The sequence below is a fragment of the Pituophis catenifer genome, unplaced genomic scaffold, assembly GCF_029215685.1.
Source record: "Pituophis catenifer annectens isolate HBS135680 unplaced genomic scaffold, rPitCat1.0.hap2 SCAF_3, whole genome shotgun sequence".
NCBI lineage: Eukaryota > Metazoa > Chordata > Lepidosauria > Squamata > Colubridae > Pituophis > Pituophis catenifer.
The window spans coordinates 134,943,633-135,004,719 of NW_027256883.1; the positions used below are offsets into that span (position 1 = coordinate 134,943,633).

The 61,087-nt window shown below is 38.1% G+C and overlaps 1 protein-coding gene across 10 annotated transcripts; it reads right to left on the reverse strand.

Moving 5' to 3' along the window:
• Positions 1–24,412: 24,412 nt before the first annotated feature.
• Positions 24,413–55,978, reverse strand: ZNF326 (zinc finger protein 326). 10 transcript variants are annotated; one of them, XM_070941206.1, is made up of 13 exons: positions 55,872–55,978; positions 50,476–50,599; positions 48,155–48,296; positions 44,863–45,058; positions 42,381–42,415; positions 40,016–40,100; positions 38,495–38,635; positions 31,870–31,984; positions 30,924–31,071; positions 30,117–30,216; positions 28,722–28,852; positions 26,682–26,777; positions 24,413–25,104 (listed from the first exon to the last, which is right to left on the reverse strand). In XM_070941206.1, exons 1-13 carry the CDS (start codon positions 55,885–55,887, stop codon positions 24,916–24,918), a joined length of 1,518 nt encoding a protein of 505 aa, XP_070797307.1. In that variant the 5' UTR covers positions 55,888–55,978; the 3' UTR covers positions 24,413–24,915. The 10 variants fall into 10 exon arrangements, with proteins under 10 accessions (XP_070797307.1, XP_070797301.1, XP_070797300.1 ...); XM_070941200.1 differs by having other exon boundaries at positions 38,495–38,596; positions 48,155–48,560; XM_070941199.1 differs by having other exon boundaries at positions 48,155–48,560.
• Between the last annotated feature and the right edge of the window lie 5,109 nt (positions 55,979–61,087).

Sequence of the window (61,087 nt, forward strand, 5' to 3'; positions counted from 1 at the left end):
CCAGCCTCCTCGCTGTCCGAATCAGCCACCAACTGCACAGGCCGTGTATAGGCCACAACACTCAGCCTATTAGCATGACAGAATCCTTTGTCCCTGTTGTCTTTGTTTTCCACAGGTTGGAAAATGGATATCTCCATGTATGTTTTCACTCAATGTTGACACTTTTTTTAAAAAGGAAGGGAAATGCATTTGAGTAAAACTGGTTCTCCACTTCAGACTGGAGGACTCCAATTTATGAAGGGTGAGGAAGAGGGCAATAGGAAGACAGAGTAGCATTTGCTTACTTGTTTGTTTTATTTAGCAAATGTATATAGCTGCCTATCTCACTAACATGGCTATGTACGGTACAACCAACAAACAATAAAAATATTGTTTATAACCACCATAAAAACAATTAAACATAACTAAAAAAATAACAACATTGCAAGAGAATAAGGACATCCTCGGTACAATGCAGCCATCTTGCATGCTCCCCATGGGATCCTAAAGATTGTTGAAAAACCCCATGGTTTAAGGGCTTTCTGGAAAGCTAAGGGGGATGGGACTAATGACACCTTGGATGGAATAATTTATTTATTTAGAAAATTTATATGACCGCCCACTCACTTTTCAGCGATGCTGAGCCGCTTCCAGTGGTGAAATCAATTTTTTTTTACTATCGGTTCTGTGGGCGTGGCTTGGTGGGCATGGTGTGGCTTGGTTGGCATGGTTTGGTGGGCGTGGCAGAGGAAGGATACTGCAAAATCCCCATTCCCACTCCACTCGGGCCAGCCAGAGGTGGTATTTGCCGGTTCTCCAAACTACTCAAAATTTCTGCTACCGGTTCTCCAGAACCTGTCAGAACCTGCTGAATAGCACCACTTCAAAGAATAAAAACCCAATGTAAAAGAATAAAAAGCAATCTCCCCCACCCACCTAATAATACTCCAGAAGGTGGGAGCTACGGCAAAGAAGGTATGTCTCCTGGGTCTCATCAGCTGGAACTCTTTAGCAGATGAGACCAGAGGTGGGTTTCAACAGGTTCTGATCAGTTCTGGGAAACCAGTAGCAGAAATTTTGAGTAGTTCGGAGAACCGGTAGTAAAAATTCTGACTGGCCCTGCCCCCATCTATTCTCTGCCTCCCAAATCCCAGGTGATTGGGAGGAAATGGAGATTTTGTAGTAACCTTCCCCTGGATTGGGAAGGGAATGGAGGTTTTACAATATCCTTCCCCTGCCACGCCCACCAAGCCACACCCACAGAACTGGTAGTAAAAAATTTTGAAACCCACCACTGGATGAGACCTATAACATATCCCTCCAGCTGGACCTGATTGACAGATGGAATTGGGAAGAGGTAGCCCCTCAGATGAAATTCAGGTTAACCCTGTTGTGAAGAAGATTAAAAACAGCTTTCCCAATGTTTTTATTATGTTTACATGAGATGCATTGGCGAAAGCACTGTGAATTTTCAAATATTGGAGACCTTAGTGTATAGCTATGGGAGAAATGTTGCAATACCTGCCCTAAGGAACAGCCTCCCACCTGAGATCCAGAGGGCCCTGACTCTCTTGGCCTTCCAAAAGTCTGAGAAGACCCGACTTTCCCCAAGTGCTGGGCAAGAATGTTAGTTGAGTCCAATATAGGTGCAAATGAGTTTTCTATGCTTCCTCCGTTAATGCATTATGATTATTTTAATTTTGTTTTCTACTTGTAATTTGAATTTTTCTTATGTATTTTGTTAGATCACGTTAGCTGCCCTGGGTTATATATTTAAGGTAAGCAGCCACATAAATTTTCTAAACAAAGATAGTTAATATACTGGACTAGGAGCAGGGAAGCCTAGGTTCCAGTCCTTCCTTAGGCATGGAAGCCAGGTGTGAAGGATTGCAGTGATTCCCAGGAAGGAGAGCAGATATCCCGGAAACAGAAGGAGATGAGATGCAGCATAGCCCGGAACTGGATAGGAGACAGAGAATTAGAATAGCCGCTCCCTAGAATTCCTCCCTAGAATACCTCAGATAGGGTGAGAGTAGCAAAGGTTTAGCCTGGCAAGATTCTGTCTACTGTGTGTAAGCAAATAAAGAACAGAAATCTGGCTGCATTGTTCTAAGTCATTCTTGGGCTTGGCTTGACACTACCAAGCCTTTGCTCTAATCACTCTCTCTCAGACCAAGCCTGGGAAATTGAAAAAAAAAAATCTACGAAACTGTGCTGGATCAATGCAGCAGATTATAATTCATAACTGTCGGTGGACAGACAGTGGGTCTGTCTGGGTCTTCCCCTAAAATGGTTTGATGGTGGTGGTACTGAGAGGGATGATGATAAAGACAAAGATAATAATATCATATTTTACACAGGGTTCGTATTTCTTCTCCAGGTTCTCCATGCGATTCAGGAACGGTAACTTTGGAAGAACCATTTTGCTGAGTTACAGTGCTTATCAAGGGGAGGTTGACATTTTTCATGTGATCCATGGAAATTGTGAGGACCAGGAAAGGGGGAGAAATTGCATAGCATTTCTTCTGTCATGTCATATCAGAGTGTTTTTTTTCCTAAGCAAATTGCAGGCCATCCTATGAAAATAGATGCCACCTAGTTAGAGAACGTACAGTTGGAGGGCATCATTGAAAACCTAGTGGGACCCAGTGTTAATCATCAAGTAAGCCCTCAGATCAAAACCGTATTCTCCACATAATTCTGTATTTAACTTTTTAAATAAAGGCATATTAATACCTTTAGTGTTCTATTTAGCTAACATAGGCCCAGCCCATCCTCTGAACATTTATGCCAAAGTCCCATTAGAATCAAGAAAAAGAAGACTTTCATGGATCAAGCACTCTATTAGATGAATACATGTTTATAAAATGTTTCAGTTGAATAATTTTGGATGCTATTTATATTTTTTACATTCGTCATCCTGAAACCAGGGCATCTGAAAATCAAACACATACCAATAGTCTATGTAACTAACTACGTCCCATAGGGATCACCATTGGGCATCCCTAGATAAAAGGAAGGGAGATCAGCATGTAAGCTGCCTTGAGCTCCTGGAGAAAAGGCAGGATATAAATCTAAGTAATAAATGTTTGTTTATTGCCAGAGTGCTGTGCATGCTGAAGTTTGGCTGCCTAAATATTTTGGAGAGGAAATCCCTATAGAGGGCCAATGAAATCTAATTGATGCATTGCATCTTCGTCTTCTGATCCACCTCAGAAAAACGGGTGAAACTGAAGGGAAGGCTGCTCTTAGCCTTCTACAAATACTTTAAATAATAACAACGGGATCAGAGAAAAACTCCAAACCAAATAAACAGCTTTTTGTATAAGAATCATTCTTTTACAAGTCAGCCCTGAGGGCAAAAGTTACTCCTTACATAGTATAAGATGAAAAGGACAAATTTACAATTACAATGAACTGTCTGTTACTAAGCCCAGAGGAAGCACTGAAGTCAGGTTTTAAGCAGTTCTTCATGCCCCAGGAGCAATATTATGGTTATTAATTTATTTTGCATAAATTTCAAATTTATTTCATTTGTGGCTTACTCCAATTTAAGGGCTTAAGGCAGATAACAGTGTGCAAAAAAAAATTTCTTAAATCCTGAAAAATATAAAAACTAGTACCCTTCCATTTTAATCACCAAATGCCGACTCTGTCTTTCCATCTCAAATTATGTTAAATTTGCCCCCTTCCCAAGAAATGAGAACTCAAAACACACATCACTCACAAGACAGAGCTGCCTTAAAAAAAAACGGGTTTTTGTTCAGAATTGGATTAAAACAAAGTCCAGATAACTACAGAAGGAAGATCTGTAATTGGGGAAGATCTGTTGGGAAAACTAGCTTTAAATAATATATTACACCAGCTATTGAAACAGTGTTTTTCTTGTGGACTTGGGGCTTATGAAAACTTCCAGAACACTTTTGCAGAATAACTGCTAGTGATTTATGGTCTTGGAATAAAGATCCTGAATCTGAAATTCAGCCTAGACAAGGGTATGAGTTTTCAATTCATGCATGAAGAACTTTGCATTTCAACATTTATCCCATAAAGAAAGATGTAAACTGGAATCCCTTGTTTCTTTTTCTTTTTTCTTTTTTTTATTTTTTAAAAGATGCTAGTATATGCTATTAATCTAAAAGCCAAGAAAAGTTTTATTATTTTAACTGAGATTTCTAGCTCGGCCTTCATCTTTTCAGCAAGACACAGAATGGACTAGAATAAGTATGTGAAGATCTTTTTTTAAAAAAATAATCTTGTGGAAGCTAAGTTGTTACGAGGATGGCTAATGCTGGGCAGAAAACTATCTCAGAGCCGCCTGTATATCACTCTGGATCTGGGTTGGAAGAAGAGTAAAATTTAATATAAGTATTTTTTTTTTAAAAAAAAAGGATTTGTAACAGATACTTTGGGAGAAATCCATGATTATGCTAAACCTCCTTGCATTGTTTCAGTGCCTGAAAGGAATTACATTAATATGAAAAATACTTATTCTGATAATCCTTTTCTTGTGATGTTTGATGGCATATCTTTGGGGAGTGTCTTAAGGATGAGCAAGGCTGTTCTAAAGCAAAGAACAAAGAGATGTTCCTTATTCCATTCCATTCCATGGTAACTGTAATGACAACTGAATATTTCTTCAGAACAATCAATGAGATGGTCCCCTCCAAAACATCAGAAAGCAACAGACATGGGAGAAACCCCATGACAAGCAACCTTCCTCCTTCCACAGTAGCCTCTTAAAACCCGTGGTCGGGTTTTAAGAGGCCACCCTATTATTATTATTATTATTATTAATCAAATTTCTATACCGCCCTACTCCCGAAGGACTCAGGGCGGTGAACAGCCAAGATAAAATACAGATAATACAAATATTAAAAAATCCCTTAAAATTATTAAATATTTCGGCCGAAACACAGATTAAAACACCCAATTTGTAAAATCACGAATTAAAAAATTTAAAAATTTAAAAGATGGGAGTTAGGCCAGGCCAGCTTGCTGAAATAGAAAAGTTTTGAGAGCACGGCGAAACGTGCGCAGGTCCGGGATCTTCCGTATCTCTGGGGGGAGCTCGTTCCAGATGGTAGGTGCCCCCACAGAGAAGGCTCTCCCCCTGGGGGCCGCCAGTCGACACTGTTTGGCCGACGGCACCCTGAGGAGCCCCTCTCTATGGGAGCGTACTGGTCGGTGAGAGGCTATTGGTAGCAGAAGGCGGTCTCGTAGATACCCCGGTCCGATGCCATGGAGCGCTCTAAAGGTGGTAACCAAAACCTTGAAGCGCACCCGGAAGACCACCGGGAGCCAGTGCAGCTCGCGCAGGAGGGGGGTCACATGGGAGCGCCACGTCGCTCCCATAACCACCCAGCGGCCGCATTCTGGACCAGCTGGAGCCTCCGGGTGCTCCTCAAGGGGAGCCCCATGTAGAGAGCATTGCAGTAGTCCAAGCGGGAAGTAACGAGAGCATGAGTGACCGTATTTAACGAGTCCCGATCCAGAAAGGGACGCAACTGGCGAATCAGGCGGACCTGATAAAAAGTCCCCCTGGCCACGGCCGTCATGTGCTCTTCTAAAGACAGCCGTGAGTCCAGGAGGACACCCAAGTTGCGAACCCTCTCCGTGGGGGCCAGTGACTCGCCCCAATAGTCAGTGATGGCACCAACTGACTATATCGGGATGTCGGAAACCACAGCCACTCGGTCTTGGATGGGTTGAGCCTGAGTCTGTTTCTCCCCATCCAGATCCGCACGGCCTCCAGGCACCGGGACATCACTTCAAGGGCATCATTGGGGTGGTCCGGGGTGGAGATGTACAGCTGAGTATCATCAGCGTACTGGTGGTACTTCACCCCGAAACCACGGATGATCTCACCCAGCGGCTTCACATAAATGTTGAACAGAAGGGGCGAGAGGACCGACCCTTGTGGCACCCCACATACAAGGGGCCTCGGGGTTGACCTCTGCCCCCCTGTCAACACAGACTGCGACCGGTCAGAGAGAAAGGAGGAGAACCACCGTAGGACAGTGCCCCCCACCCCTAACTCCTCTAGCCGGTGCAGCATGATACCATGGTCGATGGTATCAAAAGCCGCTGAGAGGTCTAATAGGACCAGGACAGAGGAACAACCCCTGTCCCGAGCCCTCCAGAGATCATCAACCAACGCGACCAATGCCGTTTCCGTGCTGTACCCAGGCCTGAAGCCCGACTGGAACGGATCCAGATACAACGATTCATCCAGGTACTGGGGGAGCTGTCGCGCTACCACACTCTCAACAACCTTCGCAACGAAGCGAAGGTTGGAGACTGGACGATAATTTGCCAACACTGCCGGGTCCAGGGAAGGTTTCTTGAGGAGAGGCCTCACCACCGCCTCTTTCAAGGCGGCAGGGAAGACACCCTCACTCAAGGAAGCATTTATAATCCCCTGGAGCCAGCCTCGTGTAACCTCCCGAGAGGCCAGCACCAACCAGGAGGGACACGGGTCCAGTAAACATGTGGCTGCGCTCAGTCTGCCCAGTATCCTGTCCACGTCTTCGGGCGTCACAGAATCAAACTCTTCCCAGATAATACTCACAAGACCTGCCTCTGTCCTCCCCACTGAATCTACCCAGTCAGAGTCCAGATGTTCCCGAATCTGAGCGATTTTGTCATACAGATACTGTACAAAATCCTCGGCTCTACCCTCCAAGGGGTCCTCCCACGCTTCCTGGTGGAGCAGGGAGCGGGTCACCCTAAACAGGGTGGCCGGGCGATTATCTGATGACGCAATAAGAGTGGCAAAATAGTTATACTTCGCCACTTTTATCGCCACCAGGTAGGTCTTAATATGAGACCTTACCAGTGTTCGGTCAGATTCAGAATGGCTGGCCCTCCAACCACTCTCCAGGCGTCTTTTCCAGCGCTTCATCTCCCTCAGCTCCTCGGTGAACCAAGGAGCCAGACGAGATCGACGCCGGGTCAGAGGCCGCAAAGGCACGACCCGATCCAAAGCTCCAGCAGCCGCCCTATCCCAGGCGGCCACCAGCTCCTCAGTCGAGCCGTGTGCCAGAGCCTCAGGAAATGGCCCAAGCTCCGTCTGAAACCTATCAGGATCCATCAGGCGCCTGGGGCGGTACCACCTCAATGGTTCCGCCTCCCTGCGGCGGGGTGCGGCAGTTCGAAGGTCAAAGCGAAGGAGGGAGTGATCTGACCATGACAAGGGCTTGATCACTATATCCCCTATCTCAAGATCACTCAACCACTGACCAGAGACAAAAACCAGGTCTAGCGTGTTTCCCCCCGTGTGAGTAGGGCCATGAACTAACTGGGTCAGGTCCATAGCCGTCATGGAAGCCATGAACTCCCGAGGCCACTACCCCGTGAGCCCCCGGAGTCTGGACCCCGTGATCATAGCGGGGCAGACCCATTATGAGCTGCAGCAAATCCTCAATTTGAGATGGCACAGGAGACAACTCCAAGATGCTATAGCCAATCTGGATGATGAATCACAATCCACGGAATAATATTGCATGTAAGTTTTTTTTTGTTTTTTTTTTAATTTGATTTATATGCCGCCCTTCTCCGAAGACTCAGGGCGGCTTACAATGTGCTCAGCAATAGCCTTCATCCTTTTGTATATTTATACAAAGTCAGCTTATTGCCCCCACAACTGGGTCCTCATTTCACCTACCTTAGAAAGGATGGAAGGCTGAGTCAACCTTGAGCCTTGGCGAGATTCGAACCCTGCAGTAATTGCAGGCAGCTGGTCTTAATAAGCTTAATAACAGGGTGCTTTAAACCCCTGTACCACCAAGGCTCTTGGTGTAAGTCATGTACCAGTTTAATTGGCAGCCTTATGACAAACATCATGTTATCCATTCTGTGACCTGGGGAAAATATATGAATTTTTCTCTTCTTGGAACTGAGCAAAACGCCCAGTAGAAAAGAACAGGGCAATGCAGCACATGCTAACTGTGTTTAGAAGTCACTTGTTTGAAGGCAAAGTCGAAAGACATACATCCAAAGGAGTTCCACAGAAGATGGAGGTAACACTGAATTGCAAATATTTTTGCCCCCATTCATTATTTTGTTGTCAGTTCCATTGAACTCTGCTCCAAATAACAGAAGCCAACAGCCACCCAAAAGACTGCAAGAGACAGTGAGTAGTTCCAAGGAGATATTATTTTAGTAAAATATGAGCCAAATTCTGCTTTAAAGGAATACCTACTGAGAGCAAGAAGATGATTAAAGAACCATACTGTTGGTGTGTCAGGAACTTACTACAGGGGAAGGATTTGACTGATAGCACCACTGGTGCAGAGAGGCTTCAGCTGCGACAAATACAGAAACAGTCATTTCAACTCAGAATACATTATACAATTATTTCCCTTTCTCTTTCTCTTTTTATAAATTACTGTCGGTTATTAAAATGCAAGGGTGACTCCAATCGTCTGTTTTCTAAACATCCTTTCCAATGCTTTTTCTTGAGCTCTGTAAATCTCCAGCAGAAAGTATAAATAGATAAAAATTGACATGATCTTCTTTACATAAAGAAGAAAAAGCCTATATAACATCGATAAACGGGGTGTGTTCATTAGGTTTTTATGCAGCAACAGTTTCTGTCTTAGCTTCGTGCACACATTCCTGCATTTTTCCTGCTTCGTTTCTTGATTTGATTTTTCTGTTCAGCTTAATAACCTTCATAAGCAATGTCTCAATAGGGTGTGTGTTTTTTTGACTCAAGCTAACCAGAGAGATGGAAGTACTGATTTACCATTTTTTCATTCTTCCAACTTCATGATTCCATGTTTTACATCTTCCACTGCCATTCTGTGCATTCCTAGATGCTGCACAAATCTCTGAAGATTACTTTGGTTTATTTATGGGTAGCTGCCAACAAAATACATAACAATGCTGGAAGAGTCTGTGTCACATTCATCATGAGCCAACTCTGGTTTGAGGGGTGGCAGCGCTCAAGATATCTTAACCTACCATCAAGGCCTCCTGTGACTTTGACATTCATTATCTCATCGCATTTATGATATGACACATTTCTTTCTGTAACCTTCATTCATCAAACTCCGTAAACCTTGGAGTTTCAAAAGTTTTCTTTTCCTCAAACAACCCAGCCTGTTCTGACTGAGCCATAGGTTTCCCAGAATGCTGTGATATAATGATGACATGAACAATTCAGAAGTTCAGAGCATAACACTGAGAAGAATGTTCATTGCAACGATGCAATGGGTGCTTGCTTTACAAGAAAGAGGGACCTGAACAAATGGAAAAACAAAGATTCCATTACCAAAGGCAAATTCCTTGTGTGTCCAATCACACTTGGCCAATAAAGAATTCTATTCTATTCTATTCTATTCTATTCTATTCTATTCTATTCTATTCTATTCTATTCTATCCTATCCTATTCTATTCTATTCTATTCTATTCTATTTTTATAGAATTGAAGGCTATGAGGAAGGAAATCCTAGGGTTCTGATTAGGTGGCCAGTTTGGGGATGTTAGGCAGGTCTTTGTTGCTGTATTTGGAGTTATTTCTATTGTTTCTATAACCCATTGTTAAGGAGGTGGGATGTTGTGATCCTCAGCTGATTGAAGATGGAACAGTTGGGATGTCAGATTTGACAAGGGGCTAGGTTGGAAGACAGGAAGGAAAAGAGGTGTAATCTTCATTTTGTTTATTTTCTCCACTAAAATTTTATTTTATCTCCCCCTTCAGAACTATTTTTTTCCAATTTTTTTAATTTTTTTCTCAGAATCCCTAATATTTATTGCAATTAATATATATGTAATTAAATAACCACACACTCCTTCCTGATCTCTACATTTTTCATTTTTCCCCCCTCCCCTCCCTTTTACTGTGTCCATTTTTATTGCAATCCCCTTGGGGTAGAAACTAACCATGTCTCTTCTCTATAAAATTCCACCTAGATAATTTCATTAGCTCCATTAAGAGCACTTCCACTAAAGGTTGTTTGCTATTCTTTTTAGGAATTTGGGTGGTCTAGAGTAAAAATGAAATTAGGATTGGGTTAGGATTGATAAAGTGGAGTTTTAACTAGTTCACCAAATGTCACAAAGGCAGAAAGAAAATAAAAGCGGATAGAAATAGTGCAGAAGTCTTCAAACTCGGCAGCTTTAAGACTTGTGGACTTCAACTCCCAATAATTCTCCAGCCAGCATAGCTATAGCTATAGCTATACATGCTATAGCTATGCTGGCTGGAGAATTACTGGAAGTTGAAGTCCACAAGTCTTAAAGCTGCTGAGTTTGAAGACCTCTGTTCTAGTGTATATATGGCAGGGTCCAGATTCAAGTCTCCTTGTGCATTATGATTTTGCTTTTCTGTTATTTGTGGTTTACAAAAGTGGAACGTTCAGTCTACACAATTTGCTCTTGCTCTATATTTGATTTTTTTAAAAAATCCCATAGAATTCAATCATCCACTGGGCAGATCATAATACAGGTAGTCCTCAACTTACAACAATTCATTTAGTGACCGTTTGAAGTTACAACAGCACTGAAAAAAATGACTCATGACCATTTTTCACACTTATGATCACTGCAGCATCCCCATGATCATGTGATCAAAATTCGGATGTTTAGTTACTGGTATTTATGACAGTTGCAGTCATGTGATCACTTTTTGTGACCTAATCAATGGGGAAGCCAGATTCACTTAACAACTGTGTTACTAACAACTGCTGTGATTCACTTAACAACAGTGGCAAGAAAGGTTGTAAAATGGGGTAAAATTCAATACCTGCCTTGTTTAGCAACCGAAATTTTGGGCTCAATTGTGGCCATAAATCAAGGACTTCCTGTAGCATGTTTTTTGATTTCAGCATGTCGCAGCCTGTTGGTTCACTTTGCCCAATATTGTAGTAGTTATGATCATACACACAACTTTAAATATATTTTTTGTTTTATTTGTACACTTTACAGCGTAAAGATTTTTGCACATTGTTCATTTATATACAGCAAGCAGCCATCACGTTAACTGTGATGACACTCAAATGACACCCAGGCATCGATGTCATCATACAGTCCTTACATACTTGCTTCCCAATGACAAAAGTTGGCACTTGTATGATGACTTTGTCGCACATTATTTGTCATTTGTCCCCAAGAGGTCCATAACCAAACGTCTTTCCCATCGCATATTATACTATTGTGTATTATTCTATATGAATCAATCAAGAGAGAAAATGTTGTCATGAGAAAGCCATGATAGATAATCACTACTAGTGTGGATGTGTATGGGTTTTGTTCTTTGTTGTTCTTTTCTTTTTTTCTTATTTAAAGGAAACTGTAAAGGGTAAAAAAAAAAAAAAATCCCCAAAGCCTCACAGGGCTAAATTTTCTCCCTCTACTTTGAACAGATTACACAGATTTTTGATGTCTAATTGAGATCAATCCCAGTTGTTAATTGCCTAGATATCCTGCCGCATTAATTAAGCTACCAGAGGGAGCTGTTTATCAATTAACACTTGTTACAAATTATTAGTAATTATATGGACTTTGTGTACATGCATCAGTCCACAAGGCCAAATGGTGCCTTTCTGGGATACCAGTGAAATGAAGTATTTATGATGCCATTTGCCTTATAAATCTGTAATCCACCTCACCCTCCCACCTACACGCTAACACATTGTCATGAGGCTAAAAGGCCTTCGTTATGAAAATGTTTAACGCTACCTGTTCCAGCGTGTGTTTCATTCCGTGATAATTTTAATTGTTTTAATTGAAATGCAAAAGTCTGATTTTACATATGTCTGTGTGTGTGGAGAGAAAGAATGAGAGAGAGAGAGAGAGAGAGAGAGAGACGGAGAGAGAGAGTGTCAAGCAATTCGACATGTCTTCAATTATGTTAGATCTTTGTAGGCTTCAAAGGAATGTTATATTAGACAGCTAGCTACCGGATAAACTGATTAAAGAATCAAGACTCCTCATTAAAATCTAAAAGTACAAAATTGGTTTGTGTAGCCTTTGGAAGTTGAAATTAAAAGCTGTTGAGCTAAATTTTAAGCTACAGTAATTAATCCAATTTATAGTCGGTCTTGCTTACCTAGTTGAGCTTAGTATTTAAAATGATTCACTGAGTTCATCTAGAAAGTCTGTAACCCATTCAGTCCAGTGTGTTTTTAAAGAAGAACCTTACATATAGCAATAATTGCAGTTTTGGTCGTATACAAGTATATGTATGAGGGATGGGTTTCAGCAGGTTCTGACCAGTTCTGGAGAACCGGTAGCAGAAATTTTGAGTGGTTCGGAGAACTGGTATTAAGAATTCTGACTGGCCCCACCCCCATCTATTCTCTGCCTCCCAAGTTCCAGCTGATCAGGAGGAAATAGGGATTTTGCAGTAACCTTTCCCTAGATTGGGGACAGAATGGAGATTTTACAGTATCCTTCCCCTACCACGCCCACCAAGCCATGCCACGCCCACCAAGCCACACCCAGAGAATCGGTAGTAAAAAAATTTTATACCCAGTGCTTTCGGGATGGAGCTCCTTAGGCAAACTCCATGCTTCAGTTCTCAACATTCAGTAGAAAATATACTACAGCACTGTATTATCTATCAACAACTTTGTGCTTGCATTACAAGTTTTGTCTTGTCATTCCAATTCCAAAACAAAGTCTATTAAGAACTATGTCCTTTATAGGCATACTATGAAGTCAGACTTTATAGTAGAATTGTAGCTGCCTCAGTGCATCAAGAAATACAATACAAGTGGGGAAAGTCAATAAAAAGCCAGCCATATCTCTGCTAATCATTCAAGTTTAGAGTTAGGGTTCTGGTTGAATCTTTTTAAAAAGCAACTAAGCCCAGTTCATGGAGGAGAGGGCTATCATCAACTGTAAGACTTTAAAACCACAGTTGGAGGAAAGGAACCATGGAAATAGGCTAACAGTTCCAGGTCCTGTTTCTGAATTTCTCAAATGCATCTGGTCCTCCACTGTAGGCTGGAGCTAAATTAACGTAGACAGATCAACCCTCTTACTAGTACATCTGGATGGTTTAATGCCCTCACACACAGAGAGAGAAGTATATACTGTAGGTATTTAGCACAGTACATCATAACTATACTGCAACCTGATTTATAATATTTGAGGCTCTGACTTTATTCATATTTAGTATATACATTCTTATCCATATTGCTTTTTTTGTTTTCATGTATTACAATATATCTACATAAAACATTGATCTTTTTAAAGTGTGTGAGAGAACCACAAGCTAATCAGCAATGGAAACATCATTGTGGTGTTATTATGGTGTTATTACCTAATCTAATTTCTGAATGGAAAACTCCTGTAGAATAGCAAGGAATTCTTTATTTCATCACATCTATACCTTTTCAGCAGTAAAGGCCATTAACAACTATATACGGTATGTTATATCAAGGGGGAAAGGTTGTACCAGGGGTGGGTTCTAAATTTTTTTACTACTGGTTCTGTGGGCGTGGCTTATTTTGTGGGTGTGGCTTGGAGGTCATGTGACTAGGTGGGCGTGGCTAGCTGGTCAGAGTCATTTCTGGAAGGTCCTCGCACTTACGACCAGTCCTCGCACTTACGACCCGACTCATTTGTTTGCTTTTAACACTGACCAGCTGTAGGACGGCCCTTTGAAGCCCCGCGGCAAGAGTTTAAACAGTTTTTTCCCCTCTAGTCATCAGCTGGGACTCAGGAGGCAGCAATAGATTGGGGGTGGGACCAAATAAAAGGTAAGAATAATGTTGGGAGGGCGGGGGGGGAGAACCGGTTTGGTGACGTCATATCGTCACCGCTACCGGCTCGGCCGAACCGGACCGAACCGGGAGGAACCCACCACTGGGTTGTACATGTATATAAAGAGGTGTGAAATCAGAGAAACATTAAAAAATATATCCAAATAAAACTTACTAACAAGATAAGTCCATACAAGTAGTTTTTGGTAGTCTGGATTATTCCATCTAGTTCAACATCATCCATATTAACATGCAGCAGTTTCCCAAGGTTTGAATTCTTTGTTAGCTTTGCACCTATCCAGGTACATAAAGAAATTTATTAATGCAAAGCTCTCGATGCTTTGGCCACTTCCTGTGCTCCTAAACAGTGACCTTCCTATTTCTGAAGGCAATTCATAAGCCAAAGTCAACAGAAGAGTGTTAGATGAAGGGCTGAACATAGCTTCCTATCAAGGAGATTCTGAGCTTCTCTCAAATCTCATACCAAACCCAGCTTGAGGTATCTACAGAAGTCCTCCAGAAATTCTAATTCTGCCAAGTATTCTCCTATAGGCTTTGAAGCTTGGGCAAATCATGAATAGCACTTGACATGCTCATTCCTACCCAACATAGGTAAAATGACAACATGGCAAAGACTGTGTTCCTTTGCTTGTAAAACATACATCAGTGTTAATAGAATAGAATAGAATAGAATAGAATAGAATAGAATAGAATAGAATAGAATAGAATAGAATAGAATAGAATAGAATAGAATAGAATAGACTTCTTTATTGGCCAAGTGTGATTGGACACACAAGGAATTTGTTTTGGTGCATATGCTCTCAGTGTACATAAAAGAAAAGATACATTTGACAAGAATCATAAGGTAAAACACTTAACAATAGTCATAGGCAGTGATGGGTTTCAAAATTTTTTACTACAGGTTCTGTGGGTGTGGCTTGGTGGGCATGGCTTGTTGGGTATGGCAGGGGAAGGATACTGTAAAATCTCCATTCCCTCCCCAATCCAGGGGAAGGTTCCTGCAAAATCCCAATTTCCTCCCGATCAGCTGGGACTTGGGAGTCAGAGAATAGATGGGGCTGGGCCAGTCAAAATTTTTACTACCAGTTCTCCGAACTACTCAAAATGTCCACTACCGGTTCTCCAGAACTGGTCAGAACCTGCTGAAACCCACCTCTGGTCATAGGGAACAAATAAGCAATCAAATCATATTAGGAAACAGTCAACAGCAATAGAACTTTGACTTATATACGGCTTTACAGTATATTACAGCTCTCTCTAAGTGGTTTACAGAGTCAGCATATTGCCCCCTAACAATCTGGGTCCTCATTTTACCCACCTCGGAAGGATGGAAGGCTGAGTCAACCTTGAGCCTGGTGAGATTTGAACTGCCAAATTGCAGGCAGCCAGCAGGCAGCAGAAGTAGCCTGAAGTACTGCATTCTAACCACTGCGCCATTGCAGCTCCTAATTCATTGCTTTGCTAGTCTACAGTAGCCAACCTGATGGGGCCTGCCCAATGCTTGTACCTGCTCTGCAGAAGAGGTTTCTTTCTATACTCTTCAAGTAACAAGAAGGAGATCGCTTTCCACTCCAGTGTGAGGTTTTACCACCTCTTATCTCAATGCTGTGCGCCTGAACTCCATTACCTTCTTAGACCAAAACTGACAAAAAAAGAAAAAATGAGTACCACATCTCTCTCTCTCTTGGTCATCTTGTTAGTGCAGATTTGGAGTAGTTAAAGATTAATTTTTAAAACATACCTCTGCTTTCTTTTTCAACAAAGGAAACATCAATTATAGGCTTCCACGTAAACTCTGCCCCTTCTTGAATATTTGCTGCCCTTTATAAATCTTAGATTTCTTCCCCTAGAGTGTGTTCAAAGGAGAGATTTCATTGCCTCCAGGGGTTGTTAAACTGATTGCAATACCACGTATTTAGAGCAGTTCAGTGGGAATTAAGCTGGTTCACTGCTGTCAGAGCTAGAATATAGCTGTCAAATAGCATTACAAGTAAAACACCCTTGATAAGAAATAATGACCAAATGTCAATCTTTTATTCACTGATAGCACTACAGGCTAGCTGGTGAAAAATGTAATATTTTAAGTATTATTGCTGCCACTCTTTTAACATTCTACTACTACAATTGTATCATTGTTTCCCTGCCGCTTATATTTAGGCATTATCTAACATGATCCAAAAAAAACTACTTAGGTCAGTTGCTGCAGTAAAATATATTGGACCTTTTGGAATTCATATAGCTTTCAAAATATAACATTACTTTAAAAAACATGGGATGTTTGAATTCAGAAATGGAAAACACCCTTGATCTGGTTATTAAATATTGATAGCCACAAAGATTGCAACTAAATCCAGTGCCAATGTTACTGTTGTCCTTTTCTTTCTGCTCTTCTTCTAGCACTCGTGGCATTAAAGTTGAAAATAGAAAATTAAGAATACAATCCTGTGCACCTACATACAGCAATTCATTGAATTTGTTTCTGGTAGGGCTAAGCTCCACATCACCAAAAAACAACAACTGTGCATATAAAATGTGCATGTCTTGGATGAAATCAATATACATATGTTTAAATATTTATTTACAAAGATTAGTGAACCTGCTATGTCCTTCTTTTTTTAATTTATTATTAAATTTTTATGCTGTCCATCTCACTGTTCCTGGTTTTTAAACATATATGAAATGAGATAAACCAAAAATCTGTAATATTTCTTTGCATGAATATTAAAATATACCAGTAATATTTACACTTATTTAACCAACAACAATCCTGACCTTTTACAGTAATCTATAGAATACGGGCATTCGCTGATAGGAAAGGTCTTTGGGAAAAGTTCAGTGTATTCCTTAGACATTATGTATTGCCTGTTGAGACATACAAAAGACTCCTAAAAAGCTAGAAACAAAAGTGAGACAGGCAGCTCTTATTCCATCAAATAAAAAACATTTTATATATTTCAATACTAGATATATTCATCCAAGATCTACTGTCTATGTCTTGGGCATAAAAGAATCATGTACAAAAATTCAGAAATATCAGAAAGATATATGGGATTTGGACTGCTATTGTACTCATGAGGAATTATCACCTTTTATTAAAACCACTGGGTCCATAGCAGAGGTCAAATGAGACTCAGAGCAATAAAAAGCACATTACCTGGATTGTGTGGCCCAGGGGGCCGGATGCGTCATGCGCTGGCCATGCCCATGCCCAGTTTAGCAAAAGGGGGGGGAAGCCCCAATGCGTCATGTGATGCTGCCATGACAATGGAATATGTAGCAAGTTGGTGTGTTTTTAGGAAGCAAATAACTAGCATTTCCTTGGTATCTGATGGATTGCTTACTTTTTATACTGTCAGATAAAAGCTGAGGAGGCGTCAATATTGGGGGTGAGTCTTTACCCCCCACAGAGAGGGCCCGCAATCTGGGTGTCCTCCTGGACGCACGGCTGTCTTTAGAAGAACATATGAGGGCCGTGGCCAGGGGGGCTTTTTATCAGGTTCGCCTGATCCGCCAGTTGCAGCCCTTTCTGGATCGTGACGCCTTGCGCACAGTCAGTTACGCCCTTGTCACCTCCCAACTGGACTACTGCAATGCTTTCTACATGGGGTTCCCCTTGAAAAGCACCCGGAGGCTCCAGCTGGTCCAGAATGCGGCCACGCGGGTGGTTATGGGCGCAACTCGTTGTGCCCACGTGACACCCCTCCTGCACGAGCTGCACTGGCTCCCAGTGGTCTTCTGGATGCGATTCAAGGTGTTGGTTACCACCTTTAAAGCGCTCCATGGCATTGGACCTGGGTACCTTCGAGACCGTCTTCTGCCACCAGTAGCCTCCCACCGGCCAGTCCGCTCCCACAGAGAGGGTCTCCTCAGGGTGCCATCAGCCAAATTATGTCGGCTGGCGACACCCAGGGGGAGGGCCTTCTCTGTGGGAGCCCCTGCCCTTTGGAATGAACTCCCCTCAGAAATTCGCAAAATCTCTGATCTCCGTGTATTTCGCTGTGCCCTCAAAACCATGTTGTTCCGCCAGGCTGGGCTATCAATATAAAGATTTTAATTGGTTTTAAATTGGGTTTTTAAATTCGGGGTTTTATAAATTGGGCCTACTATTTAATAATTTTAATTATTTTTAAATATTGTCTGTCTTTGTGTTTTTAATTAGGCTGTACACCGCCCTGAGTCCTTCAGGAGAAGGGCGGTATAGAAATAAAACAAACAAACAAACAAACAAACAAACAAACAAATCAATAAATAAATAAATAAATAAATAAATCATTATGCAGTTCTTTGAATGAATAAAGATAGTCAGATGAAGATGGTTGCTTTCAATGGGATAAAAAACTTAGGTGTAGCTTCTAAGACCATTATCCTTCAGATGGTTGGGAATTCTAAATTCCATCACCCCAATTGGTACACACAGTAGCTGAGATGGTTTAGAATAACAGGAGAGTATCGTGGTATTATAATAATTCCAAAAAGAATGGCCCGGAGAACATTGTTTCAAGGATTGACTTCTGGGTAAATTGACTTTTGCTCAAATTGCAAAAGTCTTCCCTTTGTTCTCTCCCCTAAAAGGGTCACTTTCTATTTGATCTCTTGCTCTTTTTTTTATGAAGGAAGAACTGAGCCAACACATTACTGCTTTTGGGGGACGGAGTCCCCCCCCCCAAAAAAATGGGCAGGGAAAAATAATTTTATTTTCACTTCTCAACCTCATATACTTTCTTTGCTCATTCACTTTGCATACAAGTTTTGAATCTGATTATTTATTTTATGGCCTTTATACAGGGTATTTATTGTGAGTTGCTCCAATCCTTGAGTCAACAGAAACATTTCTAAAAAGGGCTGATAATGAATAGTTAAGATTGTGAAGTAAATAGGCAAGGAGTCACGTCTCATAACCATCCTGTTCCCTAGTTTTAGAAAGTGCCATGATGACTGTACAGTGAAGAAGAAATCCCCCCACTTCACTCAGCTGCCTCCAAGCAGTTCTTCTGGAGAACTTCCTTGATCCACTTGTCCTTGTTTGATAGACTCACTATTCCCCTAAAGCAGAGAAAATCATCATGATTTGACATTCTTCTTTCTCAATTCTAGTAATCTCCAGCCTTGGCTGATAGAGCCAGAGTTTCTAATTTCCCCATGCTCCTGGACTATGCCTAGATATACTGTGTTTCCCCAAAAATAAGACCCTGTCTTATATTTTTTGAACCCCGAAATAAGCGCTTGGCCTTATTTTCGGAGACGTCTTATTATTTTGGGGTGCATGGAGCAAGATGGGACTCCTCTTGCCATATTACCTGATTTCCAGCTCTGTCTCCCTAACCCGAACCAGAGGAAATGGCGGAGACCGGCTGTTCATGTGTTTACATATTTTTGGGGAGGGGTTATTTTGGGGGGCGTATTTTGGGGGGGTTATTTTCAGGGGGCTTATTTTAGCACATGCGCTCAAAAGCCCAATTGGGCTTATTATCAGGGGATGTCTTATTTTCGGGGAAACATGGTATGTTTTAACATTTTACATGTTCTAGACAGGAGACTTTCTTCCTTGCAGGTACTCCTTGATTTATGACCACAATTGGGATCAGAATCTCTGTTGCTAAGCAAGGCAGTTGTTAAAATCACATTAAATGGATTGTGTGTAGACCAACATGGAATGTGTAGCAAGTTGGTGTGTTTTTAAGCAAGCAAGTAGCATTTTCTTGGTATCTGATGGATTGCTTACTTTTTATGCTGTCGTGCCCAATTTTACCACCTTTTTGGCCATGGTTGTTAGCTGCAGTTGTTAAATGAAACACATTATTAAGCAGCTTCTCCCATTAACTTTGTTGGAAACTGGCTGGAAAGATTGCAGATAGTGATCACATGACCCTGGAATGCTGCAACTTTTGGAAATAGATGCCAGTTATCAAGCACCCAAATTTGAATCATGGGACTGTGGGGATGATGTGATGGTTGTAAGTGTGAGGATCAATCATAAGTCTTTTTTTTTTAAAGTGCTGTTGTAACTTTGAACTCTCCATAAGTGAGTGGTTGTAAATCAAGAACTACTTGTGTTCCAATACAGGGGATGAATTCACATCACAAGTACTGTCAGGAAGGCTGCCAGAATTCAGTCAGCATCTCGTAGAAGTGATTTGGTGCCGTGTGTGTGAATACTGTGTTATCTGCAGTATTCAACATTTATTTACTTCTGATTGAATCAACTGAACTGTTTATAAATACATAAGGTTAGAAATGGGAATAGAATCCGACCACTGAATAATATCAGTGCTTTCACATTGCTAGAAAATAAACATATAATCTATATTTTTTTAAAAAAAAAAAATCAGTTCTCAGCCAGATGCAAGACTTTTGACTATTCATTTTAAAGAATGCAAGAGCAGAAAGACTACACTTATTTTGCCACCAAGGATTTATACTATTATTTATTTATTTATTTATTTATTTATTTATTTATTTATTTATTTATTTATTGGTTCGATTTATATGCTGCCCTTCTCTGAAGACTCAGGGCGGCTTACAATGCGTTAAGTAGTAGCCTTCATACTTTTGTATATACCTGCTTAATAGGGCTTTCGGGCCCTCCCCAAGCGGTGTTCTTTTTTTATACAAGTCAGCTTATTGCCTCCAAAACCAGGTCCTTATTTTACCTACCTCGGAAGGATGGAAGGCTGAGTCAACCTTGAGCGTGGTGAGATTTGAACTTGCAGTAATTGCAGGCTGTAATTGCAGGCTATTTAACAGCACTTTAGTCTGCTGCGCCACCAAGGCTCTGGAATAATGGAATAATGTCCATTCAACTACATGAAATTTGGAATTTGATATATGATTGCTTTTAAATCCATATTAAAACATGCGCAGGATGTTTAGCTGCCAGGCTTCCAATGTGGCCTCCTGCCCAATTTTCCCTCCACAGCAGTTAGAATGACCTTTATATGTTATTATATCCTGTTTTTATTCTTGCAAAATACCACTTTCCCCATCATCATTATTTTAACAGTTGATACATAAGCTGGCTTTCGGAAAAGGAGGAGGAGTTGTATCCCCTCTGCTTGGCCTCTGCATTCAAATTTTGTTTCTTTAATTTATTTTACAAAGCATTATCCGGACTTAAAAGTTTTCAACCGGTAAATAAAAGAGCAAGGCACCTGCAAATGTGAAGTAGCTTTGTGTGGTTCAAAATAAATTTCTCAGTTAACCAGAGGACTTGTTTCAAATGGAGCTTTGCTGCCCTCTGCCTATCAATATGAGAAATAGGGAAGCGGATTTTTATCCAAGCAGATCCTTTAAATCAAGGTGGAGCGAAAGCAAGAATAGTCCTTTAAATCCGCTGCCCATCTTGTCTAGCAGGAAGTCTGGGCAGCTTACAAAATAATTTAACAGAATAAACAGAGTTGGAAGGGACCTTGGAGGTCTTCTAGTCCAACTCCCTGCTCAGGCAGGAAACCCTACACCATTTCAGACAAATGGTTGTCCCATCTCTTCTTAAAAACTTCCAGTGTTCTGGAGGCAAGTTGTTCCGCGGATTGTTCCTTCTTGCAATGTCACTGGTTGCTTTTTACTTCTGCAGACTTTGGGGATTTTTCTCTCATTAATTGGTTTGATGAAAATGACACAGAACACAGAAGCAAGACAATAGGAAGAGGTGGTGAAGGAGCTGGATGTGTTTAATCCCAAGAAAAGACATTGGGGGGGGGGGGCAGGTTGATAAAAAAATAGCATTCTTCAAATACCTGGCAGCACAGAACACATGGAAGAATTTTCAAGTTCTGGCCTTTCTCTTTTCCAGAATGCAAAATAGAGAATAGTGAAGTTACAGAAAGTCAAATTTTTATTTTAAAAAAAAATTAAGTGCCATTCATTACCCAGGGAGATAATAAAAGACTACCGTTCAGTGGAGGCCTTTCTTCAATCGTTTATCTGGGAGTTCTTCACTGGTATTTTTGCATAGAGCAAGAGTTTGGGCTTGGTGTGCCCAAGCAACTCTAGGATTCTTTGAGGGATAACCTTAACCCACTCACAATCAAAAATTGGATAAAGCCCTCCAGTTTTAGATATAGACGTGAGGAGGGCTGCTTTATTCATGCAATCAGAGCTACCTTCTTGGCTTCTTTTTGACCCCTACCTCTGTGGACATTCCTGTGTTGAAAAACCACTTATCCTTAGGAAGCTGTTATATTTCCATCTTGAGCATCAGAATTGTGAGGGTAATTTCATTGCCGTCTTCCAATGGGTCACATTTGTAGCTTTCAGGTTCACTAACAGGAATAAAATCACTTTCTACGTCTCGTGCTCTAAATCATTTCAATTCAATTAAGAATGCACAGAACCGCCCCTCACAACCCCTTCCTAATATACCATTTTGCAGTAGTGTGGATCTTCTGAACCGTCTATCTCATTTCTACAAATGCAGCACTCAAAAGTCATCAACGCCTGAAAAAGATCGGTGTTCCTCAATCTTTGCAGAGCTCTGAGGGACGTTGTTAGCTTGAAGAGCACATCACGAGCATTTGCTCAAAACAACAGCATGGGAACCAAGATTTGCCATTCACAAAATGGATGTTAGGATGCCATTGCCCCGTCACAAAGCTCCCATTCATCCAAAGTTAAGTAGATACAATAGCGGAGTCAAAGAATCTAAAGCTCACATTTTTAAAAAAAACTTAACAATTTTAGTCCAGTCAGCCAAACAAAAGATCCAGCTCTCGTTTCTGTTCTAATAAAGCTGCAGTTACTGGCCTTGAAGAAGCCAACCTCTGGGGAAGCCTTGATCTTCCAATGGCCAGTAAACCTACAGCAGGTTCAGTGCAGGGGTCAGTGTCAGGAGGCAGCAGGACATAATGAGCAGCTCCATAGGTCATACCCAAGATCGTGGATTGTGGAGGAGAAACTAAGAACAAGATGGTCCAAGCCCATGTTTGATTGACCAGTATGCACACTTTGAAGTTTAATTATAAAAGCAAAACTGTGAAGCCTTCATAGTGTAGCTTTTTTTTTTTTTAACTTAAATTGCATCTGTATTTTATTTTTGAAAGTATACTATGGAGTGCCAAAGGATCTCTATAACATGTACGCTTACAGGAAACTATAAATGAAACCATCAAGGATAGGAATTCAGGTGCAGGCAACACTTCCTTTCACATAAATTCCAGGGTTGTGGAAAGACCTGCATCTGGGCCCAAGATAGCCCATCTCTCTGAAAAATAAGCCAACCAAAATTGAATGTAGACATTACAGAAATGGGCAAAAATGCTAATGCTGCTTGGAAAATCATGTAGGCCACTTGGGAATGCCCAATTGTGTGCTCCGATCCCCCAATGTTAGCATTAGATAACAATCCATTCACATTTTGGCTGATATATTAACTATATCCAATATTGACCATTGACCCGCATGACACTCTGGTTACAAAGGATTGATTGCTGTTATCTAGAGGTACAGGGTTGCTCAAAAGTTTGTGAACTCAAGTCAAAGTATAGTTTTGACAGTTTCTCCATTTCAGCTGGAATGTATTAATATTGTACATAACTATTTGTAGGGCGCTCTAGAACTTTGTAAATCTCCTAAGATTCTATTTGAATAGGTTCCTTTCATTCAAGCTAACGATTGAGAGTGTGTGCGCACGCAGGCACATGCACCTTTTAGGAAAGAGATTTAAGATGCAAAAGGAGAGATCTATGATAACTTGAAAGGACAATAAAAATATGAATATTTTATCAAGGTCAGATTTGAAATTTCATTTGCATTGCTTTCTTTATTCTGGAGCTCTTGTTTGCATGTACACCATTCCTGATGTAATATTTTCCTACACAAAGTTATCATGGCTAAGCTCTTCTATTCAGTTCTAAGGACACAAGCCAATTTTGCTCTTGCATTCTTCCAAGAGTAATCTTTAAGACTTGTTTCTACTGAAAATTTAAATTTAGGACTTTGTAATATGTGTGGGTGCAGCACATGAAAGCAAATCATTCATGGACATTTCAATAAATCATTTTAAAAATAGAAATCCTGCCTCGTGGCTTTTCTTAATGTAAAAAGAATCCTTTATTACCAGGGGTTCTCAACCTGTGGTCTGTGAATCCGGGGTGGGGGTGGGGGCAATGTCATCACAGGGAGTCTACAAAGACTTGGAAGAAATATTATGATCTAAATCTTAAGTTTTCGAGGTCTATGGCCACAAAAAGTATTTAACGGGGGTCCATGGTGAAGAAAAGGTCAAGAATGACTGCTTTAGACCATCTTTCAATAGTAAAATATGCGAAGTTTAAGATAAAATCATAAATAGTGGGGGTCAAGTAGTTTTTATTTATATTAAAAGGGGTCAAGTGTGCATTCACCCAACTAAAAAGCACTAATTTTTGTCCTCAGCACTTTTTTCTTTTTTACAGACAACAGAAAATAACAGCACTTTTGGAATGTAACAGTTGCTAAGAAAATCTAAAAGAAACACAATCAAGGACAACTGACCAACAAATTTATCTTGAGATGCTCAGTATAAACAGATATGAATACTGATCAAAGCTGTGAAGATATGTGTAAAGACGCTATTAATTAGTTTTAAATGACAATTTACATTTTAGATTACACTAGAAAACTAATGTACTGTTTTTCAGAGCAATTTACATATTGTAAATGAAAAAGGCCCTATTGTTTAATAGGCTAAATTTTGCTGAGTCTACAATTAAAACTGGACATCATGGTTTCTAAAATGTTTTATTGTTACAAACAAGATTTCATCACACACACAAAAAAACCTACAGGTCATAACATGTACTTTACAATGAGTGATACAGTCCAGGAGACAGGCACACTCACAACATAATTCTATATTTAGTAGGCTTCTAGAACTATTTACCCTGCATTTAGTTAAAACGCTTTGTGGTGAAATGATTTAAACTTACTTTCTTTATTTATGTATCCAAATCTTAACATCAAGGGGAAAAAAAATCCAATGTTCACAAGATACGCAATATAGTAAGTTCTAACAGTGAGATCACTAGAAAGGTTCTATTAAAAATGGGTTTACTTCCATTTTTAAGCAAAAGTGGAAGTAGATTACAGAGCGACTTCTTCAAATGAAGTACATGCAGAGGGTTGAGGATAATAATCTTGTTGTAATTGCTAATAAATTTTACAATGAGCCATATGAACAGAAAAGTAAAAGTAGGACTTCCCTCTGCTTGTGCAAAATGTTTTGCATTTAATTATCTTCCGTTTGGTCAAGAGTGAAGTCAGTCTGTTCTTCTGGTTCTTCTTCTGCTTCTTCCTCCTCTTCTTCCCCTTCTGCCTCCTCTTCTTCCTCCTCTTCTGCAGGTTCATTTGCCTTTTCTTCTTCTTCTTCTGCCTGCTGTTCTGCACTTTGATCAGTGACTTCAAATGGATTTTCACCCTAAAGTTAAACAGAAACAAACTCTGTTCACTGAAATATGTACAGACAGAAACAAAAAAAAATTTAATCTAAAATTGGATTCCCAATTCCCAATTCATGGTGAAAACAAGCTTCATTATTTACTTATACAATTTATATGTCCATCTACTGTACTTCACACGGTGAAAAATATTTAAAATCAAAATGCAAATAACATACAACCACAATTACATTTCATGCTGTATCTTCTCAATTTTGTTCCACTAAATTTGGACTACTTTAAAATCAAGAACATATAATAAGCATAATTCATATACCTATCATAAATGGTCTATTTTCAGTGTTGTTTGTAATTCATTCAAACCAACCACACATTTTTAACTGATATACTGTACAGTATATTTCCAACCACTTCTTTCCAATGGCTTATTTTTTTAATCTGGAATACCTAGAAATTGCAATACAACTCAGTGCAGAACTCAAAAATTCTAGTGCCATTATTACTGAAATTAAGTGCATTACTTGCAGAAACAATACACTGAGTAGGGCAGAAGCTCAGTAGACTCAGTACAACTATATTTCCTTATCTAGTTCTTCTGGACAGTTCAACTAGATGGACATAAAATCCAGACATTGTAACAGTGTAGCTTAACAGCAGCAATCGAAGATTCAGAAGGACAAATTTGACAATTCCATTGTACTTCCTAGATCAAACATCATGAAGCATATTGAATGGTGAAAGTATAATATTGTCCTTTATTTACATGATAAACTTAAATTCTAGAATAATCCAGTTTGAAAATAGCAAATAGGAGTTTTCTGTTGGAAGTCACTATTTTTTAATGTGCATTTATTTAAATAATTTATATGACTGCCCATCTTGCAACAGTGACGGGGCAGCATGCAATAATTAAAACCAAAACTAGCCAATAAACCTGTCATCAAGTTGTTAAACTATCTGGTGTATTTTGAGAAGATATACTGGGGGAAGAAAAGCAGCAAAACAATTACTTTTCAATGCCATAAAGACAGCAAAATGCATTTTGGTTCATTCAGATATATTCACTTTTTATGAGCTAGCTCTCAACTAGTATAATGAAAAGAATGATCAGCATTTTTGTGTTAAGATTTAATTATGTCATTTGTAACTTTCTTGGTTTTTTCTGTTTGTTTCCCTGCTTGTCTTTGGCTTCTTTTCCTTTTATCATATATTAAAATTATTCTAAAACAAATGCAATTTTAAAACTTGCAGAATTATTCTGAAGAAACTTCTTGGATGAGAAGCAAAACGTCTTCAAAGAAAAACCAGAAAGTTCAGTTGCCTCTGGAAAAAAAGCACCTTTGGGACAATTATGCAACGTACTTATCCCTAAACTGAAAGTCAGGCATTATGCTTGCTTCAGTAATATTTTAACATAAAATATATACTAATTTAATGTATAAATATATTCAGTGGATTAATCTATTACAGAAAGCTACACTTTCAGCAACATCAAATTTAGTTTGGGATTTGTTAAATTCGAAGAAATTGATTTCATATGAATTTTAAACATTGCTGTTGCTACTGCTGGTAAAATTAATCCATATTGCAAACTTACCTTGACATAACGTTCATACCGTGCCTTCACTATGGGGTTATTCAAAATACTGGTAGCTGTTAGGACACTCTCTCTTTTAATTTGTTCTTTGTAAGTCTGCAAATATTCCAAAGGAACATTCAAAAAATATCACAACAAAAGTTGAGTTAGCCAGATATACCAAATTGTCACTGAAGAAAACAATCATCTCAAAAAAAGTTGAATTCTTACTAATTCTTGTAAATCTAAATATCTGTCAGTACCATCTATACTGAAGCTGATCAAGCAGGGACCACAACTCATTACCAAACTAATTCTATGGAATTTCCACAGTGTTGAAAAGTGGGAAAGGCCTGTTACAGAACTGAACTTGAAAGACCAGGGCTGCAAACAGGCCTTAGATGTTGTTAAGCAGCTACAGTGTTTAGACTGATAGAAAAGAAAAAAAAAAGAAACAAATACGTATGCATAGTTTCACGAACTAATTTTCACATATTTTTAGAATCTGAATTAAACATGATTTTACTTTAAAGGTATGTTCTGACAAGCCCTGAGACCTTGAAACCAATTTGAAGAAGGAAAGAAGTGGGTACTTCTTTTAAAACTGCATCCTACTCGTTATACAAACTTTCTCTTTTAACCACATCTCTTTCTACCCAATCTTGTCCATATGCAGCTATGACAAACTTAATAAGAACTAAAGAATTGTGTGAACCTGTGCTCTAAAAAAAAAGTGGGCAGTTTCTCCTCATTCAAGAGTTCTAATTCCCAGCCACCCTACACAAACAATGTGTGCAAAATCATTACAAAACAAATGGTGATTGGCACTAAAATATATAATTCTGGGAATTTTACTTACCCTGACTCAAATGCCTGGGGACAAATACCTGCTTTCACCTGCCTTTCTAATGACTACAGGGCTGGGGCCGATCATATATTGGGAGAAGGGCATATCATTCCAAAGGGCAGGGACAGCTGCTAAAAAGACACCACTTGAGTCTCACAAGATGACAGTTTCCAAGAAGAAACCTGAGCGCGGCCTTCCTGTTGGAGTGTATGGGACAGGTAGAAGGTGGCCTCACACATAAACCAGTCAAATGCTTATAGGGTTTTACAGGAGATAACCAACACCTTGAAATACATCTGGAATCTATAGAGACTTTGTGATATGGACACAATGGAATAGACTAACTGACGCTTCCAGGTTTTCAAGGGCAGTTCTATACAGAGGACTTAAATTGCAATAATCCAATTAGGAGAAGACTAAATGTGAATGACCATAAGTAAGTCCCCCGCCCCTTAATCCATGAACAGGTGCAACTGGGACACAGAGTGAAATTTTGCAAAGTCACATTTCAGTCCAGGAAGCCCCTCAAATTGTACACTAATCCTAGCAGGGTAGTAAAACCCTGTCCAGAGTCAAAGATGAAATCTTTCCAGCTCCAGGCCCCATGAAGTCCAAAACCCACATCTAGATCCTCAGAGCTTAGAGAAACCAGAACCAATCAGTGACAATTTCACTGAGTGACCAGGCTCAGAAATACACGACTATCAACAAACTGGTACTGTATTCTATGCCGACAAATTAGTAAATCTAGCACTTTGTGTAGAAATTAAAAAGGAAATAGTTCTGAGGCATCCTGCAAAGTAGGGGTCTAGGATTAGATCACTTCCCCCGCCAACCATCAATAACTACAACAATCTCTGAAGAAAGAGAACTACCACAAAACAGTGGCCCCTACTCCCAGCATCTTTCATCCTTGAAAGAAAAGAAAAACTAAGCATCTTTGTACAAATGTTATTTTTTACCAGTTCCCATAAATTTGACAAACAGAGCAACATAAAATAAGATTTGCTTTTCAAACAAAGATGTAATCAAGGGAAAGTAATATAGTAATCTATATCGTTTATATTTTCTGATTACTTTGCACAGTGGGATAAATTATGCTAATATTTCATATAGTCATCAAGGGTCTTCGTAAAGAACTGAGAAATGGCCAGACTATATATCTCTAGGCACCTGCAACTCTACTGAAATTGAACTGAGTACATATATTTTACCTGTTTTCCTTTTGCATGTTCTGGAGACTTTAAATGCTGCTGAACAGAACTGTGTAGTGCAGGAACATAGACGCTGCATGCAGAGCAAAGGACAGTCTCAACTTTCATCATATGATCATCAGCCGTAACACCTAGTAAAGACATAACAGATGTCTGAGATTTGGTCAAAAAGAAAACAGTGGGGATTCAATATATAAAAAAGAAGCAATACAGATTTTGCAACGTTAAAAAGGAGACAACCATATGGGGAACATTTCCAAGTATTCAATTACTGCATAATATTAAAAAAAGGGGGAGTAGAGGAAGAAATTACAAGTACATATAGGTATCCCCTCACTTAACTCTAATTGGGACCAAGATTTCCACTGCTAAACAATGCAGCTGTAAAGTGTGTAACATGACTACACACTTTAATCATGTTTAGACATTTAGCAACAGCAATCCTGGCAGTCTTGGTTACCATCAATTAGCGAGGATTTCAGGACATTAAGCTAACACCCCCTCATGTCTTCCTGCTTGCTTCCAATAAGCAAAGGCAATGGAGAAGCCTACAGAAAGTTGCAAGTCCTGTGTGGTTCGCCAGAAGGCCAGCAGGTGGGTAAGTGGCTGCTGTGGTAGAAGCATGGCCAGAAGTGGATGCTGCCTGGTAGGCACTATTGAATACGGGCAGGCATGTACTACAGAATATCAGATCTCCATGATCTCATACTCCATAGTCAGGCTCCTTGGGGCGGGGAGGGGGGGAGCAGCAAGAGTGGGAGCAACTTGCTAGCTTCCCAGTTGACTTTGCTTGGGGAACTCAACAGGGAAAATCACAAATGATGATCATATGATTGTAGGATGCTGCAACTTTTGTGTAAATCAGTTGCCAAGTACCCAGTTTGTTCAGCTCCCTTGTAACCTTTGAACAGCTATTGAATGAGTGGTTGTTAACCATCTGCAATGAGAATGAGAGCTTTATTGTGGACTGTCCACTTGCTGATAATAGAATCAAGAGACAAATATTCAAAACAATTCACTAGTATGCCCTATACAACTATAAAATGTATGAGTCATCCCCAAATATATCATATACAGCTGTGCTAAATTCTTCAGTACTTCTCCCTCACACTCTGAATTCCTAAACCTGCTAATTTTAAGTTTCAAAAACAGCTTCAGAATTCTAATTTTTCCTTCATGCTAATTTGAGAGAAGAACCAATGAATCTTACATGAATTTTTTCAAGTCCTCAGAAACCCAAGGATCTAAAACTAAGTTGGAAGAAAAAAACAGGATTGTTTATTCTTGCTTCCTAACAAGTGACCAAGATTTTACAATTTGACCTTCCAGCATACTGAGTCTATAGGCTAGAACAGCAGTGTTGAAACAAAACACTTATTTTCATAGGCTACTTGCCTTCCATTACATCTTTTTCAGTAATCTGAGCAGCTTCCATTTGGCTTGTAGTCTGCTGTTTACGCATAGCAGTCTTCTTAAATTTATTCACCATGCACTCCTAAAACAGAAATAAATATAATTTTGGAGGAATCGCAAATTATTTTCACTTATTTCCCATTCATCTCCTACATTGTGGAATTCTAGATTCAACAGTTATGATTCAAATAACTATGAAATTAGGGATAGAGGAATATAATTTTCTGCAATAGTGGAATCCTGTTCTTCATCTTCATAAATTGAAAAGTATTACATAAATTGTTTCCACAATTTCCGTAACAGAATGCAGGGAAAACCTCAAAAATTTCGCAGCCAGAATAAGGCACTTCTACAAATCGCAGTAACAAAAGGCTCTTAGCTTTGTGGCTATGAATAGACCTGGAAATCCTATCACATGGTAGACTATGATCAAATGGCACTATGAAGAATCTAAAGGCAAAACTATCTGCCTAAATAGCCAACCAAGCATTGGATTTAGCAGTGAGATGAAGGCTGTGGGAGGGCAGAAGAGCGAATTTATCATCTGAGTTCCATTACAGGAAATAAAATGTTTTAGGATGATAATGTTAGAAGATCAAACATTTTCAACATGCGCACAATGAACCTCATAGTTTAAAAAGCACACTGTAGAAATATTTCTTAAACAGATAATAGCTATGCTTGGCTTTACACCAGTCTTTATTGTTTATGATGATGTTTTTTAACCTGAAAGATTAAACTGTTAATTGAACTGTTAGTTGGATTTACAGAATTAAAACAGTTACTCACATGCAGAAACTCCATCACAACTTTGTCAAATTTGGTCTGTTTCTGAATGTGATCTAAAGTCTCCTGGTGAACAGCACTTTCAAGATGAGCTTCAATGTCTTTCTCTTCAAAGGTTCGAAATTTACAGAATGAGCAGGTGAATGCCATTCTAGCAGAAGATACAGGCACATTGTCAGTGCAACATGTAGAGTAGATAATCCATCAAAGTTTAATGGAATCAGAGAACTGGATATTCCAATTAATGAAATTATCTTATCAAGCATTTAAACACTAATGAAAATGCATCCCTATACTTAAAAATTTTTCAACTATATGACAAATGTAGCCATCGTGAGAGAGATTGTGAGTTAGTGTTTTGAAGATCACAACAAGTTTATGGACAAATAGAAATTTGAATCTAAAATTTTCTGGCTCAAACCTTTAACTACCATACTAGCTTATAAAGCAAAATAAAAATGTGTAATGTTTTTAAAAAAAAACAAAACAAAACCAAAAAACAGGGTTACTTAATCTGAACTGTAAGAAACCAGACAACCACCAGATGGCATCAGAAGGTTAGAATTTTCTTGTCTTTTTGGAATCTGGATTTTTACAGATCAGAGTTGATCGCATCAGAAAAAAGTACCATTGACAAAATCACTCCTCTTCACTATTGAATCTAAATAATTAAGACGACTCCTCAAGATGGCTTACAGGCATTCTATTCTTGTAGAAGATTTCTTAGGGATTTCAAAATATTTCCTGTATATAATGGCTTATTATGCCCATAAATCACCCTTCCCTACCCAAGCAAAACCCCAGATATATGCAGACATGATAGAATAAGTACTGAGATTTGAATAGACAACACCATGAAAAAAACAGTGTCAAGGCAGTTTAGAGCAAGTACTGTTGTTATGCCCTTGAATTATGGGTGAGACAAATTCATAACATTTCCACCACAAACCTGTAACCATCACCATACTTTTCACTATTTTTCTCCCTCCTACGCCTTTGCTTTTCTCTTCTTGCCTCAATTCGACGTTTTTCTTCTTCTTCATTTTTTACTTCTGTTTTGACGCCTAAAAACAATTAAGAGTTAAATAAATACTTAGGTTCTAGACTTTAACCAAGGGAAAATTTGAACTTACCCTACTACCTTTCAGCATTATTTAGAATCTCATAAGGAGGGATAATTTATGCCATGTGGGATGATGGCATCTATTAGGATGCTGTTGAATTAAAAGGAAAAAATGCAATTTTTAACACTTTGTGATACATGTATTTTTAAGGGCCATATTCACAGGAGTAATATCCAGAATTGAAGTGCCAAAATTAATGTGCCAAAATAATAAAGGCACTAAGTAAATGCTGAGAATAACAATGGGCGATTGTCTCAATTTGTAGGCCTATAATTACCATAATTTCATGTTTATTGTAAGATAAAATTTGTTAAAACTAAATATTTTCTGGTTTCATTGTGAAGACAGCTTATAGAAACAGACAAGAAAATGCAAGTAAGATACCCCAACGCAACGCAACACAAAACAAAACAAAATAAAATAAACAGGGGAACTTCTGCTGTGACATAGCCCTACGTGACCTGGGACCAGGCTATTTGATGATCTGCCTCTTCCTAACCAAATCTACCTGTCCCAGCAGGAAGGGTGTGCTCGAGGTTCTGTCTGCTAAAGAGGTCCATTTGGCAGGACCCAAAAAACATGCCCTTTCTACTGTGGTTCCCACCCTGTGAAACATCATCCCCCATTAAGGTGAGGTTAGTCCCATCCTTGTTAGCCTTTCGGGAAGACCTGTAGGTATGTTTTTCAGCACATTTGGAGATCCCTTGGTTGTATTATGTCTAATGGGATGTTTTTATCCTGCACTCCTGCTTTTATTTTATTTTTGAAAGGTTTTTATGGTTGTGTTAGCTGTCTTACATTCGGTGAGATGGACAGCTCTATAAAAATTTGTTAAACAAATAAATAAATCAGAAATTCAAAAATAGACCTGATTTTCCCTACACGGCTAGGGAAAAGCAACATACATATTAAAATGTATAATATTCCTTATTTTTCTAAACCTCTGATTGCATGCCAGAAAAAGTAACTTCAATATTTTTCTCTAATTAAGGCACTGCCTTCTTATAAGGGAGGCAACCTTTTGGTCCATATGTCAAATAGGGGTTTATCTGTCAATCTGGACATGATTTTCAAGCAGCCAAACAGCTGTTCCCTCCATTACTTGTCACTCTGAAATAAAAGTCTACCTTATTAAAAACAGGTACTAAATAAGCTCTCAATTTCCCAACTGCCAAACACCATCTAATGAAAAAATAATAACTACAGCACTACACAAATACTTTTGGAAATGACTGTACAATTTCCATTATCTAGGCATGAGCAGAAAGAACATATGAATCTAATAGTAGAGAAATAGGGAAGGCTTTCTGATTCCATTTGTTGAACAAGAGACACATTGTTGGGGGCAATATGCTATTTAGTATACTGTCTTTGGTGTAAGCCGCCCAGAGTCCTCGGAGAGTGGGCGGCATAGAAATATAATAATAATAATAATAATAAAAAAAAGGCACATAGCTCTATCAACTGTCACAAATTATACTGTTAAAATTAAGAGAGTTTAGGATGACCAATATGGTAATCCTCAACTTACAACCACAATTGAGTCCAAAATTTCTGTTGCTAAGCGAGGCAGATGTTAAATGAGTTTTGCCCTATTTTACAATTTTCCTTCCTACAGCAGTTAAGTGAATCACTGCAGTTGTTCAGTTAATAACATGGTTGTTTATTAATAACATGGTTGTTTAATGAATCTGGCTTCCCCATTGAGTTTGCTTGTCAAAAGTTTGCAAAAAGTGATCACGTGACCCCAGGGCGCTACAACCGTCATAAATAGGTATCAATTACCAATTCAGCATCTGAATTTTGATCATGTGACTATGGGGATGCTGCAATGGTCATAAGTGTAAAAAACAATCATAAGTTACTTTTTTTCCAGTGCCATTGTAACTTTGAACAGTCACTAAACAAACGTCTCTATAAGTCGAGTGCTCTGTGTACTGAATTTCTTGAGGAAAAATTTTGAGCTTTGTTTCATTTGAATATGCAAAGCAAATTGAACGGCCTACAATTCTTTAGTATTAAGAATCTGTATCTTACATCAGGCTTTAGTTAATGAGTCTTCGATTCCTTTTAAAAAATAAAGGAGATACATAAGCCTGCCTGGTCATATACTGCAACCTGTAGTAGCAATAGCACTCTATTTTACAGAACAAACAGCCCTACTCTAAAGCGGTATATAAGTCTAAGCACTATTGCTATTATTATTATCATACATAACCTAGCCCAGGCACAGGGAACTGCTAACCTAAAAGTCTTGGTGTCCCTAGAGATTTTGAATCCAGCCTGCAGCCTTACAATCTTCTCTGTAACATAGGATAGGATAGGATAGGATTAGGATAGGGAATAGAATAGAATAGAATAGAATAGAATAGAATAGAATAGAATAGAATAGAATAGAATAGAATAGAATAGAATAGAATAGAATAGAATAGAATAGAATTCTTTATTGGCTAAGAGTCATTGGACACACAAGGAATTTGTCTTTGATGCATTTGCTCTCTGTGTACGTAAAAAAAAATAAACATTCATCAAGAATCATAAGATACAAGACTTAGTGACAGTCATAGAATACTAAATAAGCAATCAAATCATACTAGGAAACTAAATAAAACAATATAAATCGTAAAACTTTATAGTCAGTGGTGGGATTTAGCCGGTTCGCACCAATTCAGGAGAACCATTTGTTAACTCTTTGTGGAACTGCAAACCGGCTGAATAGTCAAGGTTGCCTGCCTGCCAATTCCAGTAGCTCACACACACCTGACGTTCCCACTCGTTTGTAATTAACCAAAGGAAGGGAAAAGAAAAAGAAGGAATGACTACATAGCCATTTCCTCAACAGAAAAATTATAGCTCCTTTAAAACTCGGGGAGGGGGAGGAATAAAGTGAGAGAGGGTTTTTTTTTTCTTTCTCTCTCCCTTCAGTTAATAGTTCCAGGCAGACAGCCAAGAACCATTTAATAGGCAAATACTTAATTGCAATAACAAACCCGCAGGAATGCAGTCAGCATAGAAACAATAGAAACTTACAGATCATACAGATTAACAGCCAGAAGGGACCTCACAGGTCATCTAGTCCAACCCTCTTGCCCAAATAGGAGACAATTTCTGACAAATGGCAGTCCAATCTCTTCGTGAAAGCCTCCAGTGATGAAGCTCCCACAATTTCCGAAAGCAAGCTGTTCCATTGGTTGATTTTTCTCACTGTCAGAAAATATCTCTTTATTTCCAGGTTGAATTTCTTCTTGTTGACAGGATTAGACCAGGGAAGGAGTTTTTAAAATGTTAATACAGAGCAGGAGTTTGTCAGAGTTCTTATGTTTTTTTAAATACACTTCTAATTAGCAGAATTGATTTTATTAATTTGAAATAAGGTTGCAATGCTGTTTCTATCTTTATGTATTTTGATCCTTTATTTTCAGCATTTAAGAGTTAGCTTACAGTATTAGACTGTAAAGATTTCAAATTATCTTGTAACTGTGTTGCTTGTGTGAGATGGGGCACCCACAACTTCTGAAGGCAAGCTATTCCATTGGTTGATTGGTCTCATACTTAGGAAATTTCTTCTTAGTCCTAGGTCGCTTCTCTCTTTGGTTAGTTTCCATCCATTGTTTCTTGTCGTGTCTTTTGGTGCTTTGGAAAATAGATTGACCCTCTCATTTTTGTAGGAGCCCCTCAAATTTCCTGACAGAACAATTAATCAGTGGAACAACTTGTGTCCAGAAGTTGTAAATGCTCCAACACTGGAAGTTTTAAAGAAGAGATTGGATAACCATTTGTCTGAAGTGGTGTAGGGTTTCCTGCGTAAGCAGGGGTTTGGACTAAAAGACCTCCAAGGTCCCTTCCAACTCTTGTTATTCTATTCTATTCTAAATATTGCAACAGTGCTATTTTATTGTGAGTTGGAATAAGGAGAAATTTCCTAAGGGTGAGACCAATCCAGTTGGCCACACCCACCCAGTCACATGACCACCGAGCAGATCATTAGGGCAGAGAACCAGTTGTTAAAATTATTTGAATCCCACCACTGGTAACAGTCATAAATAGGAGATAGGTAATAGGAAGGATGAGAAAAATAGTAACACAGCCCTGGGTAGTTTGACAGTGTTGTGGGAATTAGTTGTTTAGCAGAATGATGGCATTCGGGGGGGGGGAGGGGGGGCTGTCCTTGTATCTAGTTGTTCTGGTGTGCAGTGCCCTATAGCATCGTTTTGAGGGTAGAAGTTGAAACAATTTATATCCAGGATGTGAGGTGTCTGTTGATATTTTCACTGCCCTCTTTTTGACACATGCAGTATACAGGTCCTCAATGGAAGGCAGGTTGGTAGCAATTGTGTGTTATTGTTGTTTTGCAGTTCTAATTATTCATAAGTCTGTGCCTGTCTTGCTTGGTAACAGAGCCAAACCAGACAGTTATAGAGGGGCAGACGACAGACTCAAAAATTCCTCTGTAGAACTCGATCAGCAGCTTCTTTGGCAGTCTGAGCTTTAAGTTGGTGCAGAAAGAACATTCTTTGTTGTGGTTTTCTGATGACATTTTTGATGTTAGGTGTCCATTTTCAGTCTTGAAGTATGATAGAACCTAGAAACTTGAAGGTCTCTACTGTTGATACTGTGTTGTCTAGTATTGTAGCATGGGAGTATGGGAGGGTTTCTCCTAAAATATACCACCATTTCTATGGTTTTGAGCGTGTTTAGTTCAAGATTGTTCCGGTCGCACCACAAGGCTAGTTGTTCAAACTCCCGTCTGTATGCAGATTCGTCACTGTCTCAAATGAGACCAATCACTGTTGTATCATCTGCAAACGTCAGTATTTTAACAGAATACTGCAAGCAATCTTTTGAGATGCTGACATTGGTATATAGAGAGAAGTGAAGAGAGCACACAGCGGGAGGGGGGGGCTGTGCTAATTGTACAGGTATCTGATGTGATTTTACCTGCTGCTTCCTGTCTGTTAGGAAGCTTATGATCCATTTACAAGTGTGGTCAGGTACAGCTAGATGGTTAAGTTTAAGTTTTAGTTAAGAAGAATCTGGAATGATAGTATTGAATGCTGAGCTGAGTCTACAAAGAGGACCCTTGCATAGGTTTTGGAGATTCAAGATATTGTAGGATGTAGTGCACAGCCATATTAACAGCATCATCTGTTGATCTATTTGCTCGGTAGGCAAATTGCAAGGGGTCTAACAGCGGATCCATGATGGTTTTCAGGTGGGCCAGCAATAGCCTTTCAAAGGTTTTCATAACTACAGATGTTAGAGCAACTGGAGTAATCCAGTTCCTTGATGGAGGGTTTCTTTGGCACTGGGATGATAGTAGAGCGTTTGAAGCAAGAAGAAACATAGCACATCTCTAGTGATTCATTAAAGATGCGGGTGAAGATGGGGGCCAGTTGGTCAGCACAAGCTTTTAAGCAAGGAGTTATCTTGTCTGGGACTCGTGCCTTTCACAGCTTTTGTCTTTGAAATAGACCTTGCACCTCATTTTCTGTAATCATCAGAGGTAGTGGGATGGGGCTTGGCTGTTGGTGTGTCTGAGGTGTTGGACTGTGGAGATAGATGGCAGTAGTTTTCTCTCAGACATACAGTAAAACACATCCAGGTCATCTGCCAGTTGTTGATTTACTTCAGCATGGGAAGGTGATTTGCTGTAACTGATTATATTTTTAAGAGTTTTACACATGTTTGCTGGTTCATTTGTTGGGAACTGATTCCGTAGCTTTTCAGAATAGCTTCTTTTTGCTGCTCTGATCTCCCTTAATACATTTTTGGCCTGATTGTACAGCATTCTATTGCCTTTTCTATAGGCTTCCTCTTTGGTATGATATAGCTGCTTATGTTTGCTGTGAATCAAGGTTTGTTGTTACTGTATATTCGCAGGCTTCTGGTCAGCACACATAGGTCTTCACAAAAACTGACATATGATATTACAGTATCTGTGAGTTCATCCAAGTCTGCAAAGATATCTTCGAAAACATTCCAATCAGTGCACTCAAGGCAAGCCTGTAGCTTTAGCTTTCCCTCCTCAGTCCAAGACCTCACTGATTTAATTGTTGGTTTCATGGTTTTAAGTCTTTGTCTATAAGCAGGTACAAGGTGAATCATGCAATGATCACTGTCCCACAGCTGCTCCTAGTAAAGACCGATAAGCATCTTTTAATGTTGTGTAACAAGTCTAAAGTATTCTTGCCTCTAATGAGACAATTGACATGCTGAAAATATTTTAGTAGCTCTTTCCTTAAGTTAGCACTGTTGAAATCTCCTAACACAATGAGTAGTGAATCTGGATATTTAATTTCAGCCCACATAATCTGGTCAGCTAGAGTTCGTAATGCATTGTTTACACAAGCTTGCGGAGAAACATACACAGCAATTAGGAGAAATGAGGAGAACTCTCGTGGAGAATAAAATGGTTTGCAATTGATAATTAAATAATTAAAGTACCATTACCTAAAATTCCCGCTCTACCCCTTCTTGGCTTCCGGTGTCTCTTCTTGTTTTCGTTTATCCTTTGTTCAGAGGAAGTTGCTTCTTCCTGTATTAGAATCTCTTCTGCATTTGTAAAGACAGGGGGGGTGTAGTCACAGAAAGCTGCCCATTAAAGAAACATTGTTTGATGCTTAGCAGTTGGTCTCTTGAGTATGAAATCCGTAGTGAATCACAGAGAATGATAAAAAACAGCAAAACTTAAAAGGCTTATCAAAATAAAAACAAACTACTATTCATGTAAGTGAGACATAATTTTAATCCTAACAGCTGACCAAGAAAAGTCTGTGTGGGGGAAAAAAGAGCAAGGAGAAGAAAGGAACAAGCCATGATCCACCAACTCTGCTTATCTTTAGAATGCAGTCCAACACTTTTTTCCCCTCCTGTGATCATGGAGCTTGATAATAAAAAGATGATTCTCCACCACTGTTCTAGCCCCTGCCACCCAGAAACATCCCCAATACCCTCCAAAATACTCCATGGGGATACACTTGCAATGTTGCATCTTATCTCTGAAGCTCAAGGAGTATGTAAATGAAATCTGTTTAATTTCTTTGTAAGTTATTTGCTTGACTTCTGCAGAGAGACATTGCTAAATCTTGGGTTTCAAGCTCAGCAGACTTTAAATCCTAGCCTAGCACAGACCTGGAGAAGGGATGTTCAAGTCCATATATGAACTTGATACCTCTATTTGGAGAGTTGAGATTGGAACATGTAAACATTTGGTAAAGTACCATTACCTAATAGATCTACAGACATACTGGTAGACTAAACAGACTTTAAATCTGAAAATGATAACAGTTGGAGGGAGAAATAAGTCCGCTTAGCTTCATTATTAAGAGCAGTGCAGATTTTTATCGGTGCAAGGTAGTTTAATGGAAAGCCTATTACACAGTATGAGATATGTCCACAATTTTTCAAAACAAGAAATATTATGTAACAAGTTCCCAGCAACTTCATATCATGCAGATTACATACAGCAACAAAGCACAACAGGGAAAAGAAGTTTAGGATCAAATTTCGATTTCAGATGTTTTCTTACCGTAATTGTGGGTTGTAAAATATATTTTAGTAACTGAAGCATTTAGAAAAAGTTTTAATAAGCAGCACATATACATAGTCAATTTTTGGTGAAGAACGGCTGGTAGTTGGACTACTTTCAAATCAATACCTGATAAAATTCTCAGTAACTAAAAAGTAAGGATCATCAGTGCCAGAACACTCATTTTAAGTGACAATGTCCTAAAGAAACAACTCAAAGAGAGGGTATACACTGAATTTTGAAAAGTATACCACAAGCAAGAAATTATTTATCTGACACATTAATTGATCACTTTTACCTAAACAATCAACTTGAACCCATAAAAATACTGCAAGAAACAGCACAATTATATAACGTGCAGCTTTTATATAAAGATATTTCATCAGGTGAAACTCTAAAGGCATTATGTCTTGAGTTTTACCTGATAAAACAAGCAGGCTTACCTTCAAATGCCTGATCAATGCCATCATAGGCATCTTTTGTAAAGTCTTCATCCGTAATTGTGTCACAAACTCCAGCTTCATTATCCTAATGAAAGGTCAAATGCACAAGTTTCCAGAGTAAACAGAAGAGCTGACAAAATGTGCCATATTATTTCCAATAAACGATTTTAATCCAATTGACTGAAGCAATTAGCTTCGGAGGAGATAATATAAGCAAGTCAACTCCAGGTCATTATATGGAGTTAATGTGTGTCAAGCAGTCACACATCAGAGTCATGTTTTAAATAACAGACCATTTAAAGCCGTGTTTAATTATTTAATGTAAACAGTATTTGGGGGTAATTGATTTATTCATGATCTGATAACATCTCCCATCAACTGAGTATGTCACATTCAAGGACATTTGTATCTCGCTCTACTGTCAAGGCTAAACTTGAAGCAATTGTTTCCTTTTGCAAAAGCTGCTGCCCAGCTTAGAAATGAAAACCTTCTTCAGCATTATTTTACTGGATATTTACATGTTTATATTGTTGTTGTTGTTTTTTATCATTCTTCATGCATTGAAATGTAAATGTAACTGTCCTATCCATCCCAATAGTATTTCAAGAAGTGTTTGCTCTCTGATTGTTGTTTTGTTTGGTATAGATCAAACCAAGGTCCAACTACATAATATTATCTCATACACCACTTATCAGCAGAAGCAAACATACTGGCATTTTTGCTCCATCAGGTTTGAATGGTGATAAGAGGATATTACTATGGCATATCAGGCTCATATATCTGTTTTAATGTTTTAGCTGTGCACGTCCTTTTATAAATTTCATTGTGTGAATTGAAACTATTTAGATTTTGATATTACAGGTAATCCTCACAACCATTTGTTTAATGACCAAAGTTACAACAGCACTGGAAAAAAGCGACTTATTTACCAGTTCTCACAATTATGACAACGGTGGTATTCCCATGGTCATATGATCAAACTTTGGCAACAGGCACAAATTTATAATGGTTGCAGCATCCTGGGATTGTCATTTGCAACCTTCCCAGGGTGCTTCTGACAAGCAAAGTCAATGGGGAAGCCAGATTCACTTAAAGACCACAAGATTCACTTAACAACTGTAGTGATTCACTTGACAAACATGGCAAAACTGCCATGGTAAAAGGGGGCATGACTCACTTAACAACTGCCTTGCTTAGCAACTGTCAGCTGCCTAAAGAGAATTCAAAGGATTATCTGTTTTTATAAATGTATCTATAGAGCAGGGGTCTCCAACCTTGGCAACTTTAAGACTTGTGGACTTCAACTGCCAGAGTTCCTCAGCCAACTCTGAGAGTTGAAGTCCACAAGTCTTAAAGTTGCTAAGGTTGGAGACCCTTACTATAGAGAACTCAGAAGTAGTTCAGAGATTCTGGTGCATTTTTTTTTAAAGTGCAGCTTCATACCAACTAAATCATATTTCACATTTAAATAATGACAGGCAAATCTTTTTTACATAAATGGTCATAATGTGGAAAAACTGAACACTGCTTACCTAGTAGATTTTGAAGACCTATGTTACTTTTCAGTGAAACTGAGTCTAGACTAATTCAAATTTTTTTGTAAAACACTTCTTTAAAGCTTTTAAGTTTCCTGTTAGTTTTGTTCAAAATACATTTCAATATTTCTTAGAAATTCAGTCTTTAAAATTAGAGGTAGTCCTCAACTTACTACAGTTCATTTAGTGACTGTTCAAAGTTACAATGGCACTGTGAAAAGTGATTTGTGACAATTTTTCACACTTATGACTATTGCAGCATCCCCATGGTCACGTGATTTACATTCAGATGCTTGACAACTTGTTCATATTTATGGCAGCTGAGGTCCTGGAGTTATGTGATCTCCTTTTGCGACCTTCTCACAAGCAAAGTCAATGGGGAAGCCAGATTCACTTAACAACCATGTTACTAACTAAACAATTGCAATGATTCACTTAACAACTGTGACAAGAAGGGTCATAATATGAGGCAAAAATTAATAAACAAATGTCTTGCTTGGCAACAGAAATTTTGGCTCAAGTGTGGTCATAATTTGAGGACTACCTGTATATGGTCTATATCTGCCTACTTTCAAATTTAATATTGTTAGAACTGTGGGGTATTTTTAAATGTCTCTGGAGTGCAACCAGAGTTTCAAAAAGAAATTCTACCTTCTAACACTATGGTACCAGATGTTGTTTCAAAATTCTACCATGAAGACCAAGAAAGTTTACTATGTAGACATATATCTCTTCTTCTTTAAAAATTTTGAAAATTGAAAGTAGTTATTACTTTAATGTACTGCAATGTTTGATAAAAAGTGCAATATTTTCCAAAACTAAATCTTTACCTCTGCAGTAGTTTTTTTCCTTGCCGTCCTTGGGTCTATTAGCATGAAAGGAGGAAGAAATTCAAGAAGATCAAACTGCAATTAAATGTTTTGTCTCACCTAGCAATTATTTTAAATCCTTGGAGAATTGAGAAAATAGGAATCTTGGACAAATCAAAATCAGAAGGAAACATTAAAGAAATGGGTATATAATAGCCTTCTCTATTAAAAAAAACACAAGAAAAATACAAAGAATTTAGTCAGTTTCTTTTTTTCAAGCACTGAAAATACACCAAAACTGAAAATGCAGATGACCATGTGGGATTATAAAACATCATACTGTGTAAGTGGTTTTCCATTAATTGGTTATACATCTTTTATCTTCCATTCATAACTGTTGCTTTAATCATATGCAAGATTATTCTTCACAACATTGTACCTAAGAAGATCAGTATAACTTTCTACACTTATTCTCAATCTAGGAATAAAATAACATATCTGAACAATTAACTGAACAATTAAAGACATTTTAATAGACAACCAACTTGAAAACAAGGAGATAGGAACTTGTAAACAATATTTTAGATTAATCTTGATTAGAAATAAGAATGCTTAGTATTCTTATTGACTGTTAAAATATATTCAAATTCAGACAGGTTTTAAACCTCAACTAAAAGTATAGAAGCTAGTTTTTCAAAATATCAAAATGTCATCAATCAAATGGAAGATACAATTGATTCAATAGGGAGAATTTATTGTGAAATTTTTACGGTATTTACTATAATAGAGACATAACTATATATGTATGTTTTGTTTTTATACTTAAGGGGATGAACTCTAAAAACATGGTAAAAGGAGAAAATAAAATACATTGGAAGGGAAAATATTGAGAAGGAGATAAGAGATGGGGGGGAGGGAGAAAAATAAATACTGCGTCTTGTAAATGATAATCTTTTAACCTAGCCAGGTATTAAGATCAAATTTTATTCATGTATTCAATACTTGTGTAAATATTTATTAAACTGGCCATCTACATATATAGGAGAAACTATTACTAGTATATTCCAGGAACAGAAAGCATCAGTATGCTAGATTATAGCAGTCATTCTCCCACACATATAATTGGTAATCCTTCAGTCATAACCATTCGTTCAGTGACCAGTACAAGCTATAATAGCACTGAATGAAAGGATTTATAATTGGTCCTCAAAGTTTCAGCCATTATAGCATCCCTGTAGCCACATGAACAAAATTCAAGCGCATGGCAAGCAGTTCGCACTTGTGATTGGTTGCAGTGTCCCATGATCACATGATCACCATTTGCAATTTTCCCTGCCATCTTCCAACAACGAAAGCTAATGGGGTAGGCAAAGTTACAAGTTGTTCAAGTAAGTCTCCCCCACCCTTACCTTTGCTCACAAGCATGACACCCACCCTCTTTCTTCTTTCACTTGCACACATTCTGTTCTTTCCTCAGCTTCTCTGCACTCACACACACACACTCAGGCACCCCCATCCTCTTGCCGTTGTGTGCTCAAACAAACACACATTGTGCCCTCTTTCCCTAGCCTCCCTACATTTACACCTTGTGCCTTTTCATTAACTTCCTGAATTTGTACATTTGCACACCCTATACTCTCTTTCCCTGGCCTCCATATGCTTGCAAGAAACCCATGCCCTCTTTCCTCATCCTGGGTTTCTTGCATGGCCAGCACTGGGTTACAATTTGTTCTATCCTCTTTTATTTAGCCTATTCATTGATTTTAGCCTGCAGTATTGCAGGCTAACTCTGCCAACTGCCAGCAGTTCATTCCTGATGGCAATATATTAACTCTGTACACTGCTTAGAAAGGGCTGTAAAGCACTATAAAGCAGTATATAAGTCTAACTGCTATTGCTATATTATCAATACTTTATTAGTAGAAAACCACTATGACAATTTTTTTTCTCAAATTTCATAACACAAATCACAACTTTCTGGCCCATCCAATCAATAATTATTTAAAGTATAAAAACCCATGCAAAAAAACTACTGACTGGCATGTCACTTGGGTCCTCCTTAAAAGCATATATTTCTGGATAAATTCCAATAATAATGTAATTGTGCACAGAATATGTTAAATTTGGAAGGACTATTATTTTGTTGATAACAGCCCTATGGCATCTCATGTAGCAAGCAGTCTTCACAATAAAAGCAGTCAGAAAATTTATATATATATTTATATATTTATATATATATATATATATATATATATCAATCAACAGATTAAATTTCCTTTGATGTGTTAATCAAGAGCATAGTATATAGGCACAAAGTTGGTGAAATATCTTGTAATATCTTTCAAAAATTTTAATTTGTGCCACCAAGGTTAATCTCTATGAATAACTGGTAACAGAAGGGGCTTTGAGGCTGGAAAATGAGGAACGGCAATGCATTATAAATGTATCCTCTCAGAAAATGTTAAATAGAGCTGTAATTCACATCTTTCATTCAATTACTTACTAGGTTTGTTTTGGTTCATCTTCACATTAGGTTTTGTCAGTTTGGGTTTCTTGATAAATGTCCCACCTGGTTTATTATACGGCTGCTGTAACATTTTTCTCTTTATTCCTCGTGCAGCTACTGCTGCAGAACTGGGTTTGTTATGATAGTCTACCACAATTCCAGGTCTATGCATGCCTCCAAAGTCTCCCATATACTGTAAATAGGTGAAGACCAAGTATTAGAAAATGATATGGCTGACATAAACAAACTAACTTATATAAAAACATATTTTAAAATATTTTAACTCAAGAAAAAATGCAATACTAGTCAGTTAACACACATCAGGATTGCAAACTGATTAGTTTTTAAAATATTGGATTTAAAGTGCTTGTATCAACTGGATTTCTGCTTATTCAAAATCATTGGTCCAGACTATGAGCCTTGTCAGAATTTTACCCATATTCATTTTCAGGATTCTCCAAATAATGCCTCAAACAAACAGAAATTATTATTGTATATTGTAGAAAAATTATTTCTACAAAACTATAATGCATGGAAAACTTAGGGGAAAATAAAAATAATCATAAAAGTCTCTGCTTGAAACTTTCCTAGTTTCTCTTTTACTATAAATAAAAATGTTTTAAAATAATATTTTGATGGTTTAAAATCTGCTCATTGAGTATGTATGTAAGATTTTCTGTGTATAATATTGTCTATGTTTAAAATTTGTTAATGTCCAAATAAGTTTTTCTCTCTTAATAGTGTATTGGGATTCCAGTTTCATTTATGAAGCTTTTTGCTTATATAAAATACATTTTATTTCCAAACTTTATTTTTCTTATTTCACTTTTTCTTAAAGTATGTATACTTTATTCACAATTCAGAGTACAATCTCAAGCATGTCAACTCAGAAATAAGTGCTAAGAAGTTTAAACTGTACATGGAATAAATCTCACTGAACTAATGGGAATTTCTTCTAAAAATACCTGGAGAAGATACTTTATTTATCTACCTCAATTTATTGTTTTGAGGTAGCATATCTTATATATTCCTATTTTCACTAAACAGTAATTTCCAAGTAAATACACAGAATTTTTTATATGAGTCAGGGATTTTAAGATTATGTATATATTATAAATATGTAAAATAGCCCTGCATTAAAGCAGTTAATTTAGGTAGATAAAAAGCTACCTTCATAAAATGTCTTTTCTTTTCCCTCTCATATAACAAGTAAGCCTAATACAATGCATGACATGCAATGTAAAACTGATTAGAAATCTTCAATCTTTATGAACAATTCAGTCCAATCAGCAGCTTGTGTATGTCTGTCCATTGCCATATTGAGATAATTGCATAGAGAATGTAATTCAATTATTTTTTTAAAAAAACTATAATTATATCAGGAGTAATGAGCAAAGTAAAATATTAGCCCCTTTTAGATCAAATTCTCTCAAAAGGAAAAAAAAAGTTTAGAATTTCAATAAAGTGGTAAAAAAAACTCTAATCCTAATATGAACATTTATAATCAATAGAGCCTATTGAATTCATTGATTTTAAGGCACTGAATTATAGAACAAACTGAAGAAAAGGAATGAGTATAATAGTTATAATTTAGGCTGCAATCTGTAATACTTACTTGGAAGTTAGTAGCACTTACTTCTGAATAAACACACACAAGATTCTACTGTTTACTGACAGTAATATACAAGATAGGCTCATCTGACTGGATGAGTGAAATTATATAAGCAGAAATGAGTAAACTGCCATAAATATTTAATAGTAAAAGTTACACACAATAAAGGCAGTATGTCTGTACAATATTTCTGTACTTTGAGTAACATTTATTCCTAGCAGGCCACAATGTGTTAGAGATCATTATACTAAACAAATCCATGCACATGTTCTATATTTCACTTTGTAACAAACTGAGCTGTAGTAAATAAACAGTCTAGCAATATTCTCACCCTGCATATTACATACATCAAAGGACACTTTCTAGGTGATGTAGATTTGCATGAGCAAATATTTTCAGAATCTATTAAAGGTGCAATGCATTTCACATAAATAAGCAGTTTATTTCTTTAAGTAGTTAGTTCTTAAGAGTAACACTAAGCTCAAGAAAAAGGGAAACTAATCAATATTGTCTAGTTAACTTCCTTAATTTCACAACGTACCAGACTAAACAAATCAGCTTATTCCTTTATCAACAAATTATAGAAAGATTACTAGGGTTCCTAGGTCTATGGATTAAATGCCAATTGTACCCTTCAGAATATTACATAGATAAATCAATTAAAATATAATAATAGGCATGCAGAAAATTTAAAAATATTCCAGTCTACATTTAATCCTCCAATCTACTTTAAACTTTTGTTTTCTTAAGGCCAACTTCTTGAAACTCAGTATTTAAAGCTTTAAGAGAGCATCTACTAATGATCAACTGAAATGAAACTCTCTGTATAAATTCGGATATGAAATTATAAAGCAAGTTAATGGGACATCATCTTATAACTTGAATCTTCTGAAGTTTAAAATGCTGTTAGTGATGTTTTGATTTGGTAGGGTAATATTTGATATTTGTTAATAATCTTTGAAATGTTCTTTTGAACTTGCACTAAAACATTAAATCCATTATATGAGCGCATCTAGTACTGAATTATAACACAACAGTTGACTAACATAGTTGAGTAGTGTTACCTTTCTTTCAGCATGAACAATTCTGATGATATCCCTTTAACAATGGTTTGAAATTATCCTTTTTTTAATGCTTAAATGTATTAAATCTTCCCTTCCATGTAAGTCTAAGTGACCTTAAAGTAAGTTAAAATTGAGTACGAAGAACTAATTGCTTCTTGCCTCAACAAAATCTGTTCTGTGGCATTTATCCTTTAAAATCAATAGTATACATTGCACCTTTAACCTACTCAAAATGAAAAAAAGGTTCTAATTAACCTTTACAAAGTTTCAAGACTTCTCCCACTAGCCAAGATGCTAGTGTTAACAAGGAAAAATGCAATTCCTTTTAACCCCTTTTAGACCAAACCCAATGCCTTAATATTCACTTTTCACAAAAAAAGTGATTTGATAAAACCTTAGCAACTAATCTTATAGTACTTTTATTTGTGTAAATGAAGAGAGAGACAGGGTACTAAGTTCTGGGTAAACACTAAACCGGATTGGAAGGTTATCAACCCTAACAGTTTGGCAAAAACTGCAGTGTGATATACAGTGCTTTTGTTTTAATGCTATGGTCTTGAAAGGGTTTAAAAGAGTGACTAGTGAAAAGAATCTGAAAAGATTCTGTACTTACTCCTCGGCCACGGCCTCTGCCTGTTGATGGTCCTCCAAAAGCATCATAGTTTCTGCTTCCAAATCCACTGTCAGGATAAGCAGGCGTTCCTCTCCCCCGAGAGCCTACAGGTGCAGGCTTCATATGGGGTGAAGAAAAACTGCTGTAGGAAGAGTAAGTCTCTCTTCCTCTGTCCTCCATAAACCCAGGCCTCAATTTTGAGCGTGAGTAAGGTGCTTCCCAGCTAGACCCGCCCTGGTTTCTACCTCCGAAAGAGTCAAGGCTATTCCGGTAGTTGCTGTCAAATCGACCACCATAACTACCTCCGAAGCGGCTTTGTTCGGGTTCATTATAACCATAGCCAGATCTGTACAGATCTCGCCCACCCAGAGAAGACCCGGAGTCATAAGACTCATAAGGTCCAAACCTGGAAAAGTTGCAGTGAGGAAAAAAAAAGTAAGCTTACTAAAGTTAAACATTTCAAAAGACAAGTTATCAGTTGACATTTATCAACTAAAATCAATGTATATTTTACTTTGGTAGGGTTTGCTTTGATTAGGGCTGGGCATTTCCATGCTGTGATCAGACAGAAAGCTATCTGAGTCACTTTTCAGTTAAAAATAGTATTAAAATTCAGAATGCCTAAATTTCACTAAATTTAGTTGCTCAAAATTATTATTTGACCTCATTATTGTGCCCAGACCTAGTCTAACGAATGCAGGCACCTGCATATTTTAAAGGTTCATAAAAGTCTTTTGTTTAAAGTTATGCCTAAAACAATTCAATATCATTTGCCTTTGCTCTCAACTTAGAAGCTGTGACAGTATCAATAATGCAATTATTTTAACTTGATATTTCAATCGTTCATAGTTGTTATATCTTACAGAAGAAATCTAAATACTTTTCCTTAACTATGCCTCATCTTCTACTATTACATTTACAATGTATCAGAGGGGAGTGGAAAATCTATAGCCCTCCAAATGTTGTTGGACTGCAGTTTTCATGAGCCCCAGAATGAAATGTTAAGAAATTGTTAGACTTTGGAAACATTTGGAAGGTCATAGATTCACCTGCCTCTGTTTGTAGGAATAAGACAATCACCCTTTATAAAACTGAAAAGTCAAAATAAATCTTAAATATTAATGACCCTTTGGCACAGAGAAAGGCTGTACATTACATGCAAATACTATATTACCAAAAAGCTGTATGCAGCATTTTAAAAAGATACTAATTGAAGAACAGAAAAAAGTGTGCAGGGTAACATCAATGTCATAAACTGCACGGAAATAGGAATTCATTTTCATTCCAAAGAGTTAACTATATTTTAATTCTTAATTAAAGAACTTTAAAAGAAACTTTAAAATAAAAATCACAATATGAGAAGGCTAATTTTATCTTATCTCAAGTTTATACTTTAAATACAAAACTTTCATATTTAAAATGCCAACTACAAAGCAGTCCATTACAACAATAAACTTTTTGTATAATGCATTCAGTAAATTCCAACCATATTCAGATTACTAAATGGTAGGTACATTTTTTCCTGATTCCCAAAATAGTTTACATCAGTGTTAGTTATATTAATTGTTGAAAAGCACTGTGCATTTGTACAGCTAATTTCCCAGTCCTTTAACAATCAATGTCACAAAAAATTGGAGGAATTGAAATTGTCAACCATGTTCTTCTTGCTGCCAATCGAAGAATTAGGATATGCAGATGAGACTGCAACCAGGTTTAATATATCATAGTTATTTGGTTTAAAATGCAGAGTTCTTACAAGAAAGCCAAATTTAGAATTAAATTATGATTTGACATTAGTAGACATCAACTGCAGGCACAGTGAAAAACCAAACTGTCAGAAATACTACTATAGTGATAGGAACAATTTTAAAACACTGCACAAAAGTGTGTTTTAGTGTAGTTAGTACCTGCCAATAAAATAATCTGGACATGAAAAGCTGTCTACCAATGAATATTCTTGCAAAATATATTACTGTTCAAATTAAATTTAAGTGTTCCTTTCAAACAGAATGGGGAAACAAAAGCAGCAGTTTTGATTCAATTAAGAGCATTTCAGCTCTAGATTCTGGCTAATATTTAATGGCTAGTGTTTTAAAATCATTTGTTGAAATAGATTTTAAAAGAGATCTGAGAATAAAACATGTATTGCAGCATTATATTTCATATTTAAAAATTATTTTAAAATAGGCTACACATTACATCTCTGCATAATGCACCATGCCCTGCAATATGCTCAAGGAACACTTAAATTGGATAGAGGTATACTTCAGAATATATTTATATTATCTTTGACATACAAAGCAAATGATTCAGTATTTTACCTGGCAGCGCCACCTCCTCCTCCACCGCCACCTCCGTGGCTTTCCATTCCATATGACTGATTCATATAAGAGTCCATAGCTCTTGGGCCACTATAGGCACCATGCCCATAGTCACGATCCATTTCTTAAAAAATAATAATAAAAGACTTAAGATTACTGAACTGTTGCAAATTAGTAACTTACAATCACAATTGGGACCAGAGCTTCTGTTGCTAAGCAATGCGGTTAAGTGAGTTGCACCCCATTTTACAACCATTTTGCTGCTATTGTTAAGTGACCCACATGCTTGTTAAACAACTTTTAATGGTCATTAAGTGAATTCAGCTTTCCCCATTGATTTTGCTTATGAAAAGCCCCCTGGGAATGTCACAAATGCTGATTAGGTGATCCTGGGACCCTGTAACCTTCATAAACATGTGCCAGTTGCCAAAGAGGTAAGTGTTCACCATATGACTATGTGGATGCTGGGATATAAGTGCGAGGACTGATTGCAAATCACATTTTTCCGTGCTGTCATAATTTTGGTCATTAAATGGTTGTAAGTTAAGGCGTACCTGAATTCCAGTCCCAAGAACAGCTTATAATAAAGATACTATCAAGATGCTTACCTCTATACAGCAAGACCACACAAATTCAATCAAAGAAAATTGTCTCTCCTTTGCTTTCCAGTTCAGCTAAAAACGCTAATGCAGAAAAGCAGCTAGAAGAGATGGGCCTGAGCAAATGAAGCTCAAACATTCCATACTTATTTGTTTCAAAAATAGATTAAAATCTGAGAGCAGGGCCATAGGATGATCAAGGAGGTTTTTGCCCAAAATATTAAAATTCTGCTTCTTCCAAGGGTTTTTATGTGGTTCAATAGTAAATGTTATATTATATGCCTGCTGCACATCATTTACCCTCAATAAAATATTTCATAATTTTAGCTGTTAAGAATATAGGGTTTTAAATTATGTACAGTTTACTTTTTTAACTGAGTCTATTAAATGCAAGTCAGTTAATCATACTAAACTTAAAAATTTCTGAGAAATGTTAAAATTAAAATTTTAGAAAGCTTGTATCAGTGACTTAAAGAACACATGGAATGGCAAGGAATTTGCACAAAGAACAAAATGTTGCAAATGCTTTAATCAGCTACATACAAGTTTGATAATAAGACAGACAAAGTTAAACAAAGTGGGACCATGGATGAAGTATACCGAAGAAAATATCTGGGAAAATAACATTTTATGAATGTTTACGTATTTTTTTAATTCACACAAAGATCTTCCAACTTCAAATTTGCTGCCAGCAATTGTCCCCAAATGGCATCCTGTCAGGCCCAGATCAAGAAAGACATAGAACAATCCAAAGTTATCTCATCTTTATCTCAATACATCCAATAAAACAGAATCTTGTCAGAATAAACCTTTTATATTTTCCCAAATGAATACACCCTGGAAAAGTCTAGGGAGTCAGTTATCCTAACTGCCATCATCTGTCTCCTATCCAGGTCTGATGAGATGTAACTAGTTTAATATCCACTTCCTAGAATGGGAGGGAAAATAATACATGGGGATTTAAATGCTTTTCAACTTCTTGCACTGAAAAGCTGGTTTCCAGCAAAAAATATTATAAATCTCTTCTTATGATAACAGAATGTGACAACCAGCAGTAAAGGCAAGTTTGTTGCCAAGCGCCCAAAATGCAGTCACATGACTTCAGGGATGAGATGTGCCACTATTGGAACTCCACAACCAGTTCATAAGTATTTTTGGAGGGAGGGGTCTGTCGTAACTTTGATCGTTAAGCTCTGGTCTTTAAGTAATGATTATCATTATGTGGCACTGAGTCAGGACTGGTGGCAGTGTACAAATATCATTCACCTCTATTTGCCACTGGTATCAATCAACAGTTCTTCCAAGGATCCCATCTTCCACCTTATCTACTATTTCTTCCATCATCTGGCACGTACATGGCTAAAATTTACACTGATAGATCATTATCTCATGGGAGAAGTCAGTCTTTATTTTATCTGGGACCTACAGACTAGCCTTCTTGCAATACATAGTACACAGTACTCTACATCCATAATCTGAAGCTATCTTATCTTCTTTTTCTCACTCTTTCTCAATGTGTATTGTACATATCAATATATCACCAGTGGAAAAAACACTGATTTAAGTATTATCTTGTCATAGAATATTCTTATCTTCATGATCTTTTCTACATCTGTCATTACCTTTTTCCACTAGAATTAATCTATTTACCTCTTTTTTTTTTAATGTTTTATTATTAAGAAATTATAATAATACAATTTTTGTCCATCCGTTTACATAATATGGAAAAAGAAATAAATACAATTTACATATTGTACATATATAGATAATCTTTGCAGACCAGTTACATGGTATAAAGAATTGTGTTCTCATATCATTCTTAGTGTATATATATATAATAATCTTTAACGATAAATTAGTAAATACATAAGTCATGTCTTTTGCTTACCCATGTAACCTTTCCTTGCCTTATTATATTTCCTACCATCCACAGTACATCTTCTCTTTCTATTTCATTTTACTATTTCTTGTACTTGCTCTGGTCTCTTTCCTTTTTATTTCAATTTCCTCTTCTCTAACCACCCGTACCACTTGTCCCATACGGTAATCTAATCTATTTACTTCTCAAGCACAGTATTTATTTATTACTCAGTTCAAGGAAAACAAGGAATCTATGACTTTCACTTCTCCACTGTCAGTTATTTGTCAACCCTTTAATGTAGGTCAGGTTAAGAAACAAATACAATTTTCCAGAAATGTTACTGTATTGTTTTAAGATATATTATTACAATTTTGAAAGTATGTTTCCCTCTGCTCCTTCTTACATCACTATTTCCTTAATGGCTAGTTCTTTCCTTCCTTTTTTTAAATGTCTCTCATACAGTCCCCTAAGTTTATTTACAACTCTGAACTTTTTAAACACATTTATTATTTTTATCTTTTTAATATTTATTAACCCAGGCCTCAACTTTTAGTTTTTAATTTTATATATTAATTTTATAATGAGTTCCTTTGACACTTCTTCACTTTCTGCTAATGAAGTGGCATTGTCCAAATTTCTAATACTAGCTGTCATTTCTTCCAATTCTGCCATTCTTTTAGTAGCACTTACTAACCCTAAGTTGAACAAGAGACATTATTATTATATTTTTATCCTGCCTTTGTTTTTCTTGGCTATCCAGTCAGCCAAAATACCTAATAATCTTTTGGTCAACATAAGGTGGTGAACATTCCTAATATTTCTCTACGAGGTGGACTGGCCAGAAAGCCACCCAGTTTGTTGTCTTCAATGGCTAAAGGAGGACTAGAATTCAGTCTCTCCCAATTTCTAGTCTAACACTTTAGTTTTTCACCAAACTAGCTCTTAGCATTCAGAAAAGTGCAATACAAATGTGACTCAACTAAAAAACAACCTTATTTCAGCCTTACTACTTTATCTGAAGCAAAGCCCTACAGGGACTAGTTTTTTTGAAGGACCGTCTTTTCCTGAACACATCTACCCAAAATACCAGAGTGGGAAGGCAAGGAATACTTATGGGTCCAATCTCCTAAGGAGGTTCATCTAACAAACACCAAGAAGGACCTTCTTCTTCCTTTTTGTGGAACATCATCCACACAGAAATAAGATTGGCCCTCACTTTGACACTTTTGTAAGGCCCTAAAGACCTGGTTTTGCCAAGGAGTCTGGTGACCCCAGAGTATGATGCAGCCCCTCCAGTGGCTTATTTGACTGATTCATTGTTACGAAGGGGTGTTACGGGTATTTGACTTACACAACAGTTCATTTAGTGCCCGTTCAAAGTTACAACAGCACTGAAAAAAGTGACTTATGATCATTTTTCATTTATGACTATTGCTGTGTCCCCATGGTCACGACTGACTTACATTCGCATGCTTGACAACTGACTCACATTTATGACAGTTGCAGTGTCCTGGAGTCACGTGATCCCGTTTTGTGAACTTGACAAGCAAAGTCAGTGGGGAAACCAGAGTCACTTAAATTAGTGTTACTAATTTAAGAACTGCAGCAATTCCCTGAACAAATGCAGTGAGAAGAGTCCTAAAGTGGGGCAAAACTCACTTAACGAATATCTCACTTAAACAACAGACATTTTGGGCTCAATCGTGGTCGTTAAATTTGTGGACTACCTGTACCACTTTTCGTTTTTATAGCGAGTTTTTTATCTTTGTAAGCGGCCTGGAGTCACCGAAACCCACATATATATATACATATATATGTGTATGTATATATATATACACATATATACATACATACATACATACACATACATACACCGCAGCGTTTCTCACGTGGACGGTACTCCATTTTGTTCCTGGTTTTTCTCCCATTGTTTCCAGGCGTGTTTTTTTAAAATTTGTTTTCAGAAAATTTAGGTTTTCTTAAATATATATATATATATATATATATATATATTTAAGAAAACCTAAATTTCTTAGGTTCATATATATGTTTTTAGAAAATTTATGTTTTCGTGTGTGTGTGTGTGTGTGTGTGTGTGTGTGTGTGTGTGAAAACATAAATTTTCTGAAAACATTTTTTTTAAAAAACCGCCTGGAAACAGCGGGAGAAAAACCAGGAACAAAATGGAATACCCTCCGCGTGAGAAACGCTGCGGGCGAATCACGTTCCATTCGCAGGCGAGAAAAAGCAAAGCTTCCCTTATGTTCGGTTACGGGGGCCCTTCCAGGAGGGCTCCGATTCTTCCCCACGTGGAAGGGAAGGACCCGCTTTCCTAAAACTGCAAGGATCACGTGGACGCGAGGCGACGTAGCGGGGGCCCCGCCCTGAGATCTACCGTAGGAAACTCTCTTTTTTTGCGTCTGGTTCAAATAATTCCGGCCACCCAGATGTGGCCCGAGCTAAAAATGTAACGGTCCCCTTGGCCGGTGAATAGGTTCGGACGTTGATACGAGGACCTTCGTCGCCATCAGTTGCTACGCCATTCCAGAAAGCCATGCCCGGGTTTGGGTTTTTTTCTCCCCCCCCCCTCCCAATATGACTAAGGACTTTTGGCGGGACTATTATTCGCGCCTGGATTGGGATTAAAGCCGGTCGGGTACACTAGGCCACGGAGAGTTGGAGTGGGGGGGGGGGAGAACTGTGAGGAGCGCGACCTCCTCAGGCTCCTCTGGGCCTTTTGTGTCGAAACCCACGCCGAGCATTTCGTGAATTAACATGGCGCGCCTCTGGCTGAGGGAAAAGCTCCCCCACCTCACTGCTCCCCCCTCCCCCACTAGGCCGTAACGGTCGTTTCCCGCCGGGGCTGCTGTTGCTCCCACCGCCATTTTGAGCCCAAGCCGCTCCACGGCCGCGGCGGCAAATCCCAAAAATCTCACCTTCCCCGTAATCCATGGCGGCGACGGCCCTCGGGGGGGAGGGGGTTTCTACGCGCGGTTTAAAAGTGGCGTCGCTCTCCGTGCGGCGCTCGCAAACTCCCTGTGACGTAGCTTCCGTTCCAGCGACGTAGAGCACGCACGGCTTCTGAGCACGCTTATTGGCTACGTCAAAGCCCCTCTCTCCGAGCGTAGAGCCGGTAAAAGGAGATGGGGGGGGGTAGCGCGAGCACGAGGAGGTTTCAATAGCCCCTTCTAGAGATAACAGCAGCTGCGGGAAGATTGGCCGGGAAGGAAAAAGAGTAGGAACCGCTTTCTTTATCGCCCCCTAGTGGTCTGATATTTATACGCATGCATGTGCAGTTAAGACTCCTCCTGGTATCGGAATTGTGGACAATGAGGAGATATTGTGCAACATGTCTTTTTTTTTTTCTTTCTTTCTTTTTTTTTGCATAGAGAAAATTACAGGTCAGGGTGGCAAGGGTGAGATCTGTTTGAACTCTCCCAGTTTTGTCAAAATGGACAGTGATTAATGTGTATATGTGTGTACACACACACACATATATAGTGCAGTATATATTTATGTATGTATATAGCATGTATTGTGTAGGTTATGTATGTGTTTGAGTAGATACGCACTTTCTCTTGAGAGCAGACAACAGAATTTCATTTTTAATGTGTACTCGCGGTAAAAAAAAATGAGTTTTCTTAAAACACTGTAAGAGAGAATTGATAGGATTTTTTTTTCAAAAGAAATGTCTAGAAATATCTATGCATCTCATATTCCACCCAAATTTTTGGGGTTACTCCTGTTGGAAGTTAAAACCCACCCCTCTCCTAGAAAAATGAAATATTTTAGGATATACTAAAAAGACAGAATATTTCCCCTAAAAGAGAAGTAGAAACTCATTCTCCCCCCCCCTTTGTCAATGAGCCATTAAGGCCTCAGCATCCCATCTGCAACACAAAGAACCCATCTAGCAACAGAAACTCACCACATGGCACCTGGGAAGATTACATCAACCAGCAAGGCTAGCTAAGACCCCCATCACCTGGGAGTCTGACAACCAATCAGGATACTCTTCCTGTGCCCCAGGAAGTTCAGAGCCCAGAGAGGGCATAAAACCCAGGAACTCTCAGCATCTTGGCCCTTTTTCTGCTCAGGAACTCAAGCCATGTGATTCCTGTCCACCATTAAACCATCTTTCCAAGCAGTCTCCATGTTTCCAAGGTCTTTTTCCCCACTTGGAACTGAACCCAGAAGGACATTTCTTCCAACAGTCCAATGGTGTTCAATCCCTTGTACAGATGTCACAGCTGGGATTCTGAAGCAGTGCAGGAGGGACAGTCACAGACATCTTAAGTTTTAAAACTTAGCATAAATCACTTTTATACATTCATCACATTTGTATAGTGTAGCTGCCCATTCCTGGGAAAAGGGCCTTTTTGTTCCTACTTTGGTGGATCCAGGTAATTTGTTCATTTAGCAGTATTTATATGCCACTCAATCCATCCAGGATCTGGCAGCACTTCAACAATTCAACAATTCAAAGTACAATATCATAAAAACTAAATCGCCTAAAATAATACATTCAAGTAACTGATAGCTACCAAGCAGAACAATGGACCGAAAACTCATTCTTCTGTTGCTTTTTATAAATTATTGATGAAATGTAAACAATAAAAGGAGCATACAACTTTCTATGCTGTAGGCTGATTTTATACTTTATATAATAACCTTGAAGGCGTATTTGTCTTTCCTACTGTTAATAAAATACCAGTCAATTATTTTAGCTAATGTTAAAAATAAAGTTTTCTCTTAGTTGAATATGATTCTTGTAACAAATGCACAACATTTGCATTTTTCCTGGAAATACAATGGAATTGATTTCTTCATGGATGTTTTTCAACTTCCCTGTCTAGGTAAATATTAACCAGCTCAAACCTATTTAAATTCCAAGTTCAGGCAAGGTCAGTCAGTTGCTGTTACCTAAGGTTAGAAACATATAAACTGCTGGAATTTGTATTATTGTGGGTCAAAGTATAATAATAATAATAATAATAATAATAATAATAATAATAATAATAATAATAATAATAATAATAATAATAATAATAATAATAATACTTTTAGGATGAAATATCTACATTAGATCAAGCTATTCATGCAAATATAATTTGTGAGAGCTTTCAGAAAATGTTTATTACCCAATTCCATTCCTTTTTCCTAAGCTTTTCTGCCACATCCTCTAATCCTTTTTTCCCATGTCTAAAGGCATTGTGCAAACCTGTTAAAGCCAGGTTTTTTGTGTTATCTTTTTTTAAAAAATGTTGTTCTAAAGTTCCTAGTTTTAATACATCCAGTTATGCAGTGCTTTTAATAGTATCAACTAAAATGTCATAATGTTTTCAGCCAGCTTTTGAATTATCCAGAATTCTTGTTTAAGTTTGATATTAGAATAGTAGGGAAGGAGAAAAACAGAATATGTCATAGAACACTGGGATCTGGAAGTAGGAAACTCTGATTTCCATTCAAACTATTGACTGGAAGAAAGAGTGGAACATATTTCATAAATTAGACAAGGGGCCAGAATTTTGCTAGCTGATTCTTATTTCTATATATGGCCTATCCTTTCACTAAAATCTTGGAGATGGCATTCTGGCTTGCCATTTCACTGGATTTTAGCACCTTGCTAAATGACCAAAGTGTGGAGAATGATGCCTGTTGATCTTGCATATATCATTGAAATGATGATAATGGAAAATAACTAAGACACCAGCAAAACTTGGGATAAATACCAAAGAGCAACAAAGCCTTGATACATTCTGGTAGTCTTCTCTTAACTAAGATAAGACAATTTCAGTCACTAAACGAAATAGTCGTAAAGCATTGGTGTCATATGACCACATCACTTAGTGACAGCAATCCCAACACTCCCCTTTTCCATCATTAAATGGGTTCCAGGTGAATTGCAAGCAGGCCGGCCGGCTGGCCGGCCAGTAAGTGGCTGTTGCCTGGTAAGTGAGAATGCAAGTGACTTACAGGAGTGACTTGCAAAACAAGGTTGCAAATGGTGATAACAATAGTAATAGCACTTAGACATATATACCCCTTCACAATGCTTTACAGCACTCTCTAAGCAGTTTAGAGTCAGCATATTGCCCCCAACAGTGACTGTGGGATGCTGTAAGTGCAAGCCCATTGCCAAGCACCCAGATCAATGATGGTGAACCTTTTAGACACCGAGTGCCCAAACTGCGTGTGTGTGCATGCCCAAACTAAAAGGTTTGGTCCAACTGAGTTGGATTGATTTATAAATCTTACAACTGAATATGTAAGTGCATTTTAAATGTCTTTTTTTAAAAAATCTGCTTTACTCCAGTAAACTTTTTGTTCTTTCAACAGTATGTTTTATTTTTTTATTGTATGTATTTTAAGTTGTTTTTACTACTATTAAAACAGCTGAGCTGGGCTATTTCAGATTCTTCCGTGTAACACACCTAAAATGCATGGACTGATGATAAGATTGCTCTTTATTTTTGTTCGTGGTGCTTTATTAGAAATATCCTTAGCATATCCTTATTTCTGTATTTGCATGTATATTTATATCGCAGGTTTGGTTTCCCTGTTTGAAATCTAGAACATGATAATATTTGCATGCCTTGCAGAATTGTTGTAAGAGTTAAAAGCAATTGAGGATAACATGCTTCATGGTCTTGAAAGCACTGTACCGTTCTTACATGCTGTTACTGCCAGCAGTATTCTGTGCTGTTAATTATGAGGAAAGAGGTTGTGGGATATGGCATGCAAAGACACAGGTTTATGTTTTAATCCAAGACTGTGCAGGTCATCATAAAGAACAAACTGTCTGCTCCACTTGGAATGCAGAAGTGCGATTACCAGCAATTCAGAAGTTGCTCAGCAATGGGAAAACTAGCTGAAGGAACACATTGGCGCATGATGCACCCTGCAGGACAAGAACCAGTTCCATCACCCCAGCAATAGTGCAGTGTGGCAAGGACATCTGCAGGCTTTGATATTTAGTGTTGCGCTCTTAGATAAGCAGAAAGTTGTGAGAAGGAAGTGACAAGAAACAGTTTTCGTGGTCAGATAAAGAGCGTTGCAGGTGTATGAGACAAACAAAACAGTGAGAAAATGTTATTTTAGCTTAAGGAAGTATTAGGGGGTTATTACTATGTGTAAAAAGCAGTTTGGAAAAAAAAATACTGTCCACCTTTTTGTCTCCCCAGAGGACCTCAGATGCAAAAAGCAGAGAAGAAGAAAAAATTAAGAAGACCAAAAACACACTCACGCACCACCCATAACATATAATAGTACTAAGCTGTACATGCCAGAGGAGAAAGAATCTAAGCCACAAAGGACTCAGCCAAAATGCTTGCTTTGGTTCTTACAAAAGCAAAGGGATTTTATTAGGTTGAACAGTACAATCTTATGCTCAGCTTACCAATAAATTGTGCCTCCCCCCATGTGTTCATTGGGGCTTGCTTCTAAGTAACAGTGAAAAAGCCGTAGCTTTTGGCTGCAAACAATATTCTTACCTTTTGTAAAGAAGAGAATAATATTTTGCTTCTTTCCAGCATTGCATCACCAAGGCAGTTGGTTTAAGTAGCATTGAAACTCTTTGTCTGATGGAATCGTGGCCCAGGTTCAGATTTTGGCATGTCATTTATAGGAAATTGGCAACTAGAGAACTAGTTTTGGCTGGTGGTTAAGGCATCAGGATAGAAACTGAGTGATTGTGAGTTCTAGTCCAGAAAGACAGCTAAATGACCTTGGTCCAGTCACTTTCTCTCAGCCCTAGGAAAGAGGTAATGGCAAACCACTTCTGAAAAATCTTGCCAGGAAAACTGCAGAGATTTTATTATCTGTCTGTCTCTTTTTCTGTATATCTATATGTCTGTCTGTCTCTCTCTCTGTCTCTCTATCTATCTAAAAACTTTATGTAGTCGCCAGTGGTGGGTTTCAATTTTTTTTACTACTGGTTCTGGGGGTGTGGCTTGGTGGGCATGGCATGACCTGGTGGACGTGGCAGGGGAAGGGTACTATAAAATCTCCATTCCCATCGCACTCCAGGGGAAGGATACTGCAAAATCCCTATTCCCTCCCCACTCCTGGGTGAAGGATATTGCAAAATCTCCATTCCCACCCCAATCCAGGGGAAGGTTACTGCAAAATCCCCATTTCCTCCCAATCAGCT

Coding starts and splice junctions, on each gene's coding strand:
- ZNF326 (XM_070941199.1), bottom strand. Junction 48,561..50,475: donor GGAGGAGGTGGCGCTGCCAG/GTAAAATACTGA, acceptor CAACTTTTCCAG/GTTTGGACCTTATGAGTCTT. Junction 31,072..31,869: donor AAGTATGGTGATGGTTACAG/GTTTGTGGTGGA, acceptor ATCTTCTGCTAG/AATGGCATTCACCTGCTCAT.